The 72,089-nt window shown below is 41.2% G+C and overlaps 4 protein-coding genes across 7 annotated transcripts in view; 1 reads left to right on the forward strand and 3 right to left on the reverse strand.

Moving 5' to 3' along the window:
• Positions 1 to 6,789: 6,789 nt before the first annotated feature.
• Positions 6,790 to 35,846, reverse strand: LOC125233046 (pyridoxal-dependent decarboxylase domain-containing protein 1). 3 transcript variants are annotated; one of them, XM_048138889.1, is made up of 16 exons: positions 35,684 to 35,846; positions 35,242 to 35,615; positions 20,050 to 20,156; positions 19,440 to 19,571; positions 16,195 to 16,409; positions 15,402 to 15,473; positions 15,230 to 15,289; positions 14,643 to 14,834; positions 13,447 to 13,491; positions 12,985 to 13,113; positions 12,288 to 12,449; positions 11,833 to 11,954; positions 8,558 to 8,645; positions 8,314 to 8,425; positions 7,114 to 7,303; positions 6,790 to 6,880 (listed from the first exon to the last, which is right to left on the reverse strand). In XM_048138889.1, exons 1-16 carry the CDS (start codon positions 35,753 to 35,755, stop codon positions 6,796 to 6,798), a joined length of 2,157 nt encoding a protein of 718 aa, XP_047994846.1. In that variant the 5' UTR covers positions 35,756 to 35,846; the 3' UTR covers positions 6,790 to 6,795. The 3 variants fall into 3 exon arrangements, with proteins under 3 accessions (XP_047994846.1, XP_047994845.1, XP_047994847.1); XM_048138888.1 differs by lacking the exon at positions 8,314 to 8,425 and having other exon boundaries at positions 8,446 to 8,645; XM_048138890.1 differs by lacking the exons at positions 8,314 to 8,425; positions 14,643 to 14,834 and having other exon boundaries at positions 8,446 to 8,645.
• A 100-nt stretch (positions 35,847 to 35,946) lies between these two features.
• On the forward strand, positions 35,947 to 38,955 carry LOC125233048 (NADH-ubiquinone oxidoreductase subunit 8-like). Its single transcript, XM_048138892.1, has 5 exons — positions 35,947 to 36,087; positions 36,379 to 36,587; positions 37,337 to 37,477; positions 37,753 to 37,851; positions 38,493 to 38,955. Exons 1-5 carry the CDS (start codon positions 36,051 to 36,053, stop codon positions 38,652 to 38,654), a joined length of 648 nt encoding a protein of 215 aa, XP_047994849.1. The 5' UTR covers positions 35,947 to 36,050; the 3' UTR covers positions 38,655 to 38,955.
• A 193-nt stretch (positions 38,956 to 39,148) lies between these two features.
• LOC125233047 (deoxynucleoside kinase-like) lies at positions 39,149 to 42,951 on the reverse strand. The gene is made up of 5 exons (XM_048138891.1): positions 42,647 to 42,951; positions 40,769 to 40,938; positions 40,457 to 40,593; positions 40,248 to 40,342; positions 39,149 to 39,613 (listed from the first exon to the last, which is right to left on the reverse strand). The coding sequence occupies exons 1-5, from the start codon at positions 42,788 to 42,790 to the stop codon at positions 39,467 to 39,469; spliced, it is 693 nt and encodes a 230-aa protein (XP_047994848.1). The 5' UTR covers positions 42,791 to 42,951; the 3' UTR covers positions 39,149 to 39,466.
• Positions 42,952 to 61,197: 18,246 nt separating this feature from the next.
• Positions 61,198 to 72,089, reverse strand: part of LOC125233395 (cytochrome P450 9e2-like) — a 16,231-nt gene continuing 5,339 nt past the window's right edge. For both annotated transcript variants that reach the window (XM_048139393.1, XM_048139392.1), the window contains 4 exons: positions 71,366 to 71,468; positions 71,092 to 71,192; positions 68,776 to 68,944; positions 61,198 to 61,424 (listed from right to left, as the gene is read on the reverse strand). In XM_048139393.1, the coding sequence (XP_047995350.1) occupies positions 61,255 to 61,424; positions 68,776 to 68,944; positions 71,092 to 71,192; positions 71,366 to 71,468 (543 nt within the window). In that variant the 3' untranslated portion in view covers positions 61,198 to 61,254. The remainder of the gene's footprint in view (positions 61,425 to 68,775; positions 68,945 to 71,091; positions 71,193 to 71,365; positions 71,469 to 72,089) is intronic.

Raw genomic sequence — 72,089 nt, forward strand, 5'->3', positions numbered from 1 at the left:
AACATTGTGAAATTTGTGATATTAAATAAAGCCATTCTATGTCTATGACTCTATTTGTAAAGTTTTACAATAAAAATAATCAGACTTCGTATGAGTTAAATGCGAGTTTAGTACGTTACAAATTTTCCTTAGATAAGTACTAACTGTCTCCTCGAAAATTGACTTCGGTTCAGTTCAAAGATAGTTGTGTGAGGGCCCCTTACGTAACCAGGCGCGTAGCAGCGCCTGCAAGTCTACGGCGTAGCGGCGCTACGGCCGCGTCCGGCGCGCGGCGGCGGGCCCGCGCTACGCGCCTCTGAACGATCCGAGTACACATCGTGTAGTGTATAGGTAGTGGATGAGATCGTTAACCCGATTCCAACTTCAAATATTAGATAATGTATGGATCGGATGTATATCAAATTTTTTTTTTGGTAAATACTTCACTTTCGACTGTCTGAATACGGTAACAGTCATGTCGCAGTGACAAATATCGTACCGCACTCATTCAGTATTGGCATTGTTTGAATACAACAGCGTATCGCAACATATTGCGTGACGAGTCGTGGGAACGAAGGGGACGGTCGCATGTATTTACGATTTGCGGGTTGCTTAGTGAATATTAATTTATTCCACTGTGATTGTGTTCATCGTAGTGGTCTGCGTCTGACACTTTAATGCTTAATAATATGTCACAACGATAATATAGTATCGTTGAAATAAGTTAAGTATACATATATTATTTTGGTTGAGGATTTCCTAATTTTTACAGTACCAAATAAGTTTAGTATCAAATCGGTCTGATATCTTAGTAAGAAAATTCTAACAATAATACTCATAAACTGTTACCATTTATGACATCGAAAACAGACTTAGCTAACAATATAAGTACCTAAAAAGATTAATCAGCTTAAGCTGGTTGATATATAAATATTACAAACAAATGTTAGAGGGTCAAGGTCCTAATATCCTCGCCCTTTCCTTTTCCGAACTATTAATTGATGGAGTTTGCCCGTCTCCGTACATGTATATAGTTACGAAGCCGCAGTTTCTCCGCGACAGCCGCCTCTTAATGAACTCCACGAGAAAAACAGATTTGAATACCATCATATCTGTTTGAACATTCACGTAATAATTAGACTTATGAGATAATGAGGCAATAAAAAATAATCTTTTCAGTACAGATGGTGTTTTTTTACGCACTAGTGCGAGAAGTGGTTCATTATATGCCAGCCTGCCAGGTCAAAACTTCGGATGGCCATCTGTACTGAAAAACGTCGTACGATACTCGTGCGAAAAGGAAATTTGTAACTCGAGTCAATTTAAAACACTCCCTTCAGTCGTGTTTTAATTTATCGCCACTCGTTTCGGTCTTCCTTTTTTACGCACTTGTATCGTAATGTATTATTTCATTAATGAAATAAACTTATTTGCGCGTGATTAGGGTAAAGTGTGAGCTTGTACTTGATGCTTGCGTTTAGGGAAAAATAAATATGAACTTGCACTGAACACTAATCATTCTCGTTGTAGGACTTAGATACTCGTACCTGATCCCTGACATACCAGTCAGGGTCTTGGAAGTTTGTGACCTATTCACCAGTTCACGATTGGTAAAATTTACCTACGTAAAAATAAATGATGTATTGTGTGTTCGAAGACTTCGATTATTACGTCATGGAGCTGCATCGGGACCTGATGATGAGAGGTGCGCGCCCACGGGAGTTCTGGCACTGAAAGGTGTTTGGGGTTGTTAGAATTGTCTCAACAAGTATTAGGTACTTAAATAGTCGTTGAAAAGAAATGTACAGTCAGCAATAAAAGCTTGTATCATTCAAAAATAATATTTTGGAGAATCATAATGCGAGTAACATAAATGAATGAATACTTACCTAATAAACCTAGGAATGTTTGAATAAAATACTTGGTCGCTGGATTTACCCTCATCTATATTAATTCCTCGCGGCGGGAAAACTGCCTGGCTGCTGTAAATTGCGAGTTACCGCACAGGTCTATTCGAACTTACATTATTATGTCGCTCTTACATAACAATACTTCAGTTCACAAACATTACTAACATATTTTGTTACCAGGGGGGGTCCCAACTCCCCCCTCCCCCGAGCTAGGTTACTCTGTATGCTGTATTGAGAAGAACCGCCTTACAGAAGACCGCAGCCAAATAGCACTAGACCCTACTCATAGTGTTGTGTTCCTGCCGGTGAGTAAGGCTGCCAGAGCTCAACGAGGGTGCGGTGCTGATGCCGGGAGGACTTACGGAACTAACTTGTTCCGTATATTGTCCTTTAGAGTCGTCGGCAACCCGAACCCTCCTTGGAACTTGTACACTCCTTTTTGCTGTGTACTTAACACAGCAAAAGGGAATGTACAAGTTTCTAATGGGGTGGCAACGCGCATGTGACACTGTTTGCGTTGCATGCGTTCATAGGTTACGGTGACCGCTTTCCATCAGGCGGACCGTATGCTTGTTTGCCACCGACGTAGTATAAAAAAAAAAAACCAGTCTCATATATTAGTATAACAGGTGGACTATTTATCAGATAAGTAACATTAAGGGCCCGCTGCATCAACCACATTTGACAGACACATCATCGTCACGCAGCAGATGTCTATGGAACTTCCCATACAATTAAATTTAACGTACGCTTTAACGGTGACTGACGGTTTGATGCAACCGGGTCTAAAACTTACAATCAATCATGTTCAAAATAAATAAAATAAAATGTTTCTGTGTTTGTGTAATCCTGTGATTGAAGGAGTTTAAAATTAGTAGCCTCATTTGCAGTGCTGTCTTTCAAACCGCAACATCATACCTTATAGCGCGAAAGAGACGTATTAGGTAGTAGCGGGGAACTGATACCATTGAGATATCATTTAGTTGTAACAATGTAAGTTTGAATTGGCCTCTCATTCCAATTAGCACCCGTGACGTAACCCGGGGTTGCAGAATTAAGCGGCCTTCACACTTGATGCGGATTCCTATGCCTATGCCGCTCCGTTATGGATAATATTATACATCTCATAACTACCTTCGCCACATGTGTCTCACTGTCGAAGTTATGACCATAAATATTGTTTACACTATTGGAATCTTTCGCTTGCTCGGGTATCAATATTGGCACGTGCGGTTAAACGAACTACTTTGCCCCTTGTAAAACAAATAACTAATAATTGACGGCAATAATTTCCTGCAACGATGTTGCTATCTGAACGAACAGAACTAATCCTAAGTAAAGCTAGGGGCTATCAAGGACGTGGTTCACCTTCACCTGCGGTAATCCCAGGGCTAGGAATAATAATCCCTGTAAACGAAGGGTAACTACTTCTAACACCCGTGACGTCACAGCGCTCGGGTTAGGCGGGCCACACTGGACAGTTGGACACGGGTCGCAATCGCAGGCCGGCCGCTCCGGTCAGGAAACAAACCGGGATTTTTTCATATTTGGTTTATTATTTTATTTTTTATTGGGGCAATCAGATAAACCTTACTCGTAAATAACTACCTACATGATTCTTACTTAAAGAGCATAAAACTATTTTAAAATTTCCGTATTTCGGATTTTTTAAATGACTACTAAGTATCTTTGAGTTACCTTCGCGTACATTGAATCCCGGAGCCGGGAACAATAATCCCAGCCAACTCACAGGGCTAACTGATTGTAATAGTCTCCCGTGACGTCACAGCGATACACAATACAACCAAACTGTCTATTCACTGTTTCTTAAAGGAATCTAATAAAAGCAGGGGCGCTTTATTGGCTCAAAACACGGCCGGCGTAAATTTTATTAGCAATCTGAAGGCCTTACTGGGGGCGTAGGCGTACATTACTTTAAAAATGTGTACACATTTTAACATGTATACAGGGTGTTTTTTGACAGCGAGTCAGTCAGGGCAGCTACCAGATCTCGTGCTGCTACGCGAAAACGGTCTTAGGATAAAAAATCTTCCATCTATTTCAAATTGGCATTTACAGATTTTGGAAAAAACATACAGGATGCGAGAAAAAGGTCATTTTTCACAAAATTGTATGGCAAACGTTTTTCTCGATTAGTGGATCTTCTAGCCAGAAATATTTTTTTGGTCCCAGCTTTTGATTCTTGATAGGAATGGAATCGACTGGACAAAACAAGTTCTAATTCTGAAAAATTACCTTTTTTCGCACCCTGTAGGTGTGTTTTTTCCAAAACCTGTAAAAGCCAATTTTCAATCAAAAGACCATTTTTGAGTGGCAGCACGTGATCTGGTAGGTGCCTTCAATGACCCGCTATCAAAATACATTCTGTATACTGCTTTTATTTGTACAAACTGTACACAAAAGCAAAATCGAAGTGACTGAAGAAATCGAAGTAACTGGGCCTAGGATTTCAGGGACAAATAAAAAAATGGCGATACCAAAATAGTCGCAACGCCTTTTTCGCGCGCCGAGCAACGACACCGGCGGCCTGATGTGTAACTGTAGCTAGGCGCTGTACATAATGACAATTTTAAACCACCTGGGAATCATCTTTTATAATGTTAATTTGTTTCACAGAATTGCCAATTGTTAAACCTTCAGCCATATTTTTCCTTCCTTCCTTCCCAAGGAAAAGTATTGTTCTCAAAGAAAGTAATGAGGGACGCCACTGACGCCAGAAGGGACCAGAGCCCAGTTCTGATTCAAAAACGTGTTACAGTTCGAGTTGGTTTTGATACGACAGTACAGATTGTGTTGGGTATTCGCGCATCTCGCACTCTACAGCGCACTGTTTCGCATGCAGCAATGCGTGTGCGATCTTCAAGGTCGTATCAAAATAAACTCAAAACAGTAACAAGTTGATAAATCTGAATGGAGCTTCAGAGATCTTATTCGGTTCTCTAAAGATGTCTTTAAAGAAAGTAATTGGCGCGAAATGAAACAGTAATATAATTTTCCCCTCACTAGCTCGGAAACACGTGTTTTGTCCTTTAATACCAGCGGGTAAAAACGCATTTTATCCACTAGTGGGTAAAGTCATTTGACCTTGAATGAAGTCAAATTAACTGCTGTAAAATTTATAAAAGTAGGTGAATCTAGAAATAAAGATGATTTACCACCTGTGGAACTACTGGAAGCAGTGACAAACGCATGTTTTGCGTTGTAGTTTCCTCGCTATAGTGAGGGGAAAAGTTTTGTGTTTCAAATATAGAATCCTTTCACTTGCTCGTTTTTCAATTCCACACTCGGCGTTAAAATACAACTTTGCCCCCTTGTAGGTATAACAAATAACTATTTCGATGGTTTGAATTGGGAAAGGAATACAAGGAAGAATTTGTTTGTGTGTTGGTTTTTCATAAAGTATTTTTTGGTGTCGCGTAATTTACTTCAAAATAGTAAAAAAAAAATGGTGAAATTAAAAGACAGTTGTATATTTTCAAATCATTTATTTTATACAGATTACTGATAACATAAATTTGTACAAATAATAATTTAGTCTCACCATTACTTAAGACAGGCGCGGTCAACAATACAATAGTATTCGTATAATATACTCGTTAACCACAGTACGAGGATCGCTGCCAGTACCTTAATTCTACACTACACGTAGAGCTGCGATTATTAAGCACTTTATTTACGTTGTCACTACTGTTTGTTTGTCTGTATGTCATTAATTGTATTATATCCTGAACAAGAGTTTAGTCGGCCTTCGTCAAGCCATTTATTGATGCTCAACAACTCATTCACCATTAAACATTTACATTTATTACTAAATTTTAATTAAACTATGTTATAAACAATTGCTCTGACATTTAGATTCAAATGAATGATATTTTGTAAAACTTGACAAATTAAAAGTGATCTTAATTAAAGTAAAAAATATTGTACATATTATATGGCTAAGGCATTTTTTTAAATGTATTGTATGGAAGCTAAATGATTTAAGTGTGTTAAGGTACTGGCCGCGGGTCTCCGGCGCCCGACGGCGTATTTAATATTCCACTATAAAAAGTTAATCACATTGCCATTTCATTTCATTCACATTAATAATACTTTAAGTAACGCCACTGGGCTTTGCATGGGTTGCCTATTTTATCCGTACTATAAAATTATTGCTTAAAAATTGGCAGAATATTACATTTTCGACGAAAATTCATCTTTGGCCGTCGAACGACCGACGGAGTAATTTCATTTATAGCTAAGAAATTAAATACAATAAAGATTTGTAATCGTAACGATTGGTATACTCTATGCTAAATTGTTAACTAGTCGCGCTATACTGTACACAGTAGCCTACGATAGTATTCAGTAGAAATGTTCGAAATGGTAAACAAATTCCTACCAGGTACTTCACAATTCTTCTAAACGCCCAGAAATCAGAAAAAACTTCATTCTTTTTAAAATATTTTTTATACAGTCGTATTTCTTGATTTCGGAAATAGCTCCGTACACATTTATCCGGACATCAGTACAAGTGAACATCGATGTTGTCTTGGCCATTTATGAATTGTAACATGGGTTAGAATACGTTGTATCATTTTATTTGTGTGATGGTTTTAGTATACCTATACTAGTACAATACAATTGACTCGAGGCGTAATTTCAACGTGTTTACAATTTCATTCACTTCTTATGAACACTACGTCAGATCGCAAGTCGATTTACATGGCGGCCGTGCCAACGGTGGTCGGCGAGTGTGCTTAAGTCGGCATTATGCCGTGTTGCCATGTGCCAACGTCGGCAACATATCGTGTGCGGCATCGTTGGCAGCTCGCGTCAAGTTCCCCCCGGTCGGCAGATCGTCTAGCCGCCTCGTGTGCCGCGTGTCAAGGTTGGCAACACGCGCCTACTGGTCGGTACCGTCGGTGGTCGGTTGTCTGGCCGGGGAATGCGCGCGCGCCGGTTCCGATTCCGACTTCTTCTGTATGTATCTGGACAACATAAACGAGAGTATTTAATATATATTCAGTTTAAAAAAGTCTTTATAATCGGAACGGTCGCTTTTATTTTCGATTCGTCTGACGTAGGATTCACCGGCCGCGGTCGCGGTGAACCGGTGTCTCGGCAAAAGTCGAAATAGAGTCGCGGACCTAGCCGCTACCGGATGAAAATACTACGTAGGACGAAACAGATCGCGACCGGCATCCGCACGCGCACGGCTCACCTGTAGACGTCGCTGGTGGGCTGCAGCGTGCCGTGCTGCAGGTGCAGGCGGCGGCCGGGCGGCGGGGGGACGGCGGCGGGCGCCCACCAGTCCACGACGCGCCCCACCACCGGCACGCGCCGCAGCAGCCCCTCCTGCCACAGCCGCAGCGCGTTCTCGCGCTCCAGGTCCGCCACCGCTTCCGAGATGCCTGCCCGGAGAACATAGCGTCAAAAAAAAAACGATTTGGGAAGCGTTCAAATTTTAAACCGAAACTTGTTCGCCAGACGAATTGCGATAAGAGAACGACTTAAAGTTCTGACGCGATAACATTCCGATTTAGCCGAAGGCGAAAAATAGATGCTCGCTTCGTCGACTCCGGCGACACATCGTCTTTAAATCGTTTGCGAAGTGTTATTGATACGTTGCGTGCGCATCGATAATTTTAAATTTTAATTTCATAGCAGCTTTAAAAATCTGCCACCGAATGCCGGAACGATATACCGCCTCCTCGAAGAACAACAAACCAACCGTCCAAGACATGGTGTATGTACCCTTCTTCGGCACCTCGGTCACGTGTCACGTCTGTCAGCTCCCGGGAGGAGTCCTCCACGTCCTTCCCTGCCAGCAGCACCAGCTCCAGCAGCTCCTGCACGTCTGTGTCGGCGGTGACCTGGAGTAGTAGGTCCGTACCTTTCTTGAGGACCTCGGTCATGTCGGTCAGCTCCCGGGAGGAGTCCTCCACGTCCTTGCCAGCCAGCAGCACTAGCTCCAGCAGCTCCTGCACGGCGGTGTCGGCGGTGACCTGGAGTAGTAGGTCCGTACCTTTCTTGAGGACCTCGGTCATGTCGGTCAGCTCCCGGGAGGAGTCCTCCACGTCCTTGCCAGCCAGCAGCACCAGCTCCAGCAGCTCCTGCACGGCGGTGTCGGCGGTGACCTGGAGTAGTAGGTCCGTACCTTTCTTGAGGACCTCGGTCATGTCGGTCAGCTCCCGGGAGGAGTCCTCCACGTCCTTGCCAGCCAGCAGCACTAGCTCCAGCAGCTCCTGCACGGCGGTGTCGGCGGTGACCTGGAGTAGTAGGTCCGTACCTTTCTTGAGGACCTCGGTCATGTCGGTCAGCTCCCGGGAGGAGTCCTCCACGTCCTTGCCAGCCAGCAGCACCAGCTCCAGTAGTTCCTGCACGTCTGTGTCGGCGGTGACCTGGAATAGTAGGTCCGTACCTTTCTTGAGCACTTCGGTCATGTCGGTCAGCTCTCGGGAGGAGTCCTCCACGTCCTTGCCAGCCAGCAGCACCAGCTCCAGTAGTTCCTGCACGTCTGTGTCGGCGGTGACCTGGAATAGTAGGTCCGTACCTTTCTTGAGCACTTCGGTCATGTCGGTCAGCTCTCGGGAGGAGTCCTCCACGTCCTTGCCAGCCAGCAGCACCAGCTCCAGCAGTTCCTGCACGTCTGTGTCGGCGGTGACCATGCCGAAGCGCACGCAGGCGCGCCCGTCCGCCGATTCGCCGCAGCTGAACGCGCCGTCCGTCGCGCGCAGCGCTTCCACTAGTTGCCTGCGCGAAACATACAGAAAGATTGAGACTTGTTTATATCATTTGTGACGATGCGCAGATTTGTTAAACCTCACCTTCAATAATGTAAAGTTATGAATCAGATCGCAAATTATAAATGCAGACATCAATCGCAATGAAAAAATCAACAGTGATCGACTCTGGCCTACGTTGGCCAGAGTCGATCACTGTTGATTTTTTTCATTGCGATTGATGTCTGCATTTATAATTTGCGATTTGTAAAGTGGTACGTTCCACAATAAAAAAGGAAAAATCCATATGTTTATATTTAAAAAACATATGGATTATTAACATTTATGAATCAGAGGTAACAGAGCACGATCGTCTTAAAAAAAAACCTGAAAACACTTTTCCAGCTTCGGTGTCTATCAGAGCTATTAAGTCAATGTTGAGCAGCAGCCATAAAGATATTGACGCGACGCTCCAGAGTCACTACTGTGAGGTGTAATGTTTCGTGAGCATCTGAACTCTTTGGAGACGCTACAGTGTGGGTGTGTCAGGTACATCTACTACTAGGTACTGACCTGTTGAGCGCGTCGAGCCGCTGCGGCGTGTCCTCCCAGCCGGCGGGCACGTAGCGCACGCCGCCCGCCACGTGTGTGTGTGTGTGTGTGTGTGTGTGTATGTGTGTGTGTACCTGTTGAGCGCGTCGAGCCGCTGCGGCGTGTCCTCCCAGCCGGCGGGCACGTAGCGCACGCCGCCCGCCACGTGTGTGTGTGTGTGTGTGTGTGTGTGTGTACCTGTTGAGCGCGTCGAGCCGCTGCGGCGTGTCCTCCCAGCCGGCGGGCACGTAGCGCACGCCGCCCGCCACGTGTGTGTGTGTGTGTGTGTGTGTATGTGTGTGTGTACCTGTTGAGCGCGTCGAGCCGCTGCGGCGTGTCCTCCCAGCCGGCGGGCACGTAGCGCACGCCGCCCGCCACGTGTGTGTGTGTGTGTGTGTGTGTGTGTGTGTGTGTGTGTGTGTGTGTGTGTGTGTGTGTGTACCTGTTGAGCGCGTCGAGCCGCTGCGGCGTGTCCTCCCAGCCGGCGGGCACGTAGCGCACGCCGCCCGCCACGTGTGTGTGTGTGTGTGTGTGTGTGTGTGTGTGTGTGTGTACCTGTTGAGCGCGTCGAGCCGCTGCGGCGTGTCCTCCCAGCCGGCGGGCACGTAGCGCACGCCGCCCGCCACGTGTGTGTGTGTGTGTGTGTGTGTGTACCTGTTGAGCGCGTCGAGCCGCTGCGGCGTGTCCTCCCAGCCGGCGGGCACGTAGCGCACGCAGCCCGTGTGTGTGTGTGTGTGTGTGTGTGTGTGTGTGTGTGTGTGTGTGTGTGTGTGTGTGTGTGTGTGTGTGTGTGTGTGTGTGTACCTGTTGAGCGCGTCGAGCCGCTGCGGCGTGTCCTCCCAGCCGGCGGGCACGTAGCGCACTGTGTGTGTGTGTGTGTGTGTGTGTGTGTGTGTGTGTGTGTATGTGTGTACCTGTTGAGCGCGTCGAGCCGCTGCGGCGTGTCCTCCCAGCCGGCGGGCACGTAGCGCACGCCACCCGTGTGTGTGTGTGTGTGTGTGTGTGTGTGTGTGTGTGTGTGTACCTGTTGAGCGCGTCGAGCCGCTGCGGCGTGTCCTCCCAGCCGGCGGGCACGTAGCGCACGCCGCCCGTGTGTGTGTGTGTGTGTGTGTGTGTGTGTATGTGTGTGTGTACCTGTTGAGCGCGTCGAGCCGCTGCGGCGTGTCCTCCCAGCCGGCGGGCACGTAGCGCACGCCGTGTGTGTGTGTGTGTGTGTGTGTGTGTGTGTGTGTGTGTGTGTGTGTGTACCTGTTGAGCGCGTCGAGCCGCTGCGGCGTGTCCTCCCAGCCGGCGGGCACGTAGCGCACGCCGTGTGTGTGTGTGTGTGTGTGTGTGTGTGTGTGTGTGTGTGTGTACCTGTTGAGCGCGTGTGCCGTGCGGCGTGTCCTCCCAGCCGGCGGGCACGTAGCGCACGCCGCCCGCCACGTGTGTGTGTGTGTGTGTGTGTGTGTGTGTGTGTGTGTGTGTGTACCTGTTGAGCGCGTCGAGCCGCTGCGGCGTGTGTCCCAGCCGGCGGGTGTGTGCGCACGCCGTGTGTGTGTGTGTGTGTGTGTGTGTGTGTGTGTGTGTGTGTGTGTACCTGTTGAGCGCGTCGAGCCGCTGCGGCGTGTCCTCCCAGCCGGCGGGCACGTAGCGCACGCCGTGTGCCGTGTGTGTGTGTGTGTGTGTGTGTGTGTGTGTACCTGTTGAGCGCGTCGAGCCGCTGCGGCGTGTCCTCCCAGCCGGCGGGCACGTAGCGCACGTGTGTGTGTGTGTGTGTGTGTGTGTGTGTGTGTGTGTGTGTACCTGTTGTGTGCGTGTGTGCTGCGTGTGTGTGTCCCAGCCGGCGGGCACGTAGCGCACGCCGCCCGTGTGTGTGTGTGTGTGTGTGTGTGTGTGTGTGTGTGTGTGTGTGTGTGTGTGTGTGTGTGTGTGTGTGTGTGTGTGTGTGTGTGTGTGTTGTGTGTGTGTGTGTGTGAGCCGCTGCGGCGTGTCCTCCCAGTGTGTGTGTGTAGCGCACGCCGCCCGTGTGTGTGTGTGTGTGTGTGTGTGTGTGTGTGTGTGTACCTGTTGAGCGCGTCGAGCCGCTGCGGCGTGTCCTCCCAGCCGGCGGGCACGTAGCGCACGCCGTGTGTGTGTGTGTGTGTGTGTGTGTGTGTGTGTGTGTGTGTGTGTGTGTGTGTGTACCTGTTGAGCGCGTCGAGCCGCTGCGGCGTGTCCTCCCAGCCGGCGGGCACGTAGCGCACGCCGTGTGTGTGTGTGTGTGTGTGTGTGTGTGTGTGTGTGTGTGTGTGTGTGTGTGTGTGTGTGTACCTGTTGAGCGCGTCGAGCCGCTGCGGCGTGTCCTCCCAGCCGGCGGGCACGTAGCGCACGCCGCCCGCCACGTGTGTGTGTGTGTGTGTGTGTGTGTGTGTGTGTGTGTGTGTGTGTGTGTGTGTGTGTGTGTACCTGTTGAGCGCGTCGAGCCGCTGCGGCGTGTCCTCCCAGCCGGCGGGCACGTAGCGCACGCCGCCCGCCACGTGTGTGTGTGTGTGTGTGTGTGTGTACCTGTTGAGCGCGTCGAGCCGCTGCGGCGTGTCCTCCCAGCCGGCGGGCACGTAGCGCACGCCGCCCGCCACGTGTGTGTGTGTGTGTGTGTGTGTGTGTACCTGTTGAGCGCGTCGAGTCGCTGCGGCGTGTCCTCCCAGCCGGCGGGCACGTAGCGCACGCCGCCGAGCCCCGCCCAGCCCGGCACGGCGGCCGCCTCCAGGCACGGGATGGCCGCCACGTGCTGCGGACACACAATAATAGCCGTATTGTAACATCACTCCCCAACACCTATCTCATAAGTTCATTATATACGCGGTACACGAATTCTGATACAATTTTAGTAACATTCCTGACTGTTAAGGTTACGAGTAAATAAATGGGCCGTAAAAACATGGATTTTTTAATTTTTAGCTATCATCTTTTATTTACAACACCGCCATGTTTCATGGCAGCTTTAATATTCTGCCACCGAATGCTGGAACAATATACCGCCTCCTATTAAGAACTGCTAGCCTACTGGGACTAGGTGAACATAAGTCTCCACACTTTAATAATAAGGTATTTTTGTAGTTACCTGTAGGAAGGGCTCCCTCAGCGCCGCCGTCGCCCGCAGCACATGGACCTGCGCGTCCAGTATGGCGGGCAACCCGTCCAGGTCGCTGGTGACGGAGCCCTCCAGCGGGCAGTAACGCAGCACCACGCCGTGGCTCTCAGTCTCGCACACCTCTATACTGATCTGTTGACAGAAATGGAAATTATCCATACAATAAGGGGCGGTTGTATCAAATCTTTTGTCATAATTAGGGCTCTAAAATTTCATGGTAGCCTTATTTACTCTGCCACCACACGCTGGAACAATATACCGCCTCATATAACGAATTCATCTCTTGCGAAAAGGTTGCGAATTTTTAGACAGTGGAACTGAGGGAATAAAAATCTTCTGTCATAAATGAAGCGTTCCCTAAATTTTATTCTGTGAGAAGTTGTGGTAATTCATAGAATAAGTGTGACGTTGATCAGTAAGTAAGTAAGTAATCATTTATTGTCAGATTGTGCAAATCAGTTTACAGATGTTACAATATTAATAAACAATTATAGCTTGTGTCACAATCAACCGTCTGTTAAATGTGGGCGGTGTAAGCGACCCTAAGTACTCGTATCTATGGAAATGAGATAAATGATTAAATATACATCTTTAAGGCAAAAATTGCAAGAAAGTAAGCGTGACTTAGATATAAGTAGTTGCTGTTAGAAAACAACAGAGTACTGACCATGTCGGCCTCTCGCTGCAGCACCTGCCCGAGCCAGGAGTTGAGCTTGTCGTAGTACGGCGGCGGCTTGTCCGCGTCGGCGGGCGCGAACTGGAACGCCACGCACGCCGACGCGCGAGACATCGCTTCCTACGGGTACAACGGAAATCCGTTCACTTTCTGGTGATATTTGAAGTTGTTGTGCTTATAGGGTAAAGTGACAATGAGATAAAACGCTAACGGAGAGTGAAATAAAATAATGAACGACATTCGTGGGGTTGTGTTCTTTTGATATAATTCTTGATCGATGTATCTACGCTTTTTATATTTTTTCAATTCTTTAGGTACTCGGTTTCACACTCTAATATAGAACATACAACAGCTTGAGTTATCGAAAACTATTAAAATCACTTGAAATAAGTTACAGGAATGATGCTGAATGACGTTTAAGCTGTAGTGATGAGTTATGATAAAAATACTCACAACTAGATCTACGGTCGGCGGTTCATCGCCGCCGGGCTCTGCGCTCTGGAAGAGTAACAATTCAATTATTATGGAGAAAGAAGTCGAATAATAAGACATAGATCTTTGTCGCCGCCCATAGTGGCAGAACACATACTAGTTTTTGTCTCTAGGGCTCGAAACCGGTCACTTTCGCAATGCGGATCGTCTTCAACCCCGCTCCAGCTACAATAGTCCCCGTTATCCCGGTCGGCATCACGGAAGGCGGTAGTCAGTCCGGTAGTAGGTCAGCGCTAAACGTCTTCTCTCCGGCCGCTTTTAGAGCCGCCCACAACGGCAGAGCGCACTCATCAGTGACGCCCCCTAGGGCCGCTAGCGTGCTTCATGTGATGTAGGTGGCGGTGCTGCGGTACTCACCAGTATCTTGAGCCCCGCCTCGGCCACGATAGTCCGGGCTATCCTGGCGTTGCGGAAGGCAGCGGTGAGCCGCGCGGTGAGCGCCCTCGCTCCAGCCGCCCGGAGCGCGGCCCACAGCGGCAGAGCGCACTCATCAGTGACGCCCCCTAGGGCCGCTAGCGTGCTTCATGTGATGTAGGTGGCGGTGCTGCGGTACTCACCAGTATCTTGAGCCCCGCCTCGGCCACGATAGTCCGGGCTATCCTGGCGTTGCGGAAGGCAGCGGTGAGCCGCGCGGTGAGCGCCCTCGCTCCAGCCGCCCGGAGCGCGGCCCACAGCGGCAGAGCGCACTCATCAGTGACGCCCCCTAGGGCCGCTAGCGTGCTTCATGTGATGTAGGTGGCGGTGCTGCGGTACTCACCAGTATCTTGAGCCCCGCCTCGGCCACGATAGTCCGGGCTATCCTGGCGTTGCGGAAGGCAGCGGTGAGCCGCGCGGTGAGCGCCCTCGCTCCAGCCGCCCGGAGCGCGGCCCACAGCGGCAGAGCGCACTCATCAGTGACGCCCCCTAGGGCCGCTAGCGTGCTTCATGTGATGTAGGTGGCGGTGCTGCGGTACTCACCAGTATCTTGAGCCCCGCCTCGGCCACGATAGTCCGGGCTATCCTGGCGTTGCGGAAGGCAGCGGTGAGCCGCGCGGTGAGCGCCCTCGCTCCAGCCGCCCGGAGCGCGGCCCACAGCGGCAGAGCGCACTCATCAGTGACGCCCCCTAGGGCCGCTAGCGTGCTTCATGTGATGTAGGTGGCGGTGCTGCGGTACTCACCAGTATCTTGAGCCCCGCCTCGGCCACGATAGTCCGGGCTATCCTGGCGTTGCGGAAGGCAGCGGTGAGCCGCGCGGTGAGCGCCCTCGCTCCAGCCGCCCGGAGCGCGGCCCACAGCGGCAGCGCGCTCACGCGCCCCGCGCCGCCCGTCAGCCCGCCCAGCGCCGCCAGCGCGCCCTCGCGGCTGCCCGCCTGCACGAGTACGAGATAAGTACTTCACGATTGAAGCACATAGCACGGAGCACGAGTAAAAGATGCGTAAGGGCGGAGATGTAGCTTACGTTCTGATGGAAAGGAACTGATGGAAGGAAGAAACCGATTTGGGAATTTTAATTGTACCGGTTGGACTGGCGACACAAAAAAGCGCCATAAGGACGACTCGGTTGAAATATATTGCTAATAAAACCGTTACACCGAAGTCTCGAAACTTTAGCAATCGTGACGGAGATTGATAATTAAAATAATAATAACGCCTCAAATTTATGATATCAGATATGTACCGTTTATAAAACTTATGTATGCAAAAATAATACTCGATCTCAAGTGAACCGTTTAAAATGTTTTTAATATAGCAACGCGACACTTACCGGATTAACGCCTTTGGAATGATCGTTCGCCGTCATAGGCTCTGGAATTTTATAAAATGTCTGCATTGTCACTTCAGGAAATTTATATTTGTTCATCTCATCTGTTATCTTACAATTAGGAGATTATATTTGTTATCGCTAAGAAACATATTTAAAACTGTAAAAAGGATACGACAGTGGGGAGGCCGGGCACGCCGAACCACGGGCCGGGCGTGAGCGTGACGGAGTCCGCTATACTGTAGCTCTGCAACGGACAACATTCATTATTAAAGCTTCACTTTTGAAATGATATCAAAGGCGAACAAACAGACTAATCATCCCTAACGGTGCGCAGGTGCAGGTGCAGGCCTTGTCGGCGGCACGCGGCCGCCAGCGTCACTAACCTCGTCCCGGGGCAAGGCGGCGGGCAGCGCCAGGCCGTGCCCGCGCAGGTGCAGGTGCAGGCCTTGTCGGCGGCACGCGGCCGCCAGCGTCACTAACCTCGTCCCGGGGCAAGGCGGCGGGCAGCGCCAGGCCGTGCCCGCGCAGGTGCAGGTGCAGGCCTTGTCGGCGGCACGCGGCCGCCAGCGTCACTAACCTCGTCCCGGGGCAAGGCGGCGGGCAGCGCCAGGCCGTGCCCGCGCAGGTGCAGGTGCAGGCCTTGTCGGCGGCACGCGGCCGCCAGCGTCACTAACCTCGTCCCGGGGCAAGGCGGCGGGCAGCGCCAGGCCGTGCCCGCGCAGGTGCAGGTGCAGGCCTTGTCGGCGGCACGCGGCCGCCAGCGTCACTAACCTCGTCCCGGGGCAAGGCGGCGGGCAGCGCCAGGCCGTGCCCGCGCAGGTGCAGGTGCAGGCCTTGTCGGCGGCACGCGGCCGCCAGCGTCACTAACCTCGTCCCGGGGCAAGGCGGCGGGCAGCGCCAGGCCGTGCCCGCGCAGGTGCAGGTGCAGGCCTTGTCGGCGGCACGCGGCCGCCAGCGTCACTAACCTCGTCCCGGGGCAAGGCGGCGGGCAGCGCCAGGCCGTGCCCGCGCAGGTGCAGGTGCAGGCCTTGTCGGCGGCACGCGGCCGCCAGCGCGGGCAGGTCCTCCCCCCCCCCCAGCGGCGCCGCGCCCGCCCCCCCCAGCGCCAGCAGCGGCGCGCGCCCCGCCGCCGCGTCCTCCGAGCACAGCCGCTCCAGCGCCGGGACGTCCATGCCGCGCCCTGCACGACACATCGCACATGACTCCGATCGGATTCCGATTCAAATATACACATAAAGTGAAAAATAAATTCGAGGGTAAAGGATACTAGGTTACGCTTTGCGGGCGTGATGCGAACTCATAACACATTGTAATGTTAAAGCCCCATTTAGACGGTACGAGTTTCTCGCCCGTTTTGGTCGAGGAACTCGTATGACATTATCGTATGCGATAATCGCCTGGCGATTATCGTACGAAAACGTTTACATTCGTGCGAGGAATAAAAACTCGCATACGAGTATCGTATACGATACTCGCCAGGCGATTATCGCCAGGCTAAATAGTTTAGACGGAGAGTTGAATTTTCAGGAGATATTTCCATATCATTTCTCGATTCGTCTAAACCGGTTCTCGTATGACATTTCTTCTCGAATGTGCGATTATCGCACGAATCGGAGCGAACCGATTTTCATGCGAGTTTTGCCTGTCAACTTGCGTGCTTAGTTGCTAATTAATTAATTATAAACACACGTATTATACACTTTTTTATAATATTGGATATAATTTCCTTTGGATTTATTTCAATTTAAGTTCGATAGTACCCAATAATATTAAAAACACTATAAATTATTTATGACGGTCTAAATAATAATTATATAATAGGGAAAATAATGAATTCGACCGTAGCGTTAGCTAGCTAATAAAATCTTGGTTGCGCATAATTATTTTTAAAATCGGGACTTAATCGCGTATAACTACATATTACTGACCTCCAACGTTTCAAGGACGGCGTTGTCCCCGTGGTCTCGGAGAAGACTGGCTTGAAATGACATCAACACCTTCTGACAGCCGCGCGAGTTTTTCGAACTACCCGCACTTGGTTTTGATTATCAACTTGAACTGTTTGCGCACTAGGGATGTTACTCTGTCGACATACAACACTGACGATATTCGATTTAACGACTGTCGATTTTATTTTCGGCTTACACTTATTAATGACAGGATTCCATGTGGATGAGATCCTAAAACCTTCGTCCCGATTGAAATTGCGATGTTTTTTGATTTAAATGGCTTCAGGCACTCCAATATCTTAATTCTATTCATCCAAGGACTAAGTTTACGTACGAATTAGAATCACAGCGCAGTTTGCCATTCTTAGATGTGAAAGTGATTGGTCGAATGGACGGAACCCTAACTCACACTGTTTACAGAAAGCCTACGCACACTGACAGGTATTTGAATGCCCTTTCTCACCACCACCCGCGCCACCTGCAGTCAGTTGTCTCATCGCTGGTGAATAGAGCGTATGATCTGTGTGACCCTGAATATTTGAAGGATGAGTTGTCACATATTCAGGAGGTGCTTAGGAAGGAACGGGTACAAGAATAAAAAGTGGCAACCTAGACGGAAGGCAAGGGGGAAACGTCCTGAGGTGTCCAGACAACCGGCATTTCTGCCGTATGTTAAAGGTGTGACGGATAAGGTTGGTACAGTACTTGGTAAGTACTCTATAAAGACGGTGTACACGCCATTATCCAAAGTTGCAGGAAGCCTAAGATCACCTAAGGACGTTATACCGTTTCAATCACCTGGCGTTTATAAAATTGATTGCAGTTGTGGTAGCTCCTACATTGGAGAAACTAAGCGCACCATAGAAGAAAGGGTAAAGGAGCACATCGCGGCTGTGAAAAATCGTCAGGTCAACAAGTCTGCCGTGGCTGAACATTTGTTAGAGTCAGGGCCAAACCACTGGATCGAACTACATGACCCTAAAGTCCTTTCCACGGAACGCCATTTCTACAGTAGAAAAGTGCGTGAAGCCATTGAAATCAAAAAACATCGCAATTTCAATCGGGACGAAGGTTTTAGGATCTCATCCACATGGAATCCTGTCATTAATAAGTGTAAGCCGAAAATAAAATCGACAGTCGTTAAATCGAATATCGTCAGTGTTGTATGTCGACAGAGTAACATCCCTAGTGCGCAAACAGTTCAAGTTGATAATCAAAACCAAGTGCGGGTAGTTCGAAAAACTCGCGCGGCTGTCAGAAGGTGTTGATGTCATTTCAAGCCAGTCTTCTCCGAGACCACGGGGACAACGCCGTCCTTGAAACGTTGGAGGTCAGTTTAATATGTAGTTATACGCGATTAAGTCCCGATTTTAAAAATAATTATGTGTAATAATCGTGAAAGTTTAAATCAGTATCTTGGTTGCGATTAGGTTTAGGATATTATTGAACATTTTTTTATACTACGTCGGTGGCAAACAAGCATACGGTCCGCCTGATGGAAAGCAGTCACCGTAACCTATGAACGCCTGTAACTCAAGGAGAAGGAGTGTCACATGCGCGTTGCCTGCCCATTAGAAACTTGTACACTCCCCTTTGCTGTGTTAAGTAAGGAGTGTACAAGTTCTAAGGAGAGTTCGGGTTGCCGACGACTCAAAGGACAATAGACGGAACAAATTAGTTCCGTAGGTCCTTCCGTCACCAGCACACCGCACCCTCGTTGAGCTCTGGCAGCCTTACTCACCGGCAGGAACACAACACTATGAGCAGGATCTAGTGCATATACATACTATAATATTGATAATGGTTTTAGCAGTTACTGAGAGGTAGCTATAAATATAAAAATACCCTGTTTACACGATTTACATGATTTCTGTTTTTAAGTATAGATAATTCATTTCGACTGAGTAGCGTACAAACTCGTATACGATTCTCGCATACGTGTTTTGTTTACACGGAGACATAGAAACATCAAAGGCGAGGCGATTATCGCCTCCTCCCGTGCGATATCGTACGCATAGTTTACATGATACGATATTTTTTCTCGTACTTCGATAATCGTACGTTCGAGGCGAGAAACTCGTACGATCTAAATGGGGCTTAGACGCCGCGCGGGCGTGTGTGCCCGCGAGGCGGGTCCGCACGCTACTCACCCCGCGGGTGCTGCGGCACGGGGCGCACGCTACTCACCCCGCGGGTGCTGCGGCACGGGGCGCACGCTACTCACCCCGCGGGTGCTGCGGCACGGGGCGCACGCTACTCACCCCGCGGGTGCTGCGGCACGGGGCGCACGCAGGCCAGCGGCAGCCCGAGCTGCCGGCACAGGTGCTGCACGACGCCCAGCGGAGACGCCACGCAGCTGTATATGCAGGGCAGGCGAGTCGCGAACGCCAACGCTGAAAATATAACCCAAAAATTAATTTATTTCATTCGATACTATGTAAAAATAAGAACAGGATTATTTTGTTATAGTCTGCCAGTCTGCCGACACACACATACCTCCGTCCTCCAGGTAGCGCGGGTAGCGGCAGTGCAGCAGCATGCGCGTCACTCGCACCAGTCCCTCTAGCTGCTCCTGGTGGTAGTACGCGCTGTAGTCTGCCAGTCTGCCGACACACACATACCTCCGTCCTCCAGGTAGCGCGGGTAGCGGCAGTGCAGCAGCATGCGCGTCACTCGCACCAGTCCCTCTAGCTGCTCCTGGTGGTAGTACGCGCTGTAGTCTGCCAGTCTGCCGACACACACATACCTCCGTCCTCCAGGTAGCGCGGGTAGCGGCAGTGCAGCAGCATGCGCGTCACTCGCACCAGTCCCTCTAGCTGCTCCTGGTGGTAGTACGCGCTGTAGTCTGCCAGTCTGCCGACACACACATACCTCCGTCCTCCAGGTAGCGCGGGTAGCGGCAGTGCAGCAGCATGCGCGTCACTCGCACCAGTCCCTCTAGCTGCTCCTGGTGGTAGTACGCGCTGTAGTCTGCCAGTCTGCCGACACACACAGCTTTTTAAATTCATCAGCCCTAACCAAAATAAGAGAAACCACGCGAAACGTGTCGCAGGCGACGATGCGTATGTAACGAGGGCTGACGACTTAAGACGTCAACTGCGCGACGTTCAAAGTTGAGGACTTATGTTTACCTCTCACAAATTGAGCGCCATTTGCTATAATTGTTGCATTCCACCTGTATTGGCACTTAGACAGCGGCACTTGAAAATCGATGGAATTCAATTATATATGCGGAAATTATCTGTGGCATGCGATTTGTTACAATTACTTATTGCTGTTCCACATTTCGTCCGATACCACAAGTGGTTGTCAATAGTTTGTCATGCCCGCATTACATATCTAATGTCTAGTTTCTTTTACCTATACCAATTTAATAAGTAATTAAGGAGTCATTAACTTCAAAAAATAGTCATAGGTGCGAGCCAGGAATCAAACTAGGGATCTCCCATTTAGAGTATCTCAATTTAGGTTGCCTATCCAATGTGATGAAGTGGAGCGGTGAATCCTCGGTACAATTGGGTTAAAATGGCGATGGTTGAGTTCCCACATCGCTCCTCTTTAATAGACAGGCATTCTTCGCATCTCATTGTTTTCTACCTCTAAATTTTACTAATAATTCTAAAAACTAAATATTTTTGAATGCTTTACGAAGTCAAGTGCTTTATTGCCACAGAATATAACTATTTTACTGGTCACACTGAAATATAAGTTATATAAGTGAAAACATAATTTCAATAATACCACCATATAGTAACTATAATTCCACTGTGAGCCAATCTAATCACAACAGGCTCAAGGTAACTGATATGGAGTTAATTCAACCGTGCTTATTATGTACTCACTAAACTTCCTCATAGTAATGCGTGTAAAATGTATTCGCCATGCACTTTACAGGTGTAATTGTTGTTAGGCATGCTTGCTTGACATAGATTATAGTGTAGTGTTGTGGAAAGTAACACAGCAAAAGATATGATAAATTACATATGTAAATATATGTCCATCAATCCCTTTAATCTTTTAATCATTGTTATAGATATTATTATTGATATATTGTACCTATAGGAGCAAAATTACTGTAAACAACAGTAATGCTCTCGTAATATAATTTGTACATGTTTGAATATTGGTGCCTCAATCCTACATTGAAGACTGTACAATTTTAATTTTCCATTTTCATATGTTTACCCTATAGTTAGTAGAGAAAACCATCAGGAATATTAGTAAATTTTAATGATGTGCAATAAAGCTGAAAAATAAATAATATTAAAGGCAGAAGTGCCGGCACCACACCGCCATGTTGAATAATCCAACATGCAATGCAATTTTGTAAGCATTATTGTGAAGATCAACAAACACAATGCCGCCATATCAGATAACATGTCATTACTGAAGTATGAATCACTGCAGCAGGATGTAGGTTATTCTGTCAGCAATACTATTGGCTTAGAAGCTTTAAACTTCTATACTACCTGTATAATACGTATTATATACATTCATCAAGTCAAGAATTTCTAAAGCTGAGTTTAGACCAGCAAGTTATTGCTGCAAGTTTTGAGATGCAACTATAGGTAAGAGTGAGTGGCAAGTACCTGCATCCCTTTCTTGCATATCGTCGCCGTAGAGCGAAAAGTCACCAAATCGTTCATTGGTCATTTTGAGTTATGAGAGTTTAAAGAAAAAAATAATTAAAATAATTTTTACTGAAATTATCTTCAGATGAAATTGTGGTTTTATATCTGTTTATTAATTGGAAACTGCTATTCTTTGGGCTCAAAATGGATTTATATTATTCACACTAACGATTTAGGAGCTATAGGCGATAATTAATTTTTGCCCTTAAATATTACACCTTAATTATGACTTAGTGATTTTTTGAACGAAGTTAATGATTATTTGCACACATTTTAGTGTGTTTAGACTTAACTAAGTAGAGTTAGTTGAATTATGACTGCTGTGATAGAGTGAAAATACGTGTTAGTTAAAAACTAGGGCAAACCTTGGCTTATTGGTGATACGTAGTTATTCGGTGATATCTGGTTATTATCTCGATTTGTGGGCACAGTGAGGAGATAAAACCTATAAAATCATTACGAATTAATTCGGAACATCCGACAGCAGTTGATGGTGGTGATTTTATAGGTTTTATCTCCTCACTGTGCTCACAAAACGAGATAATAACCAGATATCACCGAATAACTACGTATCACCAATAAGCCAAGGTTTGCCCTTCTTACTATATATATTTTTTTGGATTCTGATTAATATTTTAGGAACAAATTAAATCACGTCATTTCAAATTTTGCAAACACTTTATTAAAATAAAATAAACATCAAATCAAATTAAAATGGCCTCTAATTATATTAAAATCATCATTAGAAAATCCATAAAAATTAACATGGTCTTCCTAAAATAGCTTTTTTTAGGTACGCATCACAGTCACTCTTCGTCCTCGTCGTCTGTTTCTGTGACATCAGGCTCACACAATCTGTCAATAACTGCCTTATTGGTCGACAGACTTTGGTACCATGAATGAAGCTCTCGAGGAATAACTCCCTTAGTGCATACATTTAAGAGATCTTTTTTTTTCGCCTCAGATATAGGCAATGCCTGTGGATATGCCTTTGGAATGGGATAGTCTTTTATCTTATTGATCCAGTCCTCGGCGTCGTCATGGTTGTCTGGTTCATCAGGTACACGCCCCTTGCGCCTTTTTGTGCGTCTCAGCGGCTTTGGCGGGCCACCGTAAATCTGTTGGACATTAAATTCAGAGTAGGGGCCCTCATGGCTGTAGCGAAATTTGACTACACGAGGACGCTGCTTCTCAAATCTGAGACACTTAAATTTAAGCCACGCCAATTTGTTGCCATCAGTGTCGTGTGTCGGTATTTCTAACGAAAGCTTCAATTCAACGCCCTGACATCGAGCATTTCGTCGTGAAGTAACTCTTTTACGACGTATGGTGGAGCATTCGTACCTTTATCAAAATGACAACACTGACAACCAATAATGAAAGCCGCTAGAAATTTCATGTCGTTCTCACTATGACTAGGTACCTAGTCACCGGCAGTAGTATCTTCCGACAATAAGGCCGCAAAAATATGTGACGCGCTCTTATTTGTAGGGTTAGAAGAGCGAGTCACATATTTTTGCCGTCTTCATGTAGGAAGATACTATTGCCGGTGACTGTACGAAGTGTGGAAGGAATTGAATTTCGTAACCGTATATTACTTGAATGCGGATTATTATATTTGAGTAAATAATTGAATAAACATGTAATGGTTGTTGTACTTATAGTATGTAAAAAAGCATAATAATTTGCTTCATAACAATTGCGTGTACCGAGATTAAGTATGAAACGTTACGTGCTAAGTTAATTGTGGATTTGGTGAAAAAGAAAGATGATTTGGATAACGAGGTAAGTTTTTTTGGTATCAGTTAGTTATTAAGCTTCCTACCGTTATTTGAAGCCTATTTTATTATATTTGAGAGAGCAATCCTGTTAACAGATGACGTAGCGGTTCACATATTAGCTGACAGTAGTCGCCATTATCCCCACCACCAGTTTTACCCTTCCAGTTTTATCCCCTCACCACTGGGCGGTGGCGCCTACGGGCGCCGTTTGCCGCATTGGCGTTCTGTTCTTCGGAGCGTACGGTTCACTACAAAAAATTCTTAGAATTTCTGAGATTCTTAGAATTTTTTGTAAATAAAAAATATGTAATATTTTACAAAATATTTCATATTTTAACGGTTTTACCGTTCGATTATAAATAATAAAACGTGACGGACATTCCTTGTCCGTCGCAATATTTTTAGATAAGCTGACATTTCGAGCGCAGCGAAGGCGTCGCGGTAAGTAAGCGACGAGCATTTGTTTTACTTTATTTACAGTGAATCGGTTCGCCATAAGCACGGATCAGGTCATTGAGAATTGAGACAGTTTAAATAAGACCACGATTTCATAAATTGTTCGTTAGTTATAAAAAGAAAGGCGCATCTTTGTCGTCATAATTTATAAGTTGTTAAATGGTCGCGGTCTCATTCCTGAATGAGCATATTTTGCAGAAATGTCTGTTTGATGCAAAGTTTACGTTCTTAACGGTTGCTAAGTAATTAAACTTTTTGCACAAGCCTGCGCAAGGATAAAGTGCATCCTATTAGGATACTTGATTACTATTTTGTGAGGGACGCTTAAATTTTTATGACCTGATATTTTCCGTGCATATCCCCAGTATTATTACTATGCAGGCAATGGCGTGTAACAGTGACTGCTTTCAAAATTTTGATAGTCTCGCAAGAAGCTAAGATGCAATTCATTAACGATTAAGCAGATAAAACCTAGGACACGTTTAAAACCTTGTTGTATCAACTTGTAAAGGTTCTAGTGTCATATTGGATTCCCTATTGGGGTCCGGTCTATTATGCTATTTTCTTCATTCTTAATTAAAGAGTGCCTACTATTGATGCATCGTTCTAAGTGTAAGCGTTTAATAAAATTCCGGTACTAATAATAATAATAGACTTACTGGAAGTTTGCTACTCTAGCTAAAGTAAAAGATTTTGAGTGAAACCCCCGTATGTGATATAAAATTGTAATGTGATATACATGCTTTTCTATGTCTAAAAAATGGCTATTTCACCCTATGTCTATAGTGTGAGGTCTGAGATTTACCAGAATAACCATTATTATTTAAAGTAGGTACCTACTCTGTTGTAAATTACCACATACAGGAGAGTCACTATTGATCTTTTGCTTCTATCCAAATAGGATTTATAAATAAATAGTAAGTAGCTGTCTGCTGATTTAAGTACACAAGTTGTTGTGCAATAAATTTATTATTATTCTGCTGCGCAAGCAGATGTGTTGACTATGCAGTATTTGTATCAGCTCATATCCTAGATTTGGCGTTACAAAGAAAAGACCCGAAATTTGTTTTTTATTCGAATACCTACTCTAATAATTTCCGCTTGCGCAAGGCGTAAAGAGACATCATTATAATAACATTGTTGCTTGGGATATCCATTGAGACCATTTGCGAGGCTGGGCAAATGTTAGCGGGAAATCCGTGTAAATAGGAAAGTTTCCGCCAAGCCTATGTATCTAATCTTAATTACTCGTACTAGTCGTACTTCCGTCTGCGCAAGACGTGTAAGTATTTCTACTTACCCAACAAATAACAAGCCTGCGCAAGGCCTTTGTTTGTTATTTTTTGTTATTTGACTGCTACACTAGCAGACGAAATAAAAGAAAACTATCTATCTAGTGTAATGAATTACCAATAATATAGCAAGCCCGTCCTGGCCTGCGCAATGTAGCGTGATCATAGAACTTGCCTTTTTATAAAATTTTATCTGCCATTCCATAATATTCATAATTTGCCTGCGTAAGGCGTGTGAATATTATGAATATATTGTGAATATTCAGCCAACGAAACATAATCTCTGAAGAGATTTTGGCCGTCACGGCTATAGCCTCCGCAGGGCGTGTTAAACTTACAACTCAGCTCTCTGCTAGAACTATCAGGAACCGGATATTCTTAAATTAATGTAAACAGCATTCTTAAACTGTTTGTGCAGGGTTTAAGTAGGTAAGCAAGATATGATAAAACATATGTATTAGCCTGTTACATATCGCTAAACAAGTGCTTTGATAATGCAAGTAGTATTTGCTTCGGCAGTACATATACTTAAATTGGAATGACAGAATATTAGCATAGCCCCTGCGTATAGGGAAGACCCGCAAAGTGGTTAATTAAGCGTCTGGCCATATTACAATAACATAAATATATGCTTCCGCAAAGCAACCACAAGTCATATACTGTGTATTAGGGCCTGGCCACATGGGCGCGTTGCGGCGACGCACCGCGAAAATTCTGCGTTGCGTTGCCGCGCCGCCAGTTTTTGCGGCAGGAAATCTGCGGCGCGGCACCGCGACGCAAGAACTCGCGGTGCGTCGACGCACCGCAAAAACTCGCGGCGCGGCACCGCAACGCAGAATTTTTGCGGCGCGTCGCCGCGCCACCAAAACTGGCGGTGCGTTGCCGCGCCTCGATAACTATACACAGTGCAGAACTTCACGATCAGTCTTTATCCAGACATGGATCCCATTACGCGCATTCTGCTCTTGCTCGTATTACGGAGGCGCTTAAAAAAAAGGAGACGAAAAGAAGATGCTGGGTCAACCCATATATGTATAAAATGAATAATGACGGAACTCATTTTGAAAGGAAATATGCGGCATTAAAGACAAGTGAAGTGAAGTTCAAAGAATATTTCAGAATGACAATAGCAAGTTTTGAAGAACTGGTCTTTAAAATCTCACCTCGAATTACTTACAATACTATATATCAGGCCTGTGTGGTGACGGGTTAAGAATTTCACCACCTCCTTTCTTCCCGTGGGTGTCGTAGAAGGCGACTATGGGATATGGGTTAAATTGTGGCGTAGGCGAGAGGCTGGCAATCTGTCACTGCAATGTCACAGATTCGTTTTCTTTCAACCCCTTATTTGCCAAGAGTGGCACTGAAGCTTTAGTAGTTTCATGTGTTCTGCCTACCCCTTTATGGGATACAGGCGTGATTGTGTACTATATATCATATCATTTTCCTCAGAGCATTTTTTCTGTCTTTGTGTATACTACCTACGGTTGGCAACCCTAGGCCGTTTTCACATTATCCGATCCGATATCGTATCGTCTTAAGAAAACTGATTTCAAAGGTTTAGGTAGGAAATCTAATCATCAATATTATTGCAATGTAAAATTATTTTTTTCTTTTTTCTCCGTGTTTTCTAACGCGCTTATTTTTAGGAAGCGGTTTTTTTTCATGGTTTGTTTAAGGTACACACCGAAATGTTGTAAACATTTTTTAGTTTTTCGTAAGTTAGTCGTTAACGGTGGTCTACAGCTAAAATTGATCTACGACAGAAATGATCTGTACATATTAAAGTAAGTAGGGAAGAAAACCGCCATGCTGAAGTGTATTTGTGCATGCCACGTCTGGTCTGTCGCATGCATGGTGAGACAACTTGGACGCCTTTATGAGTGACTGCATGGCCGGAAAAATAACACCAGAGGGAGTTGCGGAAATCAAGGGGCTTTGCCCAGCAGTAGGGAACTATAACGGGCTAATTAAAAAAATCTGTACCAGTTTAATTTTAATCTATTTTTAAGAAAATTTCCTACTAAAATGTAGATTCTAGCGAAAAAACGTACCTAGGTTTTTCCAGTTGAACATTATTTTTAGCTGCAAACCACTATTTACGATTTAATCGATTTAAATAAAACTTGCCTACTAAATTATCCATTTGCATATTGATCGTAGTGAAAACACGTACGAAAATGACGTACGTTTTTCTGTTTTACTTTTTTAAAGGCACAGGTCACACGTTTTTCATCAAATTTATATCGTACCGTTTTGGTTTTTTGGCTAATTGTTACCAATCTTGAGTATCACTTTTTTTGCGCCATAATGAAAAAGGCAGTTTTTTGATTGACTCGAGCGTCTTTAAAAATAAAAATATCAAAACGTTCCAACACAGATAAGATTAATAATTAATAACAATCTGACTGGGAACAAATCAAATTATTTTATTGAATATTTTTTTGATTTGTTATTTAATAACCTAACAATAAAATTAAAATTTTGAAAAAACTCCCGACCGCGACATAGTGGACCGATTTTCATGAAACATGGCTAAGAACACTCCCGACTAACTCAGCTTTCAGACAAAAAAACTAAATTTAAATCGGTTCATCCGTTCGGGAACTACGATGCCACAGACACACACACACACACACAGACAGACAAACAGACAAATAGACAGACAGACACGTCAAACTTATAACACCCCTTCGTTTTTGCGTCGGGGGTTAAAAATAGTCTTTCGCTATATCGTAATGCTGCAAATGGATTCATATAGGAGGTGCAAGCACTAATTGTTGCCTTGGGCCTTATCGTTTTTTCTTTCGTGTATGATGTCTATTTCAATTTATAGAATAATCTGTGTTGAAAAAATCAGTCTACCTTCAAAAACCAGGGAGCAAATAGTCGAGAGCGTTGGTATGGAAATTGAACCGTCCTGTATCGTCTTAAAAATATAATCGATTGTCGATTTAGCCCCGCTCCCCAGCTGCCAGCTTGCGGACCTGAGGTTGACTATGATAAGAGAAGCATCTTAGCAGGTTGCCTCAAGGGCCTACTCCAAAATCCTGCCAGATTTCCGTCCATAGTCCATAATAGTGCGTAATTTTATTTTTACGAATTTATCGGATTCGGTTCGGACGTAGTTCGAAAGCGCTCTATTTTTAACGTAGGTACCTATCGTCATATTCAGATAGAACGAATATTTTCTTTACCTATGTATTTACAAATTGTCAAATCTTTTGGGAATTACATAAAAGTCATAAAATTATTTATTTAATTAAATTTTGAAAAAACCCCCGACCCCGACATAGTGGACCGATTTTCATGAAACATTGCTAAGAACACTCCCGACTAACTCAGCTTTCAGACAAAAAAAATCAATCTAAATCGGTTCATCCGTTTGGGAGCTACGATGCCACAGACAGACACACACACAGACAGACAGACAGACAGACAGACAAACAGACAGACAGACAGACAGACAGATAGACAGACAGACAGACAGACAGACAAACAGACAGACAGACAGACAGACAGACAGACAGACAGACAGACAGACACGTCAAACTTATAACACCCCTTCGTTTTTTGCGTCGGGGGTTAAAAATGTTATTATTTAAATCTACCCATCGATGTACCCATTGCGGAAATATAAATTAGAGAGGCACTCCATTGTCAATAAACCCTTAATTGCATGATTTTACTTTTTTTAACAATTTATAGATATATGACACCATGGTGGTATATATGCTGAGCACTGGAAAAATAATGAAAAAATCTATCACCATTTTTTTAATATGAAACAACGTAACTAAAAAAGATGATTTTTAATAGCATATTGAAAAATTCGAATATTGCTTAGTATTTTATCGTGAAAAACTGTACTAAATCTACTATTGATTCAATTTTCGTGATGCTTGGAAAAAAATCCATCACCAAGTAAAGAAGGGTTAAATATAAACGACACGAAGTTTAATTCGAACACAACAGTTCACAATTGCGAGCAGCAGTGACGCACCGCCAGTTTTGGCGGCGCGGCGACGCGCCGCAAAAATTCTGCGTTGCGGTGCCGCGCCGCGAGTTTTTGCGGTGCGTCGACGCACCGCGAGTTCTTGCGTCGCGGTGCCGCGCCGCAGATTTCCTGCCGCAAAAACTGGCGGCGCGGCAACGCAACGCAGAATTTTTGCGGTGCGTCGCCGCAACGCGCCCATGTGGCCAGGCCCTTATTGCGTATCGGGCTACTACCACGAAAACGCATGCTATTAAGTAAATATACATTTCAAATACAAATCATCATATTAATGAAATATCTAACCTAACCTAACCTATTCAGCCGCCAGCGACTAGCTAAGCGAACTTACCGGTCAATGGCTCCTTTCAACCACATATGTATTGCCGGCTCCGCTAGCAGCGTGAAGCTCGCACTAGCGCTGAAACCAGCACCAGGGGCGGCTCACTCCGCATTTCTTCCATACATTCCGGCGGCCGCGAGTTCGCGGCTCATAAAGTTTGACGACCTTGTCGCTGCGCAATAGAACTCAATGTCGTATGCAGTCCATTGACAGGTTGTTGACAGTGAGCCTTCTGTACTTGTACTTTTATATATTCTGTGCCAGCACCAAATCAATGACTTTGAATACAAGTCACGTGGAACGGGATGAGCCTAGTTCCTCATTAAATAAAGGTTGGATTAGTGGGTGTAATCTTCGTAATCCAGCTTGCCTTGTAAAAGTGGTAAATAACCAAATTGTTCCTATATCTAAGATTGTGGTAATCTATACTGGAACTGAGTAATTGGCTTGCAAAAACCTGACAATTTGTGTTGACTATCAAATTCACGTCATCAAAGACTCAGATCTTTAACCCTTTATTAATTTCCTATGAGTTAGACACTGCACTTCCTTCTGTGGACATAATAATATATAAGGTTGTACCCCGCTGTATGTGAATATAACGTTGGAATTCTTTAACCTTCCACGTATAATATATATAAGAACAATTTGGATGTTTACCGTATGTAAATACCTATGACCCACATAGGGTATGATATGATCAGAGATGAATAAAATTTATCTGTACGGTACCTGTCCGAACGACAATAAGCCATGCTATACAAGGCTTTTAAATCAAATGATTGATATCGATTCCAAATCAAGAACCTTCTAGATTTCCTAGACAACTTGTCTAACATCCCACAGAAACCCGCTCTCTGGGTAAGAAGGAGGCCAAAGTTCTTTTCGAGAAAAGGGATGCACCGTAATCCTAAATGTGACGTTAGAAGAATGTACATACAACATGTACCTCTTCATTAGCTTGAATCTGCTCCTAACGCTAAAAGACGGCTCTTTAAGATTTTTAGTATCAAACACTGATTATTCTGGGAGCTTCATTCAGGCAAATAACCGCGAAGGTTATTGCTGCAAGAATATTACCAATGTTCAACAAGAACTGATCGCCGAGTCTGCCTACATTCTTCCCTTGTTTTTGACAAAAATAAGTTATGAATTATTTAGTGTCTTGCTTGGCTACTCGTCTAAAATACATAAAATGTACTAATATTAGAGCTATGCGCCTGTGACATAACTAATTTATGGGGCCAAATCAATGCTAAAATCTATTTTGGAACTATTTTTAGTCCAAGTTATTTATTTATCTTACCATAATGGGTATCCAGCAGATATAGTTGGTACTTATATATTACAATGATAAGTGAAAACCAGTGTTTTTCTAGCTATACTACAACTTATTAGCAAAGGTAGTGCTGCTTACCATATCAACCCAACTAATTGCAAATACGTATATGTACAACACAATGAAACCACTTATAGGGTGGTACATATTAAAAATGGACTGAAACGAAAATCTTATAAATTAAAAGATAATTTATTGCCTAAATAGCTGCGCTCTGTATACTACTATTATTACATTCACATTGTATTCACCTTTAGGTGGGCACATGAAATTCGTCTTTTGTTCGTATATGCCAACTTAAATCGGCCTGGAAATACAATGCATGTACATACTGTGACATCACGCAATGATCACCTTTGTTCAAATTTGTACGTACACACTTGACATTGTTTAGCCATTATATGCTAACAACAAAGTAAGGAAATATTGTAGTCGATTTTATATATCTTCAAGGGAGATCCCGTTGTTTTTGTAAAATGTTGTATAAGTGCACTTGATTCCTCATAAAGACTATAAGAACTTTCAAATAAATATTAATACAAAGGAATAAGCCATGAAGATAATTTTGTGTCTGTAACGTAACCTAAACAGTATTATGCCTTAGTTATACTGAGATCTATAGATCTAACATATATGCTTTGCTGTGATAAAGACAAATAGCATTGTGGCTTGTAATGCCTCAACAAGATTTCACTTTCTTTTTGCGAAGTAGATCGATGCATAATGATAAAGGATCCTGAAATTAATAGAAACAGACAATACCGAAAATTATGATTTGATGGGTGAAATGAAATAAAAATATGAACTCGCTTTTAGAAATAACATTTAATCTTATAACTTGATTCACATTGATTTATTAAAAATACAGTATTCACAAAAATAGTAACATGTATCACTGCAGATTCCACTTAGTTGGTTGAATTGAAATGATTCACCCACACACGCAGATTATTAAGTGCACTAGTTGTTTCCACCAGTTTCACTAATGATGAGGAATTAATCACATTGGCGTTATGCTGGCCACCAGGCGGTCACAGACAGGTCTCAAATATAATAAAATAGGCTTCAAATAACGGTAGGAAGCTTAATAGCAGCGTTTTACCTTACAATAAAACGCATATTAAGCGAAGTACCTTATTTGAAGCCTATAGTTTTTAGGCCGCCAGTGGCTAAAGTACTCCGTTGCAATACACCACTTTACTTTTATTACACCCATGGAGGGTAGGTTTAACTCACTAATGTATTTTATCACCTTCACCATTCAGGTTGCAAAATCCAACACCTATACACTCCAATGTATACTGATATGTCCCTGTTTATATTTAAAATGTACATAATTAAAATAATTATTGAACCTTTTTAGTAAATTGTACACTTATTGCAACTTTGTTTTGGTTATAATTTGAGAACCAATGAGGCAAACGGCGCCCGTAGGCGCCACCGCCCAGTGGTGAGGGGATAAAACTGGAAGGGTAAAACTGGTGGTGGGGATAATGGCGACTACTGTCAGCTAATATGTGAACCGCTACGTCATCTGTTAACAGGATTGCTCTCTCAAATATAATAAAATAGGCTTCAAATAAGGTACTTCGCTTAATATGCGTTTTATTGTAAGGTAAAACGCTGCTATTTAGTTGTATTTTTATCAAACATTATTTATAAAATGAAATAATATTTTATAGGTTCCAGTTTAGAAGTACTTGTATGTGGTAAGCCAAAAGGAATAGGATTATGTGGAACGAAACAAGTAAAATTTTGTTATATCGGTGTGATGACTAAGGCTTGCTGGTGTGTGTGCCTAATAACAATATGCTTTTTTACATACTATACAACAACCATTACATGTTTATTCAATTATTTACTCAAATATAATAATCCGCATTCAAGTAATATACGGTTACGAAATTCAATTCCTTCTACACTTCGTACAGTCACCGGCAATAGTATCTTCCTACATGAAGGCGGCAAAAATATGTAACTCGCTCTTCTAACCCTACAAATAAGAGCGCGTCACATATTTTTGCGGCCTTATTGTCGGAAGATACTACTGCCGGTGACTAGGTACCTAGTCATAGTGAGAACGACATGAAATTTCTAGCGGCTTTCATTATTGGTTGTCAGTGTTGTCATTTTGATAAAGGTACGAATGCTCCACCATACGTCGTAAAAGAGTTACTTCACGACGAAATGCTCGATGTCAGGGCGTTGAATTGAAGCTTTCGTTAGAAATACGACACACGACACTGATGGCAACAAATTGGCGTGGCTTAAATTTAAGTGTCTCAGATTTGAGAAGCAGCGTCCTCGTGTAGTCAAATTTCGCTACAGCCATGAGGGCCCCTACTCTGAATTTAATGTCCAACAGATTTACGGTGGCCCGCCAAAGCCGCTGAGACGCACAAAGAGGCGCAAGGGGCGTGTACCTGATGAACCAGACAACCATGACGACGCCGAGGACTGGATCAATAAGATAAAAGACTATCCCATTCCAAAGGCATATCCACAGGCATTACCTATATCTGAGGCGAAAAAAAAGATCTCTTAAATTTATGCACTAAGGGAGTTATTCCTCGAGAGCTTCATTCGTGGTACCAAAGTCTGCCGACCAATAAGACAGTTATTGACAGATTGTGTGAGCCTGATGTCACAGAAACAGACGACGAGGACGAAGAGTGACTGTGATGCGTACCTAAAAAAAGCTATTTTAGGAAGACCATGTTAATTTTTATGGATTTTCTAATGATGATTTTAATATAATTAGAGGCCATTTTAATTTGATTTGATGTTTATTTTATTTTAATAAAGTGTTTGCAAAATTTGAAATGACGTGATTTAATTTGTTCCTAAAATATTAATCAGAATCCAAAAAAATATATATAGTAAGTAGGGCAAACCTTGGCTTATTGGTGATACATAGTTATTCGGTGATATCTGGTTATTATCTCGATTTGTGAGCACAGTGAGGAGATAAAACCTATAAAATCACCACCATCAACTGCTGTCGGATGTTCCGAATTAATTCGTAATGATTTTATAGGTTTTATCTCCTCACTGTGCCCACAAATCGAGATAATAACCAGATATCACCGAATAACTACGTATCACCAATAAGCCAAGGTTTGCCCTAGTTTGCTCATGCGCAACGACTGGCCGGAGGACGCGGCGGGGGGAGTCGCGTTGGTGCGGTATCGGTGCGGGGGCCCGCGGCACTGGCCGAAAAGTCACTAACTTGCGAGCGAAATTCAATCAAATCACGTCGGAGTACAGTACAGTCTTTATTCTAAAATTAATTAAATATGATTAGTTATTGTATTCTAGATTTTTTTGTAGGGTTAAACTCATTAAAACTGTTTAATTAATTATCGTTTTGGTTAAATGATGTACATTGCCTTACAACTATAAATAAAAAATAACTAAACAGAGTTAGTTAATTTTCGCTTTCACACTTTTGACATACCAGGTATTCTAAAAGTAACTAAGTATATTAAGTGACTTTTTGAATGAGGTTCTTCGTGGTTAAATCGTTTAGTAATAGTTTGGGAAAAATAACTAAAATGACTTAGGTACGCTCATAAATAAGTTCAAAGAAGTATAAAAAAGTATAAAAGAATTAGGTATTTTTCGACTAAAATATTGAATCCGAGGTGGGTTTTTAGTTAGTTCTTTAACTTTATAAAATTAGAACTATGATCTCTATGGCTACCGCAATAAGACTCAAATTTGGAGAAAAAAAATGCGATTTTGATGACATATACAAGTAAATTTTGGCCATTTTGTGATTTGGTGACTTTTCGCTCTACGGCGACGATATACTTCTGTCTCAAAACTTGCAGCAATAACTTGCTTGTCTAAACTCAGCTTTAAGCAATTACAGACTACTAGAATTTAACCAATCCTTTCATTTGTTTCTATGTCCCACTTGACCCACATACTGAGATGAGGTTTTATTGCTCCAATTAGTTCCACCAACCTTTCATTTCAGTTCAAATTGGTACATTATTAAAAGGATTGGCTCAGAAACTAGCCAATTAATTTGTAAGTGGTGAAACCCACATTCAGTCATTGTGTTATTCTAAACTTAATTTATTTAGTTTGAAGACTATTTAGATTAGCATAATTATTTATCCATTTATCACATAACAAGCCACAAAGGAAATAAAACTAGAGCATTGAGTAAAACTGTAGCTGTTGGTAGTTTGGTATAAGTGTAAGTAGAGGTTGATGTACCTGAACATGTGCGCCATCCAGCGGGAGGTCTCGCTGGCGACGTGCGCGCCGAGGCGCGCGGCGTGCGAGCGCTCCAGCCGGCCGAACAGCGCCGCGATGCTGTGCGACAGGATGGCGGCGCGCGTCACCGCGTCCGTCGGCAGCAGCGGCGGCTCCGCGCTCTCGCAGCTCGGGTCCGTCTTCAGCACCAGCTCCTCCAGCACCTTCAGTATCTCGTCCATCGACGTCTCTTCCGGCTCGAAGAACCCGGCGCTGATCTTGCGCGGTTCCCGCCGCCGCTCGTCATCGCCGGCCTCGTGAGCGTTCACCCCGGCTTCCAACCTCTCTACCACTTCGGAAACTTGAAATTCCAGCCCGCCGAAAGGACCCCGGTCCTGTTAACAAGATGGAAATAAGATTTTTTCTCACAAAACGTAAAGCCAACAAAAAGTAGGAGTTTTACCGTCTCGGACGGAGCCTCGCTTTGAGGACTGTGTTTGTTAGATTCGGTATCTTCGACCGATGCATCTCCCATGCTGCGTGGCGAATTCCTCGCAGATTTACAGCAGCTATCGCGATATCACCGAACATAAAATTTTGTAAACGTCACGTATTGTTTTGACGTGGGCTACAGCTCACAGATAACAAAGTGTTTTCACTCAAACAACACAAAGGTTGAAAACTGTTTGAATGGACGATTTTACTAGTTGCTCAAATGATACGACATCAAATTTTGACGTTATCGGTTTTTGAAGACTATATTTTGGAGTTTTGACAGCAGTGTGAAGTTTCACTCGTCAAAATTCATTATTTCTAAACAGGGCTTAAAAATGTCTTTAGCCAAAATATTTTCGGTATCTACGCGAGGTAATAACAGTGCTTGATTCTATGTATCATTATTATGTTTCCTTAAAAGTGCCTTCTCGTTATTTGGGCATTAATGTATCGATTACGCAACTGTGTTGTTTATAACCTCTTCTGCGTATTTACAATCCAAAAAATCTATTAATATACCGAATTGACGACGTAATTTTAATCATAACATGCTGCTTACATTAGGTCCATCAGCCTATCATACTTACTTTACAACGATCATTTTAGAAAACACAGCGAAAATTCTGTAGTAGGCCAAGTATAGAAGTGGAGTATGTGTTGCAGTGCGGGCTTGCGGCGCGCTGAGCCGCGCGTGCAGCACGCCGGCGGGCAAGGCGGCGGGCGAGTACCCGCTGCAGGAGAAGGGCTACATGTACGTGAACCCGGACCCGCAGGACATGTCCTTCAAGGCGCTCTCCGACAAGGCTGCGCAGACCATGTTCTGGACGGAGCTGGCGAGAGGGTTCGCTGTCACATTGGCTCATATATTTAAGGTTCGTCTAGAACCTAAACTTTGGTGCAAAGTATTCAAAATTAAAGACAAGCACCTGTATAATTGCATTTTGCAGTGGTTTTGTGATGGTACAGGTCAACAACTATACAGTTATTTAAGCATTAAAGGACCTGGAAAAGTGTAGTTTTTTGGGGCCATATATCTGCATCAACGCACCGAATGTTGGCTTTTAAATGGTATATTATGTTTGCTGTTTATCTGCATCATAGAGATGTCACTTTACATTTCCCCAAAAGATCACATTATCATGGAGGCTTGTCGTGGGTCCAATACATTAAATATTGGCATAGTGCAACATAGTGGTAATATTGTAATGTGATTAACCACAGTTAATTATTTATTTATTTATTTATGCTTTATTATTCTACATAGAAGATTTTCTTTTCTTTGTTTGTTTTTATTATTGTTGATTTTCTTCTGTAGACTGTAGACTGACCCCTTCTGGGTAAAAGCCTCCTCCAGCTGCCATGTTTTGCCATTCCTTGCCTGCAGTAGCCGCAATGTCATCCTGCTATCTGGTTAGTGGCTGTCCTCTCTTTCTTAAGCCCTGTGGCCCTTTTCAATTGGTAACCACAGTTGCTGAAGTTTTGGTGTAGGCTTATTAATTGTAAAATGGCAAACAATTTTACTGCCAACAGCCAAATTGAGAATGATTAAAACAGTGTTTCCAATTAAAAACCAAAATTTAAAAAAGGAACCTATTCAACCAAATAAAAATAATGCTTCCAGGAACCTGCAACCATCAACTACCCGTTCGAAAAGGGGCCGCTGTCCCCGCGCTTCAGAGGGGAACACGCGCTGCGCCGCTACCCGTCCGGCGAGGAGCGCTGCATCGCCTGCAAGCTGTGCGAGGCCATCTGTCCCGCACAGGTTAGTCGGATAATCTATTAGCTTGGTCCACACGGAACAAAGCACGTTGCGAATCCATGTAATCTCGCGGCAAATGTTAATGTGGAGGCAGGTTGCTCGGCCGAGCAAAACGTGCGTGCTGCGTCGGCCGAGGCATTGTCTCGCGACATGCCTTGCTCTGTATGAGCCCAGCTAATACGTATTTATGTGGCCATGTATGTTTGCAGCAAGCACGTACAATTTTCGTTTCCTCTTTACCTTTAGAATAAACTGACCAAGTTACATTTGTCGTGCAGGCTATCACAATCGAGGCGGAGGAGCGCGCGGACGGCTCCAGGCGTACGACGCGATACGATATCGACATGACCAAGTGCATCTACTGTGGCTTCTGTCAGGTAATACTTTTACTTCTGTTGACTAAGTAAATAAAATTTGTCTATTTCATTCTTAAATGTAAAGGGTTGGCTCAGCAGTTCACTTTTAAGGCAAGGCAACTTTTTACATGATTGTAACACCAGCAAATTATTATTATTATGTATCTCCGTTTAAAACTCTCGGGTCTCTCGAGCCCGGTCATTTATAAGGCGTGCGTGGGGATATAGATCCAACACGTAGAGGCCATTTGGAGAGCTTTGATGACATGTAGAACGCCTGCTGGAACCCATTCACGGGTACATGAATAGACCCGTGAACCGGTTTCAGCAGGCATTGGACTATTGTAGAAAATGGAAAGATACCTGTTCTATGGTTTAGATTTGGATGGAAATAAGATTGGGCTATTGCTAAGAGTTCGGGACACCTACCATAACATTGTAAATATAGTGTTATCGAGGCAGGCGGTGACTCGCCACTCGCCATTATTATTATTATTTATTTAATACACTAGCAGCTCTTCGAGCTGATACGTGTATATCCACACTTCTATCCACAATGACGACACTTTCGACAAAGGAAATCTTTGACACCAGAAACTAAACAGATTTTTGTATGACTATTATTGTGGGTAGCTTACACATCTCTTACACGTTGGTTACAGGAGGCGTGCCCGGTGGACGCCATCGTGGAGGGCCCCAACTTCGAGTTCTCGACGGAGACGCACGAGGAGCTGCTCTACAACAAGGAGAAGCTGCTGCTCAACGGCGACAAGTGGGAGGCCGAGATCGCCTCCAACATCAGAGCCGACCACCTCTACCGCTGAACACACCATCCCTACTCTAATCTAATAGCTGCGGGGGCTGTTTTGCACTGAGCTTCTGTCAATCTGTGCTCCGAAGGTTTAAAGGGACTGTACTTATATAATCAAGCATAGAAGATGGTTACCATGGTAACAGGGAAATCAGACGTAGTTGAATTATTTGTTTGAATATACCCTGGAAAGCTGTTGTGGCAGCTTTTGTCAATATGTAAATAGTTAGGTTTAGCGCAAAATAGCCCTTGATTATAGGAATATTAAGTTATTCTTTTGTGATAATAAATCAATATCTCAGTTAATACTGTTATTTTACTGTATTTTATTATTACTAATACTGTTTCTTCTTTTGTATAAATTTCAAAAACTTTATTGGACATACATAGTATAGAATAACATGAAATAAAAAAGTAGGCATTTAGACAAAAATAATTTATTTATTACTTGATTTCATAAAATTAAACAGACATATTGAGGTAATCTTTAGTTATTAGAAATAGAAACGTTATCATTTGCAAGGCAAGTCATTCATTACAATATGTTTATACTAAATTAAAACAAATTCCACTTTGAAAGACAGCTTGCCAAATTATTGGTCAACAATAAGTATATCAATAAGGCAACATTTCATTATTATTACTACTCAGTCAATTACTTAAAATACTTATAAATTAGTTAATGCGAGGTAACTATACATAGCAGTCATAATCGTCATTATTTGCATGCTCTTTCAGATTTCAAGACACTCTTTGAGTTGCTGAGCCAACTTAGTTAATGTAGATGGCGACGTTACTCTGTTTAGTGAGTAAGTTTTCCCGGTGTCAGTTGGTGTGGTTCCCGCCCAGGATCTTGTAGGAGTAGCGCTCCAGGTCCTCCACCACGCGCTCGAGGCCGCGGTCCGCGTCGATGGTGAGCACCTCGCAGCCTACGGAGCCCGAGCTCAGCCACTTCTCGTATGAGTCGTGCACCTGGGGACATAGGTGAGGTGGGTGAGGTAATACATACACATTGCGTGGATATTAGGCAAATAACAAGCCCCTTCAGGCCGATGGTACTGGGCTGAATCGGGAAAATAGAAGTTCGTCACTCTAATGACACCCAAATTGAACTAAAAGAAACATCACATCAAAACTAATCAATAGCTGGGTCCACTCAAGAGTAATGTGCTCGCAAAGTGCCGAACTCTATTTGGACCCTATTTTCTTAAACCATCTACCACCACTCACCTTTCCTATCTTTACCACGTTACGGACGTTATTTAAGAGCAAAATGCTCACAATGCGAGTCTCTGTTTTCGCGTCAATTGGGTTTCCAATCCCGTTATGGTATGGGCACTTATTTTTGTTCTGATCCTTCCAAAGCAGCTAGGAATCTCACATGATTATCATTGCGATAAGAAATCGTCACTACTTTTAAAAAAACTTGTATCTTCGTCTGTCAATGAAAAGAAAATTGTAGTATGTATGGAATGCATATAGACTTACTGCGTTTTAACTTTCAGGAACAACGTGAGATACGAGATTTTTTAAAAGTAGTGACGAAATGTAGTAAGTTTAATGAGTAAGAAATGAAACTTGTCTGTACACTGCGCACTGGACTAACCTCCTGCAAGTACTGGAGCGGTACCTCGGCCTCCTCGGCGCGCGCGCGCTTCATCATGCGGTCGTACACCACCTGAGGCGTCGTTCGCAGGTACACTGCAATTATACCATTTCATTTTATACTAACTCTTGAAGTGACATGATAATAATTGATAGCCTATTAACATACATTATAAATTCACTGGTTTACCACAATTATTTAGAGCTCACCAATGAGATCCAGGCTGATGTCAAGATTCTTCTCGGAGTAATCGAACCAGGTCATCAGGACCTGGTACTCCGCATCTTCCAGGTAGTTCTGCTTCTTGGCATTCTCTACGAAACAGTGCCGGCTGTTTTGTACTGACCTGCATACATACAAAGTTAGGACATTTTTACTCACCTCACAGAATGAAAGTAATACTCTGTTTTGATATGGGTTTTCACAGTTATTTTATTAATTACATGAAAGGCAAAAGAAATGAGAGTTCAAATATTAAACAATACAATTGAAAATCTCAATCACCGGCTTGAATGGTTTACCTCTCAAACATCTTGACCGTGATCCCCGGGTGCGAGGGCGGGCTGATCTGTATCTTGAGGCGGCTCAGGTGCACGTAGTGCTGGAACGGGAAGGTCCACTTGTGCACGTTCCCGTACAGCAGCCCCAACAAGTTGTGGCCACCGACATTCCTCCACTCCTCCAGCGGTTCCTGACAATGTATAATATGTATTGTTACTTCTCGATTTGTTAGTGTAGCATAGCTTTGTTTGAGCCAAGTGAAACAGTATGAAAAGACCTTTTGTCTACAGAAGAATAATGATAAATTCCCTTGTTCCTCGTAGATAACCAAGTTTGATAACTGGCTTTGTATGAGGAAAAAATATTCTTCTTTGATTCTTTCTTCTTCTTCGTCGAAACCTCATGACTGAGGGTCGTGACCACCATAAGTCGCTGTACGTTGCAGTGCTCTCCACTCAGGCCGATCTTTTGCCTTCCTAAAGGATCCCTGGAGCCCAACGCGCGTGACCTTCTTTATTGCTTCTTCTTTAGCGCGTGATCTTCTTTGATTACCCGGTTTGGAAACGAGAATTTTTTTTTCCTCGTAGAAAACCTTTATTTTTTGCAGTTTTCTACGAAGAATTTATTTTCTTGTTTGCTTACCCGATTTGGAAACAAGAATTTATTTTTCCTCGTAGAAAACCATCATTACATGCGGTTTTCTACGAAGAATTTATTTTCTTGTTTGCTTACCCGGTTTGGAAACAAGAATTTATTTTTCCTCGTAGAAAACCATTATTATATGCGGTTTTCTACGAAGAATTTATTTTCTTCTTTGCTTACCCGGTTTGGAAACAAGAATTTATTTTTCCTCGTAGAAAACCATCATTACATGCGGTTTTCTACGAAGAATTTATTTTCTTGCTTGCTTACCCGATTTGGAAACAAGAATTTATTTTTCCTCGTAGAAAACCATTATTTTATGCAGTTTTCTATGAAGAATTTTTTTCTTCTTAGCTTACCCGGTTATGAAATGGGATTTTTTTTTCTCATACAAAACCATTACTGTACGCAGTTTTCTACGAAGAATTTGTTTTCTTCTTAACTTACCTGGTTATGAAATGGATGGGTTTATTATTCCTCATTGATAGTTATCCAATCCAAGAATTTTCTCTTTAGGAAACTGCATGAAAGTATGTGGGTAGCAGTTATCAATGAGGAATAATAAACCCATCCATTTCATAACCAGGTAAGCTAAGAAGAAAACAAATTCTTCGTAGAAAACTGCGTACAGTAATGGTTTTGTATGAGGAAAAAAAATCCCATTTCATAACCGGGTAAGCTAAGAAGAAAAAAATTCTTCATAGAAAACTGCATAAAATAATGGTTTTCTATGAGGAAAAATAAATTCTTGTTTCCAAACCGGGTAAGCAAACAAGAAAATAAATTCTTCATAGAAAACCGCATGTAATGATGGTTTTCTACGAGGAAAAATAAATTCTTGTTTCCAAACCGGGTAAGCAAAGAAGAAAATAAATTCTTCGTAGAAAACCGCATATAATAATGGTTTTCTACGAGGAAAAATAAATTCTTGTTTCCAAACCGGGTAAGCAAACAAGAAAATAAATTCTTCGTAGAAAACTGCAAAAAATAAAGGTTTCGCACTCTGAGGATGCTATGTATGGTGTTATTGGCCCTCCAGGATATTTTACATGTTACCTATAAAAAGATCTCTAGATACAAAACAATATAATAGTTAGGTCCCTAATATTTGGTACTTTTCTATAGGGCCACAACTGCTTTGTCAGGCTGAGGTAGCTTTTACATTTTTTATATGTTGCACAGAATCAGCGCAAGTACTACTATAGTCATACAGATCTGAATAGGAATCTATATGGTTACCAAAATAAGTAACTCACCGGGTGTGCTTCTACGTTGCGATATTTCTGGAAGAACTTGATACAAGTCGACTTTCCCGAGCCGATATTGCCTTCGATGGACACTCTGAAGGGCCGCGAGCCCGCCAGACGGGCAGCAGAGCCCACAGATTTCATTTGAGACATTATATTTTGAATTCGATGTGAAGTAGGTCTTACTGGAACTTAGATAACAGATTTATTTCAAACTTATGTGACCTGTGGCATTTGAGTATGTGCTACGTGTCACGAAGGTCACAATAAATTGCATCTACGGCGCCAAAATAGAGAAAACAATACAATAATCTGGGAGAAACGGCGGCAAAACTCGCGCAGTTCGCGCTGCATACAACTGTCAATGTCACTGTCTTTTTTTTTTTTTTAAATATTATGGCCTGGATGCGAGTCCTTTAAGCCAAGTCTTTGTTTTATTGTGTTTAAAGCACTTTGTTTAAACAGTTTTATGGCATATTATGCACTAATAATTTGTTTTAAAACACTTCACTTGTTTAAATCTTCAGCGCGGTATTTTTAATATACTTGTACAACGGAACGTAACTGTCAACGTTTTTGAGAATGTCGGCAAGGCGGCGGGGGACATTATTATTAAACACTTCACTTAATTCACTTGCGAGGATAAGTCTTTCAAATGCAAACATTTGACATTTAAATATAAGGTGCTCCACATCTGCAATACTACCATTCTGGCAGTGAGGACATGTACCATCGGCTATTATTGAAAATCTGGCTAAGTGCGCTGGTGCACGATTGTGACCAAACCTTAATCTGTTTATGGTGCTTATAAAACTTCGACTTCCCATCTTCATCTTCTCATACCAAGGTTTTCCAGGTAATTCAGATTGAATACTAGCATACCATCTTCCTTTTGTTTCCCTGTCTCTGGTCCATAATTCCATCCATATATCAACAGCATCAGTTTTAACAGAGGCCTGACAATCCGTCAGGGGAACTCTAGTGACACATCTAATATCCAATTCATGGATCCCTGAGTAAGCAGCTTTGTCAGCAATTTCATTCCCTGTTATACCGGTGTGGGAAGGAATCCACATAAAATTTATATGTACATTATCATTTTTGAACTGTAATAGCATCATTTTAATTTTGTACAAAATAAAGTTATCCTTGTAATGCAACTGATTATTTTGCAATCCATAAATTAAGCTAAGTGAATCAGTAAAAATAAAGAAATGTTTATATTCTGACACTCTCATTATAACTTTCAGGGCCTCAAATACTGCATAAGCTTCAGCTGTGAATATGGAACATAAATCGTGCAACCTAAAGCTCTGTACAAATTTAGTTTGCGGATCATACACTGCACTTCGCACATGAGATTCAGTTTTACTACCATCTGTGTAAAGTTTGTAATAATTAGGAATTAGCGATAAGAAATTTAGGAAGTCAGTATTATTATTGATAGACTTAGTACATACCGTTATGTTTATAACTTTACTATTAAAATTATCTTCATAACATGGCCAGATTTCATTTTTATATACATTAGAAAATTTAGCTTCCACCTGTAAGAGTATTGTTGTTAGCTTAGTGAGTTGGGGATGACTCTTTATTCTTTTAATTATACTCTGATTGTTTTTAGCATATATCTTAATTAAATATCTGTAAGCTAACAGCACCCATCTGACTGGTAGAGGCATTGTTTTGGTCTCTACTTCCATTGCTCTTATTGGGGTTGAACACATTGCCCCTGATATTATTCGCATTGCTTTATTTTGAATTATTTCTAACTTATGTGTATGACAGGTATTCATATGTACAAGAAAACTATAGTCGAAATGACTTCTGACAAGGGTTTTATATAGTAAAGACAGTACTTGAGGGTCAGCGCCCCAAGATATACCTGCAAGACATCTCACAACATTTAAACCTTTAATGGAATTAGACATTATATGTTTAGCATGTAAACTAAAATTTAAATGATTATCTATGACTACACCTAAAAACTTATGGGATGGAACTTCTCTAATTATCTCATTATTATATACAATATTTACATTTGATGTATCTTTGCTCAATATTAATAACTTGCTTTTGTCTGGATTTATTTTTAAATGTAAGTAATTGTTGTAATAAACATAAAGTTGATTTAACGCATCATTAATATGAGCTTTAGCTACATCTAAATTTGAATTAATAGAATATATTACAAGATCATCTGCAAATTGCAGTATATTAACATTAGAAGTATTTACAAATGAGCTAATCTCACTAGTGTATAAATTATACAGTAGAGGAGACAGCGTTGCTCCTTGCATAGTGCCTTTGAAGACTTGTCGTGGTCCGTGTAATATGTTATTAAATTTAACATACAGCTCTCTATTATCTAAGAAATTAAAAATCCATTCGCAAAGTTTCCCTGGGATATTAAAATTGGACAGAACTTTTACTAAAATTGTAGGGTCAACATTATCAAATGCTCCTTGTACATCTAAAAATATGCAAACAGCATGTGACTTGTTGTAATTTGCTAGTTTTAAGTCCGATATAAGAGATATAAAGCTGTCAGAACAGCTTCTACCTCGTCGAAATCCATTTTGAAATGAAGGCAATATGTTGTTGGCCTCCACATACCAATCAAGTCTAGTTTTAATCATATTCTCAAAAACTTTACCAACACATGAAGATAGAGAAATTGGCCTATATGAATTTGCCTCACTAGGTGGTTTGTCTGGTTTTAAAATCGGTATTACACACTGCGTTTTCCAAGATTGGGGTATTTTTCCTTGTAACCAAAGTAAATTCATAATTGTTAATAAAACTTTTTGACCGTTAATATGTAGTTTTTTTATAAGCAAATATGGTATATCATCCAAGCCTGGGGTAGTATTTTTCCTAGATTTCAAACTTATAACGAATTCCTCCCAAGTAAAAGGTTGAATAAGGTACTTAGACTCATCATTATCATTGTTCATTTCAAAAAAACTTTCTATAGAGCTAGGATCATTATTATTACCTTGGCTTAGTTTAGTTAAAAATGGTTCTATAAATTCATCGTTTTTATTTGTCTGCTTAGATTTTAGCCCTTTAAATCGTTTGATATTATTCCATATTAGCCCGATAGGTGTACATCTATTTAAATTTGCACAAAAATTACGCCAACTATTAGTTTTTTCTTCAGATATTGTGCGTTTCTTTATAGCAACAAGTTTTTTGTACGTTATATAGTTTTCTAAGGTGGGATTGGCCCTGTAATATTTTAATGCCTCATAGGCTTTGATGACACTGTCCTGACACTTTTCATTCCACCAAGGAACCGGTGATCTGCTAATGAAGTTATTATTTTTGATAAATTTTGGAATGCAATGTATCTTTAAGAGGTTGAGTTCTGAACTAAATTGGTCATACGACTCTAGAGGATCATTCTCGTTTAAAGGAAAATTAGAGAAAATCTCTTCTGAAAGCTCTTTATACTTTTCCCAGTCAGCTTTAGTATATATAAATTTATCTATTGGTTCACTTACATGATACCTTTCAAGAGAGGTCTGTATACTAATTATAGTAGGGTAGTGATAGCTGCCCATAGGGTCATCATGGACTTTCCAGTCGCAAAGAGGTGCTATGCTTGCACTGCAAAAGCTAACATCGATCGCTGAAGGATTTCGATTAGGGTAAGTAACTGTAGTTGGATTTCCGTTGTTTAAAATACACAAGTCTAAATCACTTATAATATCAAATAAGGTGTTACCCCTGGATTGATTAGTAGCGCAGCCAAACGCTGTATGATGTGCATTAAAATCTCCTGAAACTATTATGGGTGTTGGCAATTTTTCAATAATATGTTGAAGTCTATTCAGCCTTATGCGTGGACGATTTGGAGGACAGTACACGCATAAAACTGATAGAGGCCCTCGATTAGTCACGACTGAGATCGCTATATTTTGAATACTTTCATAAAAATCGGTCTGTATAAAAGTATGTTTATATATATTTTTAACGAGTACAGCGACTCCACCGCGACCATTTTCAGCATATCTACAGAAAATGTTATAACCAGATATCCTAAAAGTAGTAGTTGGTTTTAACCAAGTTTCGTTAAGAGCGTTATAACATTTCGGCGTCGGGCGAAATTAGGTATTTTACCCGCCGCGCGAGCCCAATATGCCGACCCTTTCTAGCACGTCTTATCACTCGCTCGCACTACAATAATGGACAAAACAATCTTGATCCTTCCTATGGAATTTTGATAACAACCACAATCTACTATCTCGATATAAACTTTTGATTTCTAATAAACATTATTTTGTACGAAAAGACTAGAATATAGCGCAAAATAATATTAATTACGTTAAAATTTATTTAAAAATTTAAAGTAATAATTATAAACTGTGATCATATTTAAGTAGATCCCATCCCAAATGTTTGCTTTTGTTATATGATAAGTATTAGAGTAAAGTATATATTAATTATGATGATAAAATAAGTCAAATATAATTCTAATTACTTCAAGGTGGTACTCAGGGTCTGATGATGGAGCCAGATGGTGGTCACCTGTACCAATGAACCATGTAACTAAACCACTTCGTGTTTAGGCTCGTTGGGTTCATCTCAACAAGACCTTTGACAAGAGGTGGTACTTAGGGTCTGATGATGGAGCCAGATGGTGGTCACCAGTACCAATGAACCATATGACTAAACCACTTCGTATTTGGGCTCATTGGGTTCGTCTCAACAAGACCTTTGACAAGAGGTGGTACTCAGGGTCTGATGATGGAGCCAGATGGTGGTCACCAGTACCAATGAACCATATGACTAAACCACTTCGTATTTGGGCTCATTGGGTTCGGCTCAACAAGACCTTTGACAAGAGGTGGTACTCAGGGTCTGATGATGGAGCCAGATGGTGATCACCAGTACCAATGAACCATATGACTAAAACACTTCGTGTTTAGGCTCAATGGGATCGTCTCAATAAGACCTTTGACAAGAGCTGGTACTCAGGGTCTGATGATGGAGCCAGATGGTGGTCACCAGTACCGATGAACCATGGAACTAAATCACTTCGTGTGTAGGCTCATTGAAATCGTCTCAACAAGACCTTTGACAAGAAGTGGTACTCAGGGTCTGATGATGGAGACAGATGGTGGTCACCAGTACCAATGAACCATATGACTAAACCACTTCGTGTTTAGGCTCATTGGGTGTCTCGACAAGATCTTTGACAAGAGGTGTTACTCAGGGTCTGATGATGGAGAGAGATTATGGTCACCAAAAATCAACTCGCATATTTGAATAACATAAAAAAACGAAGTGGTTCAGTTACATGGGTTTATTGGTACCGGTGACCACCATCTGGCTCCAACATCAGACCCTCAGTACCACCTCTTGTCAAAGGTCTTATTGAGACGATCCCAATGAGCCTAAAGACGATGTGGTTTAGTCATATGGTTCATTGGTACTGGTAACCACCATCTGGCTCCATCATCAGACCCTGAGTACCACCTCTTGTCAAAGGTCTTATTGAGACGATCCCAATGAGCCTAAAGACGATGTGGTTTAGTCATATGGTTCATTGGTACTGGTAACCACCATCTGGGTCCATCATCAGACCCTGAGTACCACCTCTTGTCGAAGGTCTTGTTGAGACGAACCCAACGAGCCTAAACACGAAGTCGTTTACTTACATGGTTCACTGGTACTGGTGACCACCTTCTGGCTCCATCATCAGATCCCGAGTACCATCTTAATGTGTCTTATCATCTTGACCGTATTGTAATTTTCACATATTTATCATCATAACGTTGTAATACATAACATTCAAACATAACAAAATATTACAAAAGCAAATATTTACGGATCTAGGATCAAATTCGTTGGTCGCTGTTTACACACACACAATGCGAGGATAGCCCGTGTATAAACAAGGCGTCCGACCCACACAACGATAAATATTCTCGACGTTCGCGATGAAAACTCGGAGAGCGAAGCGACATACGTCTGACCTCCACGAGCTCCGACGCGGCACTGAAATCGCAGGCGTCCGTCGCCGGTAAAATAGCGACAGGAAGGCTAGTTTTCAAAAAATTGGCAAAAAATCATTATAAAATATTATAACGACAACTGGATAACAGAAATTTAAGCCGATTGTGCAGATTATTTATATACTAAAATAACTTCGATAACATGTAGATTTTCGGAGAAATGATCACTTGTTTCGATGTATTTTCAAGACAAAATTGAGTTCGTTTTACTTTCAATTTCTCAATTTCAAAGGATTAAATGATAAATATTGTTTAATGGGCCTAAAGTACAAGATATTAGGAATTTAAATTTACCGCATTTATGAGAGTGAGCTTATCAAATTGTACATAATAAGAGCTCCGAAATCTGTGCTTCGCGCGGTTTTTCCTAAACGAGCATCAGAAAAAAAATCATTACTAATTGAAAAAGCTTTTTCTTCCATATGTTTTTTAATGAACCGACAGTTAATTAGATTTTCTAACTGAAACAAGTACTTTTACTGTCTTTTAGTATGAGTAAAGTGTACAATTTTGCCGATAAATATTGTACATTTTACAATATATCGCCTTTTTTTGTCATAGCGCTCTTAAGAAGGCAAACATCTATATTATTATCTTTTAAAAAATTAATTAGCAAGGGTTTTTTATTTGTAGCTGATTGAATATTAAATTGTGCAATTCTAAAATAAGTAAGATCCATTATTGAATATTCTTAATAAACATTTCTTCAATTGAATTTTTAGTGATTGGGATGTTATCGGTCTTATTTGCTAATTCTATGAGAGTAGTCACAACTGCATCCATTAAGGCTTTATTTTGTAATAATTCCTTTTTTAAATCAATCGTCGGAGTTTCTACTGGTGAAGCGGTAGAAGGAACATTGGTTTGGGATTGAGGTTTCGCATGTTTAGATTTATTTGTCTTGTCTGTCAGTCTTACAGTTTTGTCTTTTAATGCCGGGAAGTCTACTTTAAGTGTTTCAGCTTTAGAAGCGTAGGTGATGTTTGCCTTCTTATCCATTATCTTTTTAAGTTTTATTGGACAAGCTTTCGAGATTGCCAAGTGAGGGCCGCTACAATTGGCACAGCATAACTCTGATGGTTTATCACACTCCTTATAGAAATGGTCGCCTGAGCAAATGGAGCAACGCTGTTTTCCATTACAAACTTTAGCCGCGTGATTGAATTTAAAACATTTAAAGCATTGCAGTAGCGGAGGGACATATTCAAACACACGGTACGAGAATAAGTCGTACTGTACATCATCCGGTAAAACATTTGACAGGAATGTAATGCTCACGGTCTGTAGAGGAACCCTGTCCTGTCCAACTTTTTTTTATGAATCGCCGTATAGCTATTATTTCGTATATCGAACTTAACTTTGTGTATAGATCCTTGTTTGAGATGTTGGTCGGTACGAATCTTATGATACCAGTTTTTTCAATCTGGGTTGCCGGAATGTACGCCTTCATTTTATATTTTGCCAAAAAGGCACTGTTGTTCAAAAAGTTATTAGCAGTGTTATATTGTTTGAAAACAACTGCAATTTTGTTTGCGTTTACACGCTGTATAGCCGTGACACCTTTAATATCCGTCGTGAAGATGTGATTTAGGAAAATTGGACTTTTATTTCCCAATCTTTCGTTCGCGTCAAGATGCTCAACAAACACTTTAAATTCAACTTTTCCCGAGTTTTCAGGGTATAGTCTTTTATAGTCCGGTTTAAAATATGGTAAGTACGCATTGTTCAATTGCTCACCCCCGCCGCCATCGTCCGTGCCGCTGCCGTCCGTGCCGTCGATTTTGGAGCGTTTAAGGGTGGGCGGGTTTTTCCCGCCCCCCTCGTCCCCTTTCATTTTTGACACAATACCTATCTATTTATTTACAAATTTATATCAAGTAAATACAAATTAAGCTATTTTAAACTAATAATTTTGAATTTTAAAGATTGGAGCGAAAATTTTCCGACAACTTTTTTCAAATTCCCGCCAAAGAATCCTGTCACTGTCTATGTCTGTCAAAATAGTAGGATGTTTGAGACCTAAATAAAAACGTGTAAACTATGGTGCGTACCTTTTTTGTATTTTTAGGGTTCCGTACCTCAAAGAGGAAAAACGGAACCCTTATAGGATCACTCGCGTGTCTGTCTGTCCCTCTGTCACAGCCGATTTCTCCGAAACTACTGGACCGATTTACTTGAAATTTGGCACACGTATGTAAACCTGTGGCCCAAAGACGGACATGTAATTTAATTAAATGAAGTTTAATCACAGGGGTCACTTTTGGGGGGTAAAATTGAAAATTAAAAATCAAAGTTATTAAAACTATATTGTGTTACATATCAAATGAAAGAGCATTTTATCAGCATCTGAAATATATTTTTTTTATATTTTTTGTTTTGGTAATTTAGAAGTAATTTAAGAAAATAAGCAAAAAATGACCATCCCCCCCCCTTATCTCCGAAACTACTTAGCGTAAAATTTTCAAAAAAATACACGAGATAGCCCTCTCCATGTATATTACAGGAAAACCTATTAGAAATCTACAGTCAAGCGTAAGTCGGACTTAAGAGAAAAAAACTCAGATTACGAATTTCACTCACTGCCGCTGCAAGTAGTTACTAAACGTCTTAAATTGTGTAATCGAGTTGGACAGGTATAAAGAAATTCATTTCTGTCTTTTTCTTTTTAGAACTTGTTCAATTTTTTTTTCATTTGTACAAAATGACTTAAGTTCCTACTAAAAAGGAGGCGCTTAAGACCGTTTATAAATTGACTGAGCAAAATTTTATTCAAATCGGTCCAAAAAAAGGTGTCTGTTGACGAAAACATAGAACTTGTGCCACCGAAAGCCCAAATCTGAAGTCCATTTTGCTCTATCTCTTATCGTTTCCGAGATATATACGTATAAAGTCTTGAAAGTTCGAAACGTTAACTTTGCCATCATAGTCGTTCAGGCGCTCATGAGTTCTTTGTATGGAAAAGTCGAAAACCGACTCGCACTTGACCAATGTTCATAGAACGTTGTGGTTTTTTTTTATTAGCAAAAATGACTTAAGCGCCTTCAGAAGTGTAGGTGCTTAAGACCGTTTGTAAGTTAAAGTTAGCTGTGATGGCTCAACGAAGAAAGAAGATTTCAGTATCCTACTTATCAGGGCGAGCGGTAGCGAAGCCCTCCTATAGTCGACAAAGTTCCGAACCTTGTGGTACATTTTTTGAAAAAACTATCACGCCTATGAAGTTGTGCTTAAACATAGTAATTTATATTCATATCTAGATTTCATATCTTTAAAAAAATATTATTTTATTGTCATTTAAAAAAAAATCAAATCTCAGTTTTGTGTTCAATATTGTACTACTAACGCCATCTGTTAGGACTCTAAGGAGTAAGAAAACATCGTTTACTATTTTGTATAACTAACGCCATCTGTTAGAAAACTAAAGAGGTAACGTTGTATTTTTGACGTCTGTCAACTATGACGATCAATCGAAACTTGGCACTGGAAATGGCGCGTAATTCAATTTTTCTATGGGAATCAAAACTTAGCCCCTACATTTTTAATATTATGTTATGGCTCGTCAAAGTTTAGGAAGCCAGCCAGAAGCCAAGGGAAGAAAGGGAGGGAGAGAGAGGTTATCAACACGGTGTTTTCAGTCAAAAGAAAAAGTAAATTTTATTTATTTACAATTTATTGTTGAGAAACCCAATGTACTTAGGATATGTTTAGGAAACTCAACGATAGAGTTGTTCGCTGTCGTTCGCTAGATGTCACTGTTACCCCCGCAAACTGGGCAATGACTTGTTTTCGTAAAATGTATAAGTATTTTTTGATGTCCACATTTTTCGTTAGATGTCGCTGTACCACCTGCAAACTAGCGAACGGCATTCTATGGTTCAATAACATATATTTAAATTGTATTAATTTCATCTTTTTTAGGGTTCTGTAGTCAACTAGGAACCCTTATAGTTTCGCCATGTCTGTCTGTCTGTCTGTCCGTCCGTCCGTCCGTCCGTCCGTCCGTCCGTCCGTCCGCGGATAATCTCAGTAACCGTTAGCACTAGAATGCTGAAATTTGGTACCAATATGTATATCAATCACGCCAACAAAGTGCAAAAATAAAAAATGAAAAAAATGTTTTATTAGGGTACCCCCCCCTACATGTAAAGTGGGGGCTGATATATTTTTTTTTCATTCCAACCCCAACATGTGATATATTGTTGGATAGGTATTTAAAAATGAATAAGGGTTTACTAAGATCGTTTTTTGATAATATTAATATTTTCGGAAATAATCGCTCCTAAAGGTAAAAAAAGTGCGTCCCCCCCCTCTAACTTTTGAACCATATGTTTAAAAAATATGAAAAAAATCACAAAAGTAGAACTTTATAAAGACTTTCTAGGAAAATTGTTTTGAACTTGATAGGTTCAGTAAGTAGCTTTTGAGAAATATACGAAAAACTACGGAACCCTACACTGAGCGTGGCCCGACACGCTCTTGGCCGGTTTTTTTGAAATAGTAACATTAAAAACATCCCAAAAACGAAAAAATACCCGGGGATGACCGGGCCAGGAGCATAATAAAAAATTAATATCTTTTTCCTCAAAAATGCCAGAAGTATAATTTATCTGATCAGAAAAGCTTTCAAGACTTTGACACCAGATATGATGCTAAAAATATACAAAACTTATGTCAGACCTATACTGGAGTACGCTTTTCAAGCCTGGAGTCCCTACTTTGCCAAAGATATTGATATGCTAGCATGCGCGGATCCAGGGGGGGGGTCATGGGGGTCATGACCCCCCCTGGAGCCTAGGTTGGCCAGTGGTTGGCCATACAAATAGACCACGTGACCCCCCCTCTGGGGCCTGGGCCTTTACCACGTGACCCCCCCCCCCCGGGCACGAAGCTGGATCCGCGCTTGTATGCTAGAGAAAGTCCAACGTAGCTTCACTAAACTGCCAAGACAACTATGAGGAAAGGCTAAAAGAACTAAAGCTCACTACTCTAAAAGACCGCAGAGAACGTGGGGATTTAATAGAGACATTCAAAATACTAACTGGACATTACGACCTCAAGGAATTTCAAGAGATATTCAAGCGTAATAACAACACTCGTTTGAGAGGTCACCTCTTAAAGCTAGAGAGTGATAGATCTCACAGTAACCCTTATAAACACTTTTTGAGCAATCGAGTAGTGAGAGATCTTGGAACAAGCTCCCAGAGGACGTGGTCTCAGCACAAAATGTGAATCAGTTTAAAAATAGACTAGACAAGCACATCACATCTACAACTCGGCTATGATTAGGTACTGTCACAATGATCACTGGATACAGGCTATATCAGTTCTTTAACTGCCTGCCTGTTTATTAATTAATAATAATAAAAAATGTGTCATGTTTTATGGCTCTACCAATAAATAAGATTGTGTATGGTTAAGCCTACGGTGTGCAGAAAATAAGTTTTATCGAAAGCTAAGGCGAAGGGGAATTATTGAAAACCTTTCACCGCATTCTTGAGGTGGAAAGCCAAAGCATCGCTACAAGAACCAGGCCTCTTCAAATATGTATGGTGCAAAAATGGATTGGTATATGCACGAAAGGAGGACAAAGGTAAGGTGCACATAATTCGTTCAACAAAAGACATAGGCCGCCTTGCAGGTGAAAAGGAGGAGTCAAATACAGAATGAATAACCTAATGTACTGAACTTGTTTACCTACACTACAAAGGAATTAAATGGACGACACAAATTTCTCAAATATTATAGAGGAAAACCACAACACCTGGAACGAGTTTGTCGACAATATTCCACCCCAACAAAATTCTCTCATAACCCTACACGTGAATATTAGATCCATGGTGAAAAATTTCTCACATTTAGAATATATAGTGACGAATAGTTCAAAAACGATACATGTTATTGTCGTGACCGAAGCCAACATCGCGCACGAGTGTGTAAGACTGTTTACGCTAGACAATTATGAACTTTTCACGGAGCTACGGACTGAGAGAAGGGGCGGCGGATTGATCGTCTACGTACATAAAAGCATCCATTTTGATAGGCAAGTGGTATCGACAAAAAACTTTGAATGTATTTTAGGTAGAATTTCAACTAATTACAACTTTAATATGCATCTATGTGCTATATATAGACCTCCCAATTTAAATAAAACATTATTTGTGCAAGAACTATCAAGAATAATATCCTCCCCACCTAGTAAAAGTAATTATGTAATCATAGGTGACATGAACATCGACTTAAAACAATCTAACCCAACAGTATCATACTACCTAAATAAGTTAAGTGAAAAAGGTCTAGAACAGGGCATCAGTCAGTACACACGTATAGAACCAAGAGGTAACAGTATTACTAAGTCGTGCATCGATCATGTATTTATTCGTTCCCAGCTGCCGGCCGGTCGCGGCCGTAGTAGCTACGCGAGACAGATAAGAACCACAGTAGTCAACTGCGCGCTCGCCGACCACTTAATAACAGGTTTTGCATTCTTAGATAACACGCCCGTGCAAATACAACCGAAATACGTACTTAAAATAAATAACAAAAAAGCGACAAGAGAATTGCGTGCTACTGACTGGAGCGCTGGTTTAAAATATGATGATCCAAACGATGTACTTAACTTCATGACCGATAAGTTTAAATTAGTGTATGATAAATGTCAATATAAAACAAAAATACATGTAAGTAAAAGAAAAAGTGTAAGTTGGAGAAACGAGAAAGTTATAAAAATGTGTAAAAAAAGGGATGAATTGTACAAAATATGGCATCAAGATCAAAGTAACGCAGAAAAAAGGCTACTATATAATACATACAGAAATAAAACAAATAAATATATAAATACTTTAAAAAACCAAAAGATTAAAAATGAAATACGCGATAACTTTAAAAACCAGAAAAAAGTTTGGGAAATAGTGAACAAATTATGTGGAAAAGTCACAAAATCGATAGACGAAATTATTATAAAAAACTTTAAGAAATATAATACGCATTCAATAGTAAATAAATTCGCTAATGAATTCAGAGATAACGTAAACAATATATGTACATCATGTGAAAAGCCAATTTTAACAGAAAATTCATATGCTCTAAATCCAAATGTTTCGTTAAAAGTAAAAAAAGCCACAGAACAATCAGTATCGTTAATCATAAAACAACTTAACATAAAAAAAAGTCCTGGCCTAGACGGGATACGAGCAGCGGATATCAAAAATATAAACACGGAAATCACCCCTATTGTCACTCATTTAATAAATACTTGTAGCAATACCTCAACCTACCCAGATAAACTAAAAATAGGCACAATTAGACCGATACATAAAAAAGGAAGTTATTGCGACACTAATAATTACCGACCCATAACGATATTATCTTGTGTGGATAAAATAATAGAAAAATTTTTTGGCAACCAAATACATAATTTTTTACAGAAAAATAATATTATTAACCCTAAACAATATGGCTTTCAGAAGGGAAAAAATACTTCTCAATTATTGTGCAACTTTACAAACGAAGTAAATACCTACTTAAATGACAAAAAACATGTACTTACCTTGTTTATTGACTTCAGTAAGGCATTTGACACTTTGAGGCACCACACACTTTACAACAAGCTCCTGCGAAATGGTATACAGGGCCCTTTTCTAGAACTTATAAAAAATTATCATAAAAATCGTTTCACATCAGTTAAGATCGAAAATACATATAGTAACATGATTCCAACAGAAAGGGGAACCGCCCAGGGATCGATTTTCTCACCTACCGAATACCTACTGTATGTGAACGACATGTGCAATATATTTTGCGAGGGTTCTGTATACCAATTCGCAGACGACACCTGTCTAGTAGCCGCCCACTCCGATATAAAAATTGCAGAAAAAATATTACAAAATAACTTTAATTTATTATGTGCCTGGGCCCACGATGTAGGATTAATAATTAATTACGATAAAACAAAACTCATGTATATCCATTCCGCTCACAAAAAATGCCAGATAAAACCTAGAATCATAGCACACAAACACCAATGCCTACACAATATCACAACGAACACATGCGATTGCGAACCCTTACAGCAAGTCGATAAACATACATATCTTGGTCTTATAATAGATAACACATTTAACTGGGGCCCACATATAAATTACGTGTGCAATAAACTGAGATCCATACTGGCCAATTTATCCCTTTTAAAACATAAAATACCCTTTAGTACCCGTAGAATGTTATACATGTCGCTAGCCGAGTCCATAATTAGTTACAGTTTAAGTAGTTACGGTAGAACTTACAAAACTTACCTAGATAATATATATAAAATACAGTTAAGACTAATAAAAACAATTGTACCTAACTCGATAAGAAAAATGTATAAAAAAGATGAACGTAAGCTATTTGAGTACTGTAAAATAATTAACGTATACGATAAGTTTAAGATGATGCTAGTATGTGATGAAATATCTAACCTGACTAACCTTAAAAATAGAACTAGGTCACAAACATTAAGGAATATCAATATACCAATGTATGTATTACCTACTTACCAGAATACCTATGGGAAAAGAATATGGCAATTCATGTTACCTAATACTCTAAACTCATGGCCTAATGATGTAAATCGTAACATAATTAATAATATACATAAGACAAAAACAATTATAAAAAACCTATTGTTGCCAAGTACAGGTGCGCACCCGGGTTGTTTACAAACAACCAGCTAAATTAAATGCTTCTTTCCTTATTAATTAGATAAGAACTGTTTAAATAACTACTTAGATATAAATATAGATTAATACCTTTATTGAATAAAAATACCTACAATGTAAACGAGCGACAACGGCGGCAGATAAACCGTTAGCGGTTTTCGCTCGCTGTTCAAATGTAATAAAATAGTATATAAGTGTTTTTAGATAAATAAATTAAAAAAAAAAAAAAAGGTCCCTATATGTCGAATTACAATTTCCGGTGCTCGCGATGTACATACAGATACACATGCTGGCTCTCGCTAGCTATCAAATAACCTATTTACCTACTACACACACCTGAGAAACGAACTTTAAAATAAAATTTATTTAAACTTTATTGCACAATACAAAAAAAGTACAAATGGCGGACTTAATGCCAGATGGCATTCTCTACCAGTCAACCATGCTGGGCTAAACCGAAAGATTAAGTAGGTGCAGGGTCCTAGTATAGTTAGCGTGTAATGGAAAAGAATTTAAGATACAAACAATATCCATATATGCTACATATTTATAAATAATATATATATACAGACTAATATACAGACCTAATATTATACATAAATTATTATAAATAATATGCAGAGTTTCCCCCTTAATGTAAGCACGAGTTGTAACTATGAAAGGTATTTACCTACTAGGCGTTTTTTACTGCGTGTGTTGTTTATAGACGTTTCGATGTCAACATTATGTAAGTAGGTACTTATACGCGCGACACGTTCCGCTACATTTTCTGTTTTCTCGTTTTATCGCGTTATTTTCAAAAAAAATCATGGTCTATCTATCGTTCTTCTAACAAAAACGCCACTCCATTCTGCTCAAACATTGCCAAATCCGATTTAAATCGTAACTAGAGCTAATTTTGACGTGTGATTAAAATCCGAATCAGGCTAACTGAAGAATAAACTACCTCTAACTTAATGTAACTGGCTGCTTAAAATAAAAGCTTTTCATGTAAATGTATTTGAGCAATGTGAAGTTATCTGCGCACCAGACTGACTGGGGCCGATAACAGGCCACCCAGGGTGGCTAGCCGAATGGCACAATCGCTCACGAAACGAAGCGCTAGTAAATATCTATCTCTATCGCGCTTGCGTATTGGCGCGACAGAGCCAGCGGCGTATCGCTTTCGTTTGGCGTCGGAGAAATGCCATTCGGCTACGGGGCCAGGGCAGTCCGCTCCGCTCCGCACGTAATGAAAGCGCCGGCTCATTATGACTGTGTCGTTATAATGGGATAACGAGCGCATTGTCGCCCCGCCGCGCTGCACTGGCTAAGCGAGTCTTGGTGACGCCAAACTTTGTGTTTGCCTAACTTTATACACTCGCAGCGAAATCACCCACACCACACTGAAGAAAGTAATTGGTGACCCCTCCCCCCCCTATAGTATAAGTAGGCGGATTCGTTTCTTGTCCGTCACAGTGAAATGTTTGCCTAACCCTGAGTTGTCCAGACCAGCACTCGCTTAGCCTGTGCGATCATCCCCCGAGGCCCGAGCTTCCCGTGCATTGTTGGTGGATCGCCGTTTTTGCGGAGAACGCTGTAGATGGCAGCACTGCCAGAATAGGCAAATGGGATGAATCAGTTGTCTTTTCGGCGAGGAAAGTTTCAAAATAAATTATGTATTTACTGCATGAAATCGCTATCGTGATGGACAAGCATGGCAGAATTAAAAAAAGTTTGTATAGGCCATTCATAAAAATGAAGTGGCAGAAGTCAGGCTTGTGATAGGTACGGCTGTAGAGGGCTAGCACATGATTGTCGCGGGAGTATGTCGCGGGCGCACTGGGATGGGATTAGAAGATAATAATTGTAAAGATTTAAAAACGAGACTCCATTATTTACTAGATTCCTTGTACTTAGACTAAAATATCATAGAGAGAAAAATACATTAAAACCGAAATAAATTACACATATGAAAGAAAAAGTGACCAAGTCCAAGTCCGCGATTGGAAAGTACGCTGGTTCGATTCCAGCCTCAGGCACCAGAGGACTTGGTCACTTTTTCTTTCATATGTGTAATTTATTTCGGTTTTAATTTATATATATAGTAGTGTGACTACTTTAAGACAGCACAAGTTGAAATATTTTCAATAAATAGATTATAATTTAACTTGTGTTCATTAGAAGAAAAATACATGTTTCAGATTTTTACGGTGTATCTTTAGCTCATAATTTTAGGTACATGTCATGTACATCGCGTCCGATTGTTGTGTAATAAGTAAAGTAAATCATGATACAAGAGGGTATGACATGGATGGATGGATGAATTTATTGTAATACTAGCTTTTGCCCGCGGCTTCGCTCGCGTTAGAGACAAAAAGTAGTCTATGTCACTCTCCATCCCTTCAACTATCTCCACTTAAAAAATCACGTCAATTCGTTGCTCCGTTTTGCCGTGAAAGACGGACAAACAAACAGACACACACACTTTCCCATTCATAATATTAGTATGGATTAGATATTGTTCATTTTATTTTCATTAACCACGAGCTAATTTTATCCGGAACATTTTTCTGTCCAATAATGACATCAACATTAAAATGAATACCATCCCTATTTATATCATGTTACGTCTTATTAGGTGAATAAGCGTTATTTTCCTTATCTCGTAAAATTATATCGCTAAATAAAATAACGAATACGGTAATCAAAACACAGCACGTACTCGTAGTAGGTACTCGCCCGGAATGTTGCTTCTGATATAGATGGCGCCCTCGAGACACTCATTTACTACCTATTCTAAACACTAAAGTTGGAATCGTAAACTAGCTCATAAAATAATTAATTATGTACTTTTAGAAGTGAACTTGTGCTGTCAACAAGTTTACGGCGCCATTTACACCTTGCATGAAATAATTGCGAAAAGGTCGATTTACCAAAGACCGATTCAGATTTAAACCCGTGTATTTTAGGAAATGGTTTTGATATGATGTCGGCTTGATGATTGGCGTGTGCGTGTAGTGTACAGTGTACCTATTTCGCGCGATGTGCACTTCATCTTGAATGCGTCAGATTATCGAAAGCGTGATGGAGCTTCAACGTCGTATCAAAACCAGTTCAAAATCTTATTTATACATTTAAGATCTAATTCCTTTGATGAATTGATGATAAGTAGGTGCTAGGTACTAATATATTTCACCCGTACAATAAAAATAAATATGAGAAAGCTAAGTACTTACACAAAGTCTCTAAATAACGTCAAATGGCAATTTCACATAAGTGGAATTTCATAATCAAACTGTTTTGTAAGTATATTGGAATTAGTAAGATGTTGATCAATAAGGTAGGTACGAGTAGGTTCCCTATTATTAATTCAATGTCTTATTTAGCTTCGCAAGTGTCTCCCATCAGCATTCCCTTTTTAATTTGCATCAAAATCTCTGTTATTTCGCAGCACTCAGACTCGAGTAATTGTTAAGTTCAATTCGCTACTGAACTTTTAGTGTCCGTACAAAGAAGTCGCTCGCCGCGCCGATCGTCGCGATACTTCTTAATAGATATTTGCTGCGAGTAGTGGAGCGTGCGCGAATACACGGAGATTGCTTCACTGCTCAACTTCTTCTTCATGCCCCGCTAGCTGCTTTTAATGCTATTACTTCATAGTTTAAGTCTGTGCTCATTCTTACTTTTTATTTTAAGTATGTATTAGGTATAGTAGATATTCTCAAGATTTAGACATATGAATACAAGAATTCAATAAAGACTACGAAGTAAATACTTTTTCTTATATTTTATATCATGTCATAGCTGTAGGGGCTGTAGGCCTCTTCCTACCCGTTGTTCAACGAAAGGTTCATTTATTTCGCCTTTTGGTTGTTATAATTAAGGTTAGGTACATAGAAAACAATGACCATCATAAAGTTTACGCGGATATATGATTGTTTCTCGGGGTGACAGTGAGTGTGAAGCCGTGCTTGGGGCGCAGGATGAAGGCGCGGGGGTGGAGTTGCCTCGAGCCGCCGCCGCTGACGGTGTAGTGTCGGAGGAACTGGGCCAGGAACACCTTGGCCGCTGTCGTCGCGAAACGGGACCCTGGAACACCAGATTAGTCAAAAAACGCTGGATAATATAACTTTACTACTGAACTGGTATTACAACATAGTAGTAGTAGTAGTAGTAATCACTTTATTGTGTACAACAGTTTATATACAATTTGTAGGAATAGTACTTATTTCTAAATGAAAGAGAAAATGTTGTAGGCATAATTTGAGCGTCCAAGCTGTTGGAACACACCGGTCAAATAGGGGACGCTTTATTAGAAGCATATGTGACACTTATGACGCTTTATTAGATGATTCTTTTCCAATATTTAATTTTTCTTTACATGTTAAGAAGTGGAAAACTAGAAGAATCTTATAGGCATCGAAATCTCAAAGTGTATAAACCTTTTGAGTTTTGAGGATTCACGAGTAACAATGTGCAAACTTATTAAAATAATGTAGATGAACTGAGCCTTAGGTCTGAGTCCAGGTCTGAATCTGATCATAACGATTCAGACTATTCAGACTAAAATGAAACACGAGAATACGAAATTTTATCAGAAACATATGACACGTGCCAGATTATGGAACGTACTTTTGTATACTGCGTGGGCATGCGCGTTACGATGAATTTGTAATGTTACGAGTAAATATTTAACTTGCAACTCTGAGGTTTCCCGCTTGTGTACGCAAACGTCTAAACTAAAGGTAACATTCTGACTGTGGCAGCATTGACGTGTGCAGCCTGAAACAGTCGATGTTATTGCTTCCAATTACCTAGGTACTCGTGCAAAGTTAATGATTCATAGCTGTTAGTGTTGCCATGATGTGGAATCGGACCCCAGGCTCCCGCGAGCCGTGGCGAATGCCGGGATAACGCGAGGAGGATGATGTTGATGAGTGTTGCCGAGATGTCATCGAGCGTCGCTTCGTATAGCTTCATTCAACTGCACCAAAAATGGTCTATTCTTTTGTTTTTATATCTCTTTGTTTTTGCTGACTTGGAACGAAGGTTGCAAATACACTTTTACTTGTGTAAACTTTATCAGATCTACAATTTTACGGAGTCATAGTCTTAATGTAATTCTAAGATGGAGACACATTTACAATAAACTTAATAGAGAGCTCTACGTGTTTGGAACTAACTCTGTCGACTCTGTGGCCTACTTCTGTGCGATTTTGATTAAGAGCGTTATAACATTTCGGCGTCGGGCGAAATTAGGTATTTTACCCGCCGCGCGAGCCCAATATGCCGACCCTTTCTAGCACGTCTTATCACTCGCTCGCACTACAATAATGGACAAAACAATCTTGATCCTTCCTATGGAATTTTGATAACAACCACAATCTACTATCTCGATATAAACTTTTGATTTCTAATAAACATTATTTTGTACGAAAAGACTAGAATATAGCGCAAAATAATATTAATTACGTTAAAATTTATTTAAAAATTTAAAGTAATAATTATAAACTGTGATCATATTTAAGTAGATCCCATCCCAAATGTTTGCTTTTGTTATATGATAAGTATTAGAGTAAAGTATATATTAATTATGATGATAAAATAAGTCAAATATAATTCTAATTACTTCAAGGTGGTACTCAGGGTCTGATGATGGAGCCAGATGGTGGTCACCTGTACCAATGAACCATGTAACTAAACCACTTCGTGTTTAGGCTCGTTGGGTTCATCTCAACAAGACCTTTGACAAGAGGTGGTACTTAGGGTCTGATGATGGAGCCAGATGGTGGTCACCAGTACCAATGAACCATATGACTAAACCACTTCGTATTTGGGCTCATTGGGTTCGTCTCAACAAGACCTTTGACAAGAGGTGGTACTCAGGGTCTGATGATGGAGCCAGATGGTGGTCACCAGTACCAATGAACCATATGACTAAACCACTTCGTATTTGGGCTCATTGGGTTCGGCTCAACAAGACCTTTGACAAGAGGTGGTACTCAGGGTCTGATGATGGAGCCAGATGGTGATCACCAGTACCAATGAACCATATGACTAAAACACTTCGTGTTTAGGCTCAATGGGATCGTCTCAATAAGACCTTTGACAAGAGCTGGTACTCAGGGTCTGATGATGGAGCCAGATGGTGGTCACCAGTACCGATGAACCATGGAACTAAATCACTTCGTGTGTAGGCTCATTGAAATCGTCTCAACAAGACCTTTGACAAGAAGTGGTACTCAGGGTCTGATGATGGAGACAGATGGTGGTCACCAGTACCAATGAACCATATGACTAAACCACTTCGTGTTTAGGCTCATTGGGTGTCTCGACAAGATCTTTGACAAGAGGTGTTACTCAGGGTCTGATGATGGAGAGAGATTATGGTCACCAAAAATCAACTCGCATATTTGAATAACATAAAAAAACGAAGTGGTTCAGTTACATGGGTTTATTGGTACCGGTGACCACCATCTGGCTCCAACATCAGACCCTCAGTACCACCTCTTGTCAAAGGTCTTATTGAGACGATCCCAATGAGCCTAAAGACGATGTGGTTTAGTCATATGGTTCATTGGTACTGGTAACCACCATCTGGCTCCATCATCAGACCCTGAGTACCACCTCTTGTCAAAGGTCTTATTGAGACGATCCCAATGAGCCTAAAGACGATGTGGTTTAGTCATATGGTTCATTGGTACTGGTAACCACCATCTGGGTCCATCATCAGACCCTGAGTACCACCTCTTGTCGAAGGTCTTGTTGAGACGAACCCAACGAGCCTAAACACGAAGTCGTTTACTTACATGGTTCACTGGTACTGGTGACCATCTTCTGGCTCCATCATCAGATCCCGAGTACCATCTTAATGTGTCTTATCATCTTGACCGTATTGTAATTTTCACATATTTATCATCATAACGTTGTAATACATAACATTCAAACATAACAAAATATTACAAAAGCAAATATTTACGGATCTAGGATCAAATTCGTTGGTCGCTGTTTACACACACACAATGCGAGGATAGCCCGTGTATAAACAAGGCGTCCGACCCACACAACGATAAATATTCTCGACGTTCGCGATGAAAACTCGGAGAGCGAAGCGACATACGTCTGACCTCCACGAGCTCCGACGCGGCACTGAAATCGCAGGCGTCCGTCGCCGGTAAAATAGCGACAGGAAGGCTAGTTTTCAAAAAATTGGCAAAAAATCATTATAAAATATTATAACGACAACTGGATAACAGAAATTTAAGCCGATTGTGCAGATTATTTATATACTAAAATAACTTCGATAACATGTAGATTTTCGGAGAAATGATCACTTGTTTCGATGTATTTTCAAGACAAAATTGAGTTCGTTTTACTTTCAATTTCTCAATTTCAAAGGATTAAATGATAAATATTGTTTAATGGGCCTAAAGTACAAGATATTAGGAATTTAAATTTACCGCATTTATGAGAGTGAGCTTATCAAATTGTACATAATAAGAGCTCCGAAATCTGTGCTTCGCGCGGTTTTTCCTAAACGAGCATCAGAAAAAAAATCATTACTAATTGAAAAAGCTTTTTCTTCCATATGTTTTTTAATGAACCGACAGTTAATTAGATTTTCTAACTGAAACAAGTACTTTTACTGTCTTTTAGTATGAGTAAAGTGTACAATTTTGCCGATAAATATTGTACATTTTACAATATATCGCCTTTTTTTGTCATAGCGCTCTTAAGATGCGACTCTAGTTAGTTGTTTCAGTAACTTGGTAAATCACTGGTATGAATATCTTTAGATACGTACACTCCATAGTCTATTTCAAACACGGGGTCCCGATAGTAGGTACTAGAAACTTAACAAAGGGCAAACATTCTTGCCTTTTGTTATCTAAATTAAATAGGAGCACTTCACGCCTCGGTGCAAATTGCATACAATGGGTTTGGGTCTGCCTTAACCATAAGATCAAAAGAGATAGGTAATTATATTATGGAAAGATAGCTCAATTTGGTTGCGGACTCTTAGTGCGTTTTCACATTATCCGATCCGACATAGGATGTAGGACCGATATCCCATACATTACAGGCGCTATCTTGGATTTTTTCCATTGAAATCCTTCCGACATCCGATATCGGATCAGATAATGTGAAACGCACTTGGGTACAACAACGCACATGTCACACATCGGAAGTTGCAGGCGTCCTCGAGGCGGAGACTACATACCATCAGACAAGCTGCATGTTTGTTTTTCCATCGACGTATTTTTTTATACATAATAACAAAATTAGTTTTAAGAGATTCTTGTATAAAAACGCTAGCTACATATATGCCAAGTAGAGATGGACCGAATATGGACTTTGCCGAATACGAATATTCGGCCGAACATTCGGTTCAGCTTTTACCGAACCGAACATTCGGCCGAATATTCGGTTACGCCATATTTTTAAAGCGGATGTTAAGTTAAAACTATTAAATGATTGATATAATGGTTATGTCGCAGTAAGATAGATAAAGCCGTTATATAGTTATAACCCTAGGGATATAATTATATGTCGTAACATAGTTAAACGAAAGCGATTAATTGCTATCTTACTAGGAATATAACTATAATACGTTACTAGTTTAGTGATATAATTATATGACTGGATTCAGTTTAGTGAAATTATTGTAGCCAGGATTACGGCGGTGCGGCGGAGGTATAGTTATAACCCTAGTTATATAATTATATCACTGGATTAAACTTAGTCTAGGGATATAATTATAATCCGTCTCTAGTTAAGTAATATAGTTATATTACTGGATTAAGTTCAGTAGTATAATTGTAGCAGTGTAGTGCGGGGGTGCAGTGGAGACGGGGGCGGGGGCTTACCCGCTACCACAAGGCAGTCGTTCGGCATCAGTTGTCGTTCACGTCACGGTTGAGTTTTCGTGCATAATTATTTATTGAATTTTCGCCGCTTTTTCTGTGATATCGTTATGTTACGGCATATAATTATATCCCTAGGGTTATAACTATACCTCCGCCGCACGGCCGCACTCCTGCCTACAATCATTTCACTAAACTGAATCCAGTCATATAATTATATCACTAAACTAGTAACGTATTATAGTTATATTCCTAGTAAGATAGCAATTAATCGCTTTCGTTTAACTATGTTACGACATATAATTATATCCCTAGGGTTATAACTATATAACGGCTTTATCCATCTTACTGCGACAGTTACATAATTATGTTACTACAACAGAACTATGTTCTTATGAATTATGATTTAGTGGATAACTAAAAGTAAGTTAAAACAACTCTGAACTCTTCTCAACTTTTAAACTACGGTTTTTTAACATTTTTACAAAACAAAATAATTGTATTTACGATATGGAATTAATTATCTCTTTTCAATAGTTCCTTAGAAAGCTACTAAAAAACCGTCCAAGAGCGTGTCGGGCCACGCTCAGTGTAGGGTTCCGTAGTTTTCTGCAATTTTCTCAAAAACTAGTGAACCTATCAAGTTCAAAAAAAAAATTCCTAGAAAGTCTTTATAAAATTCTACTTTTGTGATTTTTTTCATATTTTTTAAATATATGGTTCAAAAGTTAGAGGGGGGGGGACACACTTTTTTTTCCTTTAGGAGCGATTATTTCCGAAAATATTAATATTATCAAAACCGGCCAAGAGCGTGTCGGGCCACGCTCAGTGTAGGGTTCCGTAGTTTTCCGTATTTTTCTCAAAAACTACTGGACCTATCAAGTTCAAAACAATTTTCCTAGAAAGTCTTTATAAAGTTATACTTTTGTGATTTTTTTCATATTTTTTAAACATATGGTTCAAAAGTTAGAGGGGGGGGGACACACTTTTTTTCCTTTAGGAGCGATTATTTCCGAAAATATTAGTATTATCAAAAAACGATCTTAGTAAACCCTTATTCATTTTTAAATACCTATCCAACAATATATCACATGTTGGGGTTGGAATGAAAAAAAATATCAGCCCCCACTTTACATGTAGGGGGGGTACCCTAATAAAACATTTTTTTCCATTTTTTATTTTTGCACTTTGTTGGCGTGATTTCTATACATATTGGTACCAAATTTCAGCTTTCTAGTGCCAACGGTTACTGAGATTATCCGCGGACGGACGGACGGACAGACAGACATGGCGAAACTATAAGGGTTCCTAGTTGACTACGGAACCCTAAAAAACGATTTTAGTAAACCCTTATTCCTTTTTAAATACCTATCCAACAATATATCACACGTTGGGGTTGGAATGAAAAAAAAAATATCAGTCACCACTTTACATGTAGGGGCCCACCCTAATAAAACATCTTTTTCCTGCTTTTATTTTTGCACTTTATCGGCATGATTGATATTTATATTTGTGCCAAATTTCAGCTTTCTAGTGCTAACGGTTACTGAGATTATCCGCGGACGGACGGACGGACGGACGGACAGACAGACAGACAGACATGGCGAAACTATAAGGGTTCCTACTTCCTAGTTGACTACGGAACCCTAAAAAGGAGCTTATTATCCAACGGAATACGTGAGATCCTCATTAGTTATTTACTTTGTTTATTCGGTAAATATTCGGCAACGCAACCGAATTATTCGGCCGAATACGAACATTGAAAAACTTGCCGAATATGCCGAATACCGAATATTTACCGAATATTCGGCCCATCTCTAATGCCAAGCTAAGTAAGCTCCAAACCATAAGCTCCCTATCCAATAGTTTTTAGGGTTCCGTAGTCAACTAGGAACCCTTATAGTTTCGCCATGTCTGTCTGTCCGTCCGTCCGTCCGTCCGTCCGCGGATAATCTCAGTAACTGTAAGCACTAGAAAGCTGAAATTTGGTAACAATATGTATATCAATCACGCCAACAAAGTGCAAAAATAAAAAATGGAAAAAAATGTTTTATTAGGGTAGCCCCCCTACATGTAAAGTGGGGGCTGATTTTTTTTTTCATTCCAACCCTAACGTGTGATATATTGTTGGATAGGTATTGAAAAATGAATAAGGGTTTACTAAGATCGTTTTTTGATTATACTAATATTTTCGGAAATAATCGCTCCTAAAGGAAAAAAAAGTGCGTCCCCCCCCTCTAACTTTTGAACCATATGTTTAAAAAATATGAAAAAAATCACAAAAGTAGAACTTTATAAAGACTTTCTAGGAAAATTGTTTTGAACTTGATAGGTTCAGTAGTTTTTGAGAAAAATACGGAAAACTACGGAACCCTACACTGAGCGTGGCCCGACACGCTCTTGGCCGGTTTTTTAGGTCTTAGATGTATAGTACATATATTGAAGTAAGTATTATCGCATGGTGTGTTCCCCTGTAATTGGATAGACGGATTTTTTAGCTCTAATTTGTAATTGTTGTAGTGTTCTATCTGTTGGTGAACCTTAAATAAGCAAAGGTAAACATGTACATGACTCACCGATGCAGTGCCTAGGCCCGGTCCCGAAAGGCATGTAAGTGTAGGGCAGAATGTGCTGCTTGTTGGCGGCGGAGAACCTCCCCGGGTCGCAGCGCTGCGGCTCGGCCCAGTAGCGCTCGTCGCGGTGCAGCGAGTACACTGGCAGCCACACGTGCACGCCCGCCCCTGCCTGAAATACATACCACCGTACAATAGGGATGACGACTACATAAAAAAAAATGGCATTCTGTTTAGTCCGTCAGTTAGATCGTCCAAAAATACTGAACACATATTTTTCGCTTTTTCTAATTAATAAAAAAATACAAAGATATAGAGCATCAAAGAGTGGGGGCTTGTGACGCCACTTCTAAGTAAAAATTGTACCTAGGCGTGACGTCATTTTTCGTTTACGAGAAAAAATAAAAAAAACGTGTCTAAAATTCTTTGATAATCTAATAACTGACGCACTAATTAGTTTTTTTAGTCGTCTCGCCTATTGCATGGGGAAATAATAAATGAATTCTTTGATAAATACGCCATGTACTTTTGCAGCTCACTGTACGTTATATAAACTTACACCTGATGTATTCCGATAAGAAGGAGGTAAAGTACGCAATCCCAAAAGGGGATCAGGACATGAAATTACTTACCCAAGTTTCAGTGCTACTCTTAGCAATTAAGGGGTTAAAAGAAAAACAAAATCGTGATATTGCAGTGACAGGTTACTAGCTCATCGCCATTCGAAAATTGAACCAATATACCACAGTCGACTTCTACAAGTTCTACGACACCTATCGTAAGAAAGAGTGTGGTAAAGTTCATAGCCCACAACCCACAAGTCTAAAATCATCATTAAAAGTTAACGTTTCTTTTAGACGCCGTTATAATAAATAACTGTAAGCGGAGATAATGAGTGCGATTTTGGGTTTTATCGGCTTTAAAGCGCGATAATTCTATTTTATGAAGCGCTATCATGCGGAATGGGATACCCCCATTTACCAGAATTTCATTTGCCATAATTTTATTTGCCACCCTATTCAACAATCATAATATTGTTTCTCATAACATCTTATGCCATAATCATTGTTTACTATATTAATCAAGTGCCAGAAACTTTGTTTCCCATAAAGTCATTTTCCATAATGTCATTTATCAGAATCATCGAAATCAGTAACTACCACATTCCATACCATCATTTGTCATCCAAATTAGCGACCAGAAAAGTCAATTTCCATAATGTGATTTGGCAGAATCATCGAAATGCGTAATTATCACAGAGACGACACTACTAGAAGTACTAGAGAATGAATCTGCTATCAGAAAGTAGGTTAGGTTAGGTTAGGTTAGAACTGTGACCCCCTGGAAAATAAAACTGCTATCAGAAAGTAGGTTAGGTTAGAACTGTGATCTCCTGGAAAATGAAACTGCTATCAGAAAGTAGGTTAGGTTAGGTTAGAACTGTGACCCCCTGGAAAATTAAACTGCTTGAAAAGTAGGTTAGGTTAGGTTCGAACTGCGACCCCCTGGAAAATGAAACTGCTATCAGAAAGTAGGTTAGGTTAGGTTAGAACTGTGACCCCCTGGAAAATGAAACTGCTTGAAAAGTAGGTTAGGTTAGGTTAGAACTGTGACCCCCTGGAAAATGAAACTGCTGTCATAAAGTAGGTTAGGTAATAATATGGGCAACAATTAATATGGCAATAATTGCTTATGGCGTTTGAATATTATATTAAACCATATTATTGCACTTAATAATATGGCTAACAAATAGTATGGCATTGTATGATTATGGAAGGTAATGTTCGGATTAACAACCAGTATGTCATACAATTTTTATGGTAAACAAATCATTCGGGCAAATGAAATTCAGGCAAGTTAGATTCGGGCATATGAATATTATGTTAAATGACTGTCGGGCAAACAATAGACAACCATGAGGAATAGTGGCGCTGTGTGCTTATGCAAGCTATAAGACACGAGATGAGATTTGTGTTATAAAAGTCAACCGTACAACGCTATTGTAGAAAACCTGTGTCATAAAATGGTCCTAACATTTGACATAAGTGTATGATACTTATGTTAAATTCTGCACCGTCTTGCCAAGCTACAGCCAAGCTGCACAAGGCTGTGGTAATGTCACCATCTTTTTTTTGTTACGTATTTATAGAGTCTGATGTGCGGAAAGAGAAGAGTCACAGAATGTATAGGGCTCCATGCATTAAGCCCATACATTTCACGACTGTGTCCGAATAGTAGTATCTTATCTGCCAAGTTAGTGCTCAATTACTTATTTAAGACAGATTTGAGTGTTAGTGAACGTTCTCAGCGGGAACTTACAACGTAGTGTGTGTCTCCACCGGTCTGGTTCGGACCAAAGTCATAGCGCGCCACCGAGCGCCGGTCCGCCGCCCCGACCAGCGGCCACAACCTCAGAACCTCTGGAAAATGCAACAGTTACCGTGGTTATTAGCTTGTAGTTAATGTGGTGAGATGGCATACAGAGATCTCTTCAAATATCCAGTCGAAAATAACGCAGAACTTTAAAACACATATTTATGAATATTATCATATTTACATCCTAATATATACGTATTTGTTTAGTCAAACTCACCACAGACACACATCTCCAAGTACTCCAGCCCCTGGACACTGTCGTAAGCCTCCTTGTCCTCGTGTGACCCTGGTAGCTGGTCCAGTTCACTCTGCAGCTTTTCCTGTGTGCACAGATGATTCAATCAAATATAATACACTTATTTTTAAGCACGTCGTGGAATTTGTTACATTGATACACATACATATAATACCTACAATATACATAAATAAATGAATATTGGGGGAGACCTTACATAGATCAACCTAGCCTCAAACTAAGCAAAGCTTGTACTATGGGTGCTAGACGACGATATACTTACTTACATAGATAAATACATACATATATACATAGAAAACATCAAACCATCCATCCAAACTCAAAGGGCGGGGCATGTTGCCAGGCAGAGTGATGGCAGGTGGACCAAAATGTTGACCGAATGGTGGCCGCTATCGGATGTAAGAAGCGCCTGGCATCCGTTGGCTCGTTGGGTGGACGACATTCGAAAAACTGCGGGGCACTTCTGGATGAGATTAGTCCAGGACCGGGATAAGTGGCGTACACGAAGGGAGGCCTATGCTCAGCAGTGGGCGATTAATGGCTGAAATGATGATGATGATGATAGAAAACATCCATGACTCGGAACAAATATTTGTATTATTAAATTAAAACGGGACTTAATCGCGTAAAACTTACGTTTTATATTTAACCCGACGTTTCGGACATGACATTACGTCCGTGGTCA

Source organism: Leguminivora glycinivorella, chromosome 14 (genome assembly GCF_023078275.1).
Source record: "Leguminivora glycinivorella isolate SPB_JAAS2020 chromosome 14, LegGlyc_1.1, whole genome shotgun sequence".
Lineage (NCBI taxonomy): Eukaryota > Metazoa > Arthropoda > Insecta > Lepidoptera > Tortricidae > Leguminivora > Leguminivora glycinivorella.

Coding starts and splice junctions, on each gene's coding strand:
- LOC125233046 (XM_048138889.1), bottom strand. CDS start 35,755: ATGGGAGATGCATCGGTCGAAGATACCGAATCTAACAAACACAGTCCT. Junction 13,114..13,446: donor CGCCGACCGTAGATCTAGTT/GTGAGTATTTTT, acceptor TTGTACCCGTAG/GAAGCGATGTCTCGCGCGTC. Junction 11,955..12,287: donor TGAGGGAGCCCTTCCTACAG/GTAACTACAAAA, acceptor GTGTGTCCGCAG/CACGTGGCGGCCATCCCGTG.
- LOC125233048 (XM_048138892.1), top strand. CDS start 36,051: ATGTCTTTAGCCAAAATATTTTCGGTATCTACGCGAG. Junction 36,088..36,378: donor ATTTTCGGTATCTACGCGAG/GTAATAACAGTG, acceptor TATGTGTTGCAG/TGCGGGCTTGCGGCGCGCTG. Junction 37,852..38,492: donor TCTACTGTGGCTTCTGTCAG/GTAATACTTTTA, acceptor CGTTGGTTACAG/GAGGCGTGCCCGGTGGACGC.
- LOC125233047 (XM_048138891.1), bottom strand. CDS start 42,790: ATGTCTCAAATGAAATCTGTGGGCTCTGCTGCCCGTCTGGCGGGCTCG. Junction 40,594..40,768: donor ACGGTCAAGATGTTTGAGAG/GTAAACCATTCA, acceptor GTATGTATGCAG/GTCAGTACAAAACAGCCGGC. Junction 40,343..40,456: donor CATCAGCCTGGATCTCATTG/GTGAGCTCTAAA, acceptor GTATAATTGCAG/TGTACCTGCGAACGACGCCT.